Source organism: Belonocnema kinseyi, chromosome 10, assembly GCF_010883055.1.
Source record: "Belonocnema kinseyi isolate 2016_QV_RU_SX_M_011 chromosome 10, B_treatae_v1, whole genome shotgun sequence".
Classification (NCBI taxonomy): Eukaryota; Metazoa; Arthropoda; class Insecta; order Hymenoptera; family Cynipidae; genus Belonocnema; species Belonocnema kinseyi.
In genome coordinates, this window is record NC_046666.1 from 32,533,165 (window position 1) to 32,604,860 (window position 71,696).

Below are 71,696 nucleotides of genomic sequence, written 5' to 3' on the forward strand. Positions count from 1 at the left end.
GAGGGAGCTCTTCTTAATATTTTGACACCAAAATCATGTCGATACACCTTACCGACTGCGAGTAAAGCCACCCACGCTTTAACTTGACAGACTGTAACTTATCTTTGCAAGATGCGCCAGGGACCTTCTAAAGAAATTTTGAAAGAGAGTCTATAATGCAGCGATATGTGCCTGACAATATTGGATTAACCGTAATACCCAGAAAGGAATATGTAGAAAGTCATGTGAAAGCATTTGCCAATTAACTCTACAGTCCACAAATAGAAATTCCCAGAGCGATTACTATCATAGATAGCACTTATGCTTACACACAGAAGAGCTGTAACTTCAGTGTACTGCGACAATCATTCTCTAAGAATAAGTGACGCTAGCTGGTGAAACCTGCTCTCATTGTTGCTTCCGACAGGTATATATTTGATATACAAGGACCTTATTTTTCGGACTCCTAACGAAATCGAAATAGATTGTTGAATCTAGAAATGGTCACTTAAAATCCATTTTCAAGTTCTTTGACCAAACGATTTCAATAGATCACTTACGTAATCCCGTGGATTTTTTCCATAGTGGTGCTGGCATCATTAACAGATATCCTCCTGTTATCGAGATGCAAGGTGCTACCGAAAAAGCTGCAAGGGAATACCTAGCAACTGTTCGCCAGGCTAATCCCATGCAAGCACCTGTAGAAGTTGACAATATGCGCTACGGAAATGCAAACTGGAATCGCCTACATGAACAACAAGTACCATAATTTCCCTTGCCTTACAATTAACGAACTACGCGACATCACGAGTGGCGTTTATCAAGTTCACCTTGCACCATCCTATATTCGAGACAAGCTGCAAAGGGATGATGATGGAGAGTGTCAAGTAGATACGCTACGTAATGAACGTGGATTAATCAGAGTAAGAGTCAACAGCTTAATATGAAGTACTTCCAATCATCATTGCTCAGCTGGATTGCAGATGCGGCCAATAGAGATGAGCAGATAAACACAAATGAAGAACCACGAAATATTTAATGTATTTGGTGAGTACAAATAATTTGGTACTCAGGTTTCACAAAACTATTAGAAAACAAAAGAACTTTGTACAAATTCCTGCATTTGAACTGCAAATTACAGTTTCGAGATCACTGTTTTCTTATGGTATTTTGAAATCATAAGGATCATCTTCCCTCAAGATGGAAGTTTCCTACCCCCACCATTCTTCTTATAATTTTAATTTGGCATCAAAAAATACTTTAAAGAATTTACACTTTTTTAATGGTTAGTAACAATTTCGAGGTCCCTATTATTTTATGGTTTCCCCGAACCATAAAAACCATCCTCCGAGCAATTGGTGCAGTGCACTATAGCTATATATGATTCACTGCTCTTGCAATATACATACCCTTGACGTAAAGCCTTCCAGGAATTTTCGTTCATGGCGCTGCGTCCAAGGGGACTACAGAGATCAGCTACGAGATCAGTGGAGTTACGCAGTACAGTAACCACGAAGCGGGCAGTGCGCGAATAATCACTTGCAGGTTTTACTCAATAGTATGTCTTACTACTAGAAATGGTTTATACGACCCTAACTTGTTTACGTTTGAGAAACTCGCGAGTTATACCAAGGCTATTTAGGCCAATTTTACAAAATTGAGTGCTTAGCGCCATATAGCGCAAAAAACGTCCATTTTTTCATTTTTTTTCGTATCTTTCATTAAGTTCTTATAAGCTAAATATTTACCAAGCTTAGGCCAAATCCACCGAAAGCCATTTTCCCATACATTTGGTGCGGGGTCCTTTCTTTCCTCTCCCTAACCCCTTTTTTATACAGTGGTACGAGCATGCACTCCCTCCTCCCTTTTGGGAATCCCTCCCCCTGCAAACACTTTTCATTACCATGTTAAGCTTCTCCTTTACCCCGTCCAGACCTGCGCCCTTTTCAGCTTTCCTTATCTGCTTCTATATCTTTTCTTCCTTCAGCTTCTATCAATCTCCCTCGATCGTTTTTCTTATTCCCTCATCTCTCTTCCATGAATCTGGGTCCTAGAATTAATCCTTGTAAAGTTTTATCTATTCTTAACTGCTTATCTTCTAATTTATTCCTGCCCGACGTTTCCTAAACCAATAAATTATCTTTCACACGGTATCTTTTGTTTTAACACTTATTAACATCTCCTCTAGATCTTTCTCCTTTTCCTGCTCTTTCTCCTTACACACCAACCTGAAACTTCTTTTTTATTTGTACGTACTCTTCCCGTTTAGCAGTTCGTTCTTTCTTATACTCCCTGTTCTTCCTTCTCACCTTTCTGTTCATCTTTTTACATTCGTCATCCCACCAGTCTGCACCATTTCTTTCTCCCTTTTCTGAATACCTTCTTTTATAACACCTTTTCACATTCTCTTTAAAAACTTCCTATATCTCTTCTACCGACTGCATCTTAAAGCTTACCTATCCCAACTGTTTCTGAGACTTCTCTATCACGTTTCTTGCACATCTTACCCTCTCACCTAATGACCGTGCTTCCCCACCATGCTGGCATAGTCTATCACTGATACCCCCATCTTAATAACATACGTGTATTCTCCCTTTTCGTCCACTATTGCAATGCCCTTTGCCACCACCCAGCCTCTATCCTCCATCAAATCACTTAAAATCTCCCCCTCCCTGATCTTCTACCTCTAATCCATTCCTAACCCCTGTTATAATTTCCCCACTAATCCTTCCTTTCCTCTTTACTCTGTCCCACCACATAAAATTTCTGGATATAACTCCATAAAGCCTGATATTTGTTCTTTACCCTTTCTGTGTTTTAGTACAGCACCTTTGCCACTCTTCTATTCTGCTTCACTCCCACTCCTTTACTTGCCGCGAAACAAACTCACCTGAGCTTCCTTTAACACCTCTTTCTCCCAGACTCATACCCACGTCTTTCATCTATTTTTATTTTCTGATACCCTAATTTCGCCCCCCCCCCCCTCTTCACTGCTCTCCCTGCTAGCCCATTTTGCGAGCATTATCTGCACATTCTTTATCCTTTATCCTATTTTTGTTTCGCTTCATTCCCAAATGTTCTTTCCAGCTCTCCAATTCCATTCCGCCACTTCATTCTCCTTCCTCAACTCTAGTCTAAATTTCTCTACTCTGCTTTTCACCCTCCCTTTTTACCTCGCTCTTTAGGTTTAATCCTCTTATCACAATATTATTTCTTCTATCTGCCTTCTCATTTTTCTCCATTCTCAACTATATTGCCTTATGATTTTTCTATCCGCTCTCCACTTATTTTCATTCATAGATAAAGTTTGAAAGGAAAAGGTATTTCAGAGCGAGCGAAATACAGATGAATGCAGTGAGAATGATGCACAAGAAAGGAAGGTAGGTATATGAGTTGGTTAAGAAAAACAGCATGGAAGGAGAGTAGGTGCCAGGGAAGAAGAGCATAAAAGAGTCAAGGTTTAATAGAAAGAATGGGAGAAAGCGCGCTGTTTGTGTGAGATAGGAGAAAAAGGAAATCAGAAACTTATAGCGAGGATAAGATGCTGATGCATGGAGAACGAAATATAAATTTTAAACAAAAGGTTAATATTCTACGAAAAGAGTTCAATTTTCAATCAACTAAATAATAAAATTTATGACTTACAAGATAATTGTCAATAGAAATCTTTCACAATTTTGCAAAAATTAAGTGATTAACGATTTTTTTTTAGTTTTACAATATTATTTCACAAAGAAAGAATTTTGTAAAAATTAGTTGAATTCCTGAAAAGTGGAGAAATATCATTTTCGGTAAATATTTTTTCTCGTAATAGACCGGAACTATTTCTGAAAAGTTGCAGGAAGTCTAAAATCAAAGAAGGCTTTAAAATGAACAATACACTACAAATACATTTTTTCTTTTCCTTTGTTTTTTTTATGCTGCGTTGAGCTTTCTGACCCACGTGTTGAGTTTACAGATGATTCGGTTGGTGGTGATTGGATTCTTAGTGGTCGAGGTGCTTGGATGTTTAGTGTTTGGGTTGGTGGTGGTTGGACGTTTGGTGTTTGGGCTGGTGGTGGTTGGACGTTGGGTGTTTGGGTTTGTGGTGATTGGGTGTTTAGTGGTTGGGCTGCTTGCGGCTGGGCTTGCGGAGATTGGGCTCGTGGTGATTGGGTTTGCAATGGTTGGGGTGGTGGTGGTGGACCTAGGTATTTTGACACATCACCCCATCCTGCAATTCTCCGAATGTGTTCTCTGAGGCCCTTGGGGGTTTTTACATCTCTGTATATGTACATCGGTTCAAGATCATGAGGATTAAGTCCCACATATATTTTTCCTTCTTTTTCATTTTCTCTGATATGCTGGATTAATTCTCCATCGCGCATGGTGACCTTTGAATGGTCATATTTATAATAATTATAACTTACCCCACTATCACTTGGTCTGGATTCTGTAATGATATTTATAAAGCAATTATACACTGCTTTTAGATTAATTTAAAGAAAACAGTTGCATCTGTATCTGAAAAAAGCAATTCTTACTAAAATAGGTGAATTTTTAAATTAAAAAGAGAAACGTTCAAAAATATTTGATTTTTTATCCCAAAATATTTTTGTTAATTTTTCAACATCAAAATTTGAATTTAAACAGAAAAAACATTTTTCACGTAATAGTTGAATCTTTGATTTAAAAAGACAGATTTTCAACAAAAAAGTAGAACGTTCACCAAAAAGTATGACTTTAAGTATTTAAACTTTAAGTATAACTTTTTAATAAAATTATGGAATTTTTAACCATATAGTTGGTTTTTTATCCCAGAAAGATTAAATTTTTACTAGAATAGGTGAGTTTTCCAATTAAAAAGTCAAATTTAAAAAAAGTTGAATATCCATTCAAGAAAGATTTTAGTTGACTTTTCAACACACAAAAAATGAATTTTAAACAAAAATGAAAGTTTTCACCGAATAGTTAAATTTTCAACAAAAAAGTTGAATCTAGAATCGAAAAGTATAAATTTTAAATAAAATTGTTGAATTTTCAACCACATAGTTGAATTTTTATCCGACAAAGATACATTGTATTTTGAAATAGATGAATTTTTTTAATGAAAGGATAAATTGAAAAAAATGTTGCATTTTTATCAGTGAAAGATTTCATTTAACTTTTTACAGTAAATAATTGATTTTGTTCAAAAAGTACATTTTGGTACGAAAATAGTTAAATTTTAAGCCAAAAAGAAGAATTGTTAACATAATAGTTTAATTTTAAACCAAAAAGTATAATCATGTATAAAATTGTTGAATTTTAAAACCATTTAAAAAATTTATAATTAAAAAGGTTATCTTCAGAAGGGAAAAACTGCGAAAAAATAATAAATATAAATATAAATACAAGGAAAATAACACAGACCAACATGGTTTTGTTGTTGGAAAGTGGAGGCTCATTTCTAAAGTAATTCTTTACGTAGAATCCGAATCCGGGTCAGAATTGGCCCATCAGGTCAGGATTTTAAGATATTTGAGGTTATGTACCCATAAAATGGCGTCTTTAGCTACTTTTGAGGTCATGTACAGAATACAAAACATTTTTGGGATTTTTTCTTTGGTTGAATCATATAGTACTGCTCTTTCTCTTTAATTTGAGAGTCGCAGAGTTAAGTTACGATTTTTCTTTAGCAAGTTAGGCCAATTTGAAATTATGAGATATGTCCTATTATTGCTTGAGCATTTGCTTGAAATACTTTGAGGCATACACTTTCTACTAGGTGTTTTCTCTTGAAAATTTGTACTTGGTGGTGCTCGGGGTTGTTGAAATCCCAAAAAATGTTGTGTCTTCTGTGCATAACCTCAATAGTAGTCTTAAACGCCATTTTTGGGTACATAACCTCAAATGTCTTAAAATCCTGACATGATGGGACAATTCTGACCCAGGATACAGATTCTGCGTAAAAAAACACTTCGGAAATGACCCTCCACTTACCAACAACTGACATGATCCCGTCATTTGCAGGCCTGTGTAATTGACTTACAAAATTATTATATCAGGGTTACAGGATTCATTTGAATTGAAAATTTTGTTTATAAATGATTCGGATGAGAATTTACGATTAAGTTGGATTTCTAACCGATTTCGATCAAACCAAATGCATAGCTTTTTCGGATTGGTCTAGGTAAATTCGGATTGATTCGGGTACATGTTTCGGAATGATTCGAATTTTTTCGTAATGACTCGGAATCAATTGGAATAAATACCTATCTGAAACCTTCCCCTGGTAATATTTATCGAAAGAATTAAAATAAATAAAAATTTAGGTAATTATTATTGTTGCTGACCCGCTCATTGGTTTCAGACCAAGCCTCGACGATATTTGAAATCAGAAAGAAAGAGTCTCAAAATAATAAATTTCCCCTCGATTTTCAAAATGAGCCTTCAAAGCCGTTTTTTTTAAACTTAAAATTACATCAATTTTTGCATACATTTTAGGATATGCGTTCTTTTGTCAATTTTGCCTTCGCAAGTTCTCTAGCTCTGAAGAATATAATTCCTAGATTTAAAAGAGATTAAAAATAGTCGCCTGCAAGGTTTTCAGGTTAAAAATATAAATTTAAAAAAAGTCGTGGACCTAAACTCACGCTAATGCTGCAAGTGGTTAAAATGTGTCTTTATCATAAAGTACATGAAAATTACTACAAGAAGAAAAAATTAACGACAGTCATTTACAGCAAAATTGTCAATGTTTCGTAAGGTTTTGAAAAAAGCGTACCAGTTCTAGAAAAAATGGTATATTTTTAAATTTTAACAGCTTGATCAATTAAAATTTTGTATTACGAGCCTCTAATACTGAATTATTTGAAGAGGCATCTATTCGTCTTGAGAAAAGTTAATAAGCAGTTTAAAAATACACTGGACTTTCGATTTTAGCACTTTCGATATTATGCATTCCAAGAATTGACGTCGGTAGATAAGAGGATCCATGGAGCCATAAATCGTAGTCCCGAAACGGACTAAAACTGTCTAACTGTAACTGCGTAATGTTGCGCAACATTATGACACGGACCTGATTGTTTACGTCCGGAGAATTTCGATTCAAGCCAGGTTCAGAACCAATCCGTGCTTAAATCGAGAGTCTAGTGCAAGGTTCTTCGAACTTTTCCTTCGATTAATTTTATTGTACTTACCAAGAGAATCAAGCAGGCAAACTGCAATGGCAAAGAGTAGAGTTACCGTAACAATCTGCATTGTTCTCAACGGATCTTCGAAAAATGACTGATAAGTAGGAACTAAAATCTCGGATATTTATACTGACAATTTCTGAGCTTCAGAGAAAACATCGTCACGATTATCAAGATTTGCGAAACCTTGATGATAAGCGCAATAGAATACATTTTGAAGAAAAAACCATTCTTGTGGTTATATAACACGTGTCATGATTATTTATTATACTGATAATATGACACCGAGCGCTTTCCATATTTACGTAGAAACCAAAAATATGAAAAATATATGAAAAATATTTCATAAAATAAATTTTCTTGCACCTTAAATAAATTTTATTTTAAAATAGAGAAAAATAATTTTTTTAATGAGGCGTCCTGATAATTTTAGGAAGTTGGAAAAGTTCACGGACTAGTCATCAAGTTTCTCGTCGTCCTGAAGCTCGGGATGACTAGCCAAATATTTCCTAGAAGTTTGGCCAAACGTTATTAAATTTTTAAACTAGTCTATTTTATTTTCCAACTGTGCGAATTTTTCGGAATAATTAGAGGCATTACAATTTTTTTTAAAATCCTGTTTTAATGATAAAATTCCTATATTTGAATCCAATGTTTAATTCGAGTAAGGATAGGTTTGACTTGACATCTGATTTAAACAATTGAAACAGGTTCGCGTCTTCTGTTCAGCTTTCGAATTTTAAACACTACAATTTTTACAAGTAAAAAAAAATCATATAAGTCAACAAATTATATAGAATTTTGTGGAAGGAAACATAGATAATAATGCAATAAGAAAAAAATAAATTGAATCAATAGGCTGACTATCGCCCTCCTGAGGCAGATTCAACTGATTATTGTTTGCTTCACCTATTCATTCCAATACTTTTAAAAAACCTTATTTTGCGAAAAGAATCATAAAACTGTTTAAGTTTTAAAAATATGAAGCGACTGCCATAATTATTGTTTATTTAAATTTGGAAAACTACTTTCGAAATGATCAATCGTAACCAGGATTTTTTTACCAGCTGTAGTTGAAAATTCGAGTTAGTTCCTTTTGAAATTAAAATAAAACGATTTATTTTTTCATTAACTTGGAAGCTTCGCAAATATACGTGAACCTACGTTTATAAAAAGTAATATAATTTCTGAAGGTTGCATATTATATAATAAAAGGTTATCAGCAGTATATAAAAGTGTAGAGCAGACTGATACAAATCTTACTTATTAGTTGTTTTCTCTTTACACAAGTTGCCAGATTATTACTTTCGCAAATAAAACTTCCACGTGTATTTACAAAGATTCTGGAATGACGAAATTGAAATTAATATTAAAAGTAATATATATTTTATCAATAGAAATGCTCTTTCTAGTAATATAATATTTTGTTTTTGTTATTTTGCTTCATTTACATGTTTATTATTTAAAGAAAGTAATATTTACTTATTAGTAGAACCAGACAAGGGAAGCAGAAATTTAATCAGATTTTCTGCAACTATTAAAGATTTTTTTCTTTAAATTTTCAATATTTCAAACTTTGCAATTTCTAGGCTTTTGACTCTCTCAAAATTGTATTTTTTCAGTATTCCAGGACTTTTTTGACAAATAAAGGATTATGCAAAATAGTCAAATTTTTGGTAAGTATAGAAATAGTATTTTTTGGTAAATATTTCATTTTCATAATTGGCCGCAACTATTTCAGAAAATTCTTAGGAAATCAAAAACACTAAATCTACTCCTATGTGAAAAAAGGATGACAGTCCGGACGACCATATTTTTTATAAGATTAAAAATGCAAAGCAGAGAAATTTCTTATTAATACAGTTATATTTCTATATGCTCTGACAATTTATTCGGTAGAACCCATTTGATAATTTTAGTTTTAGATTGTTGAAATTAGAATCCGTACTAATTTGAACATTTGCAAATAAGAATATTATTCGCGATATCAAAAAAAAGCTAACGAAATATAAGTGTATCAATATAAACGATACACAATACTTGCCGTCTTTTTAAATAAAAATAATTTCCAATTACGCAAAATTTTCTAATCTCCTTACCCCTTCTGACAAACGTAACAGAAGACCAGAAATTTTAGAATTTAATTCTTATATAGATAGATAAATGTTTATTTATCAGCCTGCTGGCCTCAAAAATTGAATTTCTCACATTTCCATTTTTTAAAGAAATTTCTTAATGCTAACTCGTAAAAACTAAAATCCATCCGCACCTTATCACTTCTATCGCTCGATCTAATAACCTTGCATTACTCGCTTCGCCTCGCCTCGCCTCGCACGCATGTCCTACTTTCTCGCTTTGCCTCATATTGATAACCTCTGCCTTCACGTCTAATACCGAATACTTTTCTACTATTGGAAATATTCACAATCTTCTTACACATACTTCCTCTTCTATTTACCATCTCTCCTCCTAAATTCCTGCTCCTTCTTTTTCTTCTTCTCCATGATACTTAACACTCCTTTCACCCATGCTACTGGGTTTTTGTCCCTTTTTTCATGTAACAATACCTCTATACTTATCCAACTCCTTTGCACTTCCTCACACTCCTCCAGCCAGTGCTCTACTCTTGCATCTCTTTTGTTAAACCTCGAATCTGTTACGGTTTTTTCCCTTCTCATTTCTCTCCCTCCTTACCGCTCTTTTCAAAATTCTCACATACCTTTGTCCAATCCTCGTGAATCCTTCCATATGCAATCCATTCGTTCACAAATATCTTTTCCATTCAACCTCTATATTTCCACACCCTCTCCTGTGTTCCTTATCCCACCAAAACTCCCTGACCAGCTTACTTCCACCCTATCCCAAACATTTCAGAAACGATTCTCCCTATCCCAAGCATTTCAGAAACGATTCAGTAAAAGTTTCCCTCCACTCCTATTTATTATCTTTCACATGGTTCCCTCTATCTTAATATTTCACGACTCTTTTTCCAGATCATTCTCCTTTTCCTGTGCTTTATTTTTACACATTGATCTAATATTCTTTTGCATTTCTAGGTACTCCTTTCCTCTCGTATTTCCCTTTTTGACCTTTTGTACTTCCTATTAAACTTTTTTTAATCTTTTAAATTATCTATCTACACAAGACTTACATTTTTTCATTCTTCTGTTTAAATATCGTGTTTTCGGCACAACTTTTCACTTTATCTTCCGAAACATTCTATAGCCCTTCCATCGACTCCCCTTCAAAGACTACTTTCCATAACTGCCTCAGATACTTCTCTATCGCTTTGTTCGTCCATCTTACCCTCTCCTCCAACGACACTTCTTCTCCTACCTCCCTTTCACCAGTCTCCCCCTTTATCTACAACTATAATGAATAAACATCTGATACTACTCTCTCTTCCACTGCAAATCTCTTCGTCTCCTCCTACCCTTGTATATTCATGAATACATAGTCTTTCACCGGCACCCCTACCTCAATTACATATGTATATTCTCCCCTTTATCCTTTATTTTCATACTATTATTCATCGTATAGCCTCTATACTCTATCAACTCTCTTAGAATATCCCCTCCTTATTTATTATCTTATCCTTCAATTTCCTTTCGAAGCTCTCCCCTTCTTTGCAAATGTCCCTTTCCTTCCCAAATCTCGCATCAAAGTCCCCAACTCCCAGTACCACTGCAAACTCTTCTCTCTCTTTCCCTGCATGTCCCTTTCGTTAATCCTTTCCATCCCATCCTGATTGTACACAATAACAAACTTACAACTTACCCCACCTTTCTTTACTGTCCCAATTTGCAAACCTTCCCCCTCTCACTCTTTATAAAATTTTTTTTCTGATCCATCCGTAACTCCCGTTATAATTTCTCTACTAACCCTTCCTTTGTTCATAACCCTAAGCGACTCCTGGGGCCTCTAAAAATCCTCATTCTGCAGAATTTTTTCTTGATTATAATTGATTTTGTTGAATATCTGATGAATGTTTTGTAAACAAAAATTATCGTGAACAGTCCTGTAAGTTCAGGATGACTAGCAAAACTTATTAAAAGTTTAAATCCGAGAAAAATAAATTATTATCAATATTTTTATAATACTTTTTCGATTTTTGACTTTCTACCTGAACATGGTAAAACCACGGTATCTTATTATCAATTTGCATGAAGTAATCATAGCACGCGCTATATGAACCAAAAATCTTCTGTTGTTTTTAATTTTTTCAAATGCGTCTTTCAGAATGATTTAGTAAATCTTAATATCCGTTTCAGTGTTCCCGGAAAAGCTTAATAATGGCCAATATTCATTAGTTTCATAATTTTTAAATTTATCTGCTATATCATCAGAGATTGTACCTTACCGACAGTAGATCAACCCTCCAAACCATGAAGGCAGAAAATCTACACAATATTGATCAAGTTAAGAATCTTCAATGACAGAAAATGCTTAACGTCTTAATAAGACTAGATGGAAAATAATGTTTTTAAATCAAAATTAAAATTATTTCTTGAAAAAAAGATCCTACTCCATCTTCACTCCATTGGGAATCGAACCACAAAACTTTAAAGTTTCATCGCAACAAAATACACAAACGATACACTTCTCAGGGCTGTCAGCCAAACTACTTTCTTTTTTTCAAATTTGGCGGAAAACCGCCTTTTAAGGATCTATTTGAGGTTATGGTTAAAACACAAGCCACTTTGATATTTCTGAATATCAGAAGTTTTGTGGTTCGATTCCTAATGAAGTGAAGATGAAGTAGGATTTTTTTTCAAAAAATAATTTTAATTTTAATTTTAAAATATTATTTTCCATCTAGTCTTATTAAGACGTTAAGCATTTTCTGTTATTGAAGATTCTTAACTTAATAGATATTGTGTAGATTTTCTGCCTTCATGGTTTGGAGGGTTGATCTACTGTCGGTAAGGTATTTTGTTGCGATGAAACTCCATTTGAATTTGGCGGAAACCCGGTTTTTACGGATCTTTTTGAGGTAATGGTTAAAACACGAGCCAATCTGATATTTGTGACTTCGGATTTGGATTCAGGAGATCAAAATAAATAAGAATACACTGCTCTGGTCCGCCGGGCAGATGGCTTGTAATTTTTTTTCGAATTCGGTGGAAAACCGCCTTTTAATGAGTGTTTTTTCAGGTTAGGGTTAAGCACGAGCCAATTTGATAGTCTTCTTGAGGGCTAAGCCTGTGAAGAGGCACAAGTAAGCTTAGCAGCCAATGAACAGGGAGTCGTCGTGGGCCTAATTGAAAGCCGCTCAGAAGACTGACTCCCTGACGCTGGTAGTGGCGATAACGAGCTACCCAGACTCGATGCTCACCATAGAGCAATTTGATCTTTTTAGGAAGGCTACCTGAAGGGTACTCCAAAGAGTGTCTTCAAACCAATTGTTAAGACTCAGACCCTTCTTCTATAGGCAATGGGTCTTTATGATTTGTGCAGCCTACCCGGCGGCCAAAGCTTGGTTACACAAGGCTGTAGTCAAGACAAAGCCTTGGGAAAGCGCAACGTTTAAGGTGGGTGGGGTTTTTTATGTTCCATAAGATGGTAAAGGCCAAAGCTTGGTTCCCAGGTGAACTGGAAGACCCGCCTGTAGTCCTCCGGTGGTTGTAGCGATCCAGCCTCTCACTTCAGACAACGTCCCGGCGAATCGTCAGGTAGTATAGACTTCACGAAGAGAACACAACGGGAGGAGGAATTAAACGTCTCCTAGTTGTGTAAATCTTTGAGTCTTAGACGAGGGCTCTTGCGGCCGTGAACAACAGGCCCTTTCATCACTTTAGACACGTCAACTTTCAGGTTGCCAGTTAGGGACAGGGGGAGCCTTTCGGTGCACAAAAAGATCGGGAGCAGACCTCAATGACTGCTCCAGATCTAACCATTACCCAAATTAACTTGCATCACAGCAATAGCACCTCTGCAGTTTTGCAGCGGGGTAGCGCAACGAGGCATACAGGTATCTCGCTAATCCAGAACCCCTGGATAGTTTGAGATATCATTAGGTGTTTATGAGGGGGGGGGGGGGGGGGGGGAGCTGGCTTTTGTTACACGAACGTCAACTCAAGAGGTAAAGATCTAGTGGAATACCTTATCAGCACTGATTTAGATATTCCTAATACGGGAAATACGGGGAATATTAACAACCTGCTTCTCGCAACGTTATAACGCGAAGCGCCCAATACTTTCAATTATTTGCCACATTCACAGTTTGAGGGCAGCAATGATTCTTAAATAAGGTCAATATCAGATGTTATTATGCCAATCACGTATGTCGTCCACTTCGATCAACGATTAAACGCTAAGCGATCAAAATTTTAAGCTAACTGCAATATATATAGTTTGAGGGAGCAGTAGTGTTAAAATAAAATCAGTATCAAGTACTATTGTGCCATATATCGTCTACTAAAAGCAACTTTTGAACGGTAAGCGCCCAATATTTAAAATAATCGGCAAGACATTGTGTTAAATTCGACACATTTAATCAATAACCAAATGCCAAACTTCAAGTAATTGTTAGGAGATTAAGATACAAAAATGTGTTCAGTACTTTCTTTCAAAAAGTCAGCAATGATGCTATTTGGGAATGGTATAACTAATCAAGGCAAGTTTGCAAATTGTTCAGCCATGAAAAGCAATATTTAAAATGATCCAAACAGTTAAGTTAAGATTGAACATGGTCCAGACAATGAAGGCACGATTGGAAAAAAAAAACTTCTCAATAAAGTCAAGATTGGACATGATCTAGCCAGTGGAGGCCAGTTTGGAAATGATTCGTAAATTACAAATAAAAAAACAATATTTGGAACAATCTAGCTAAGAAAGACAAGATTGGACAAGGTCCAGCCAATAAAAGCAAGATTGAAAATAATCTAGCCAAGAAATTCAAGATAGGACTGGATTCAGTCAGTGAAGGCTAGATTAGAGTCTATTTAGCCAATGTAGGCAACATTTGGAACCATTTTGTCAATTAATGCAGGAATGGGAATGAATTACCTAGTCAAGACAGGATTCAGTAAGATCCAATTTATTAAAGCGATATCATTCAGTCTATAAAGACAAGTTCAGAAATAGTTTAGAAGACGCGGAGAGGTCAGGGTTATTGACACCACTGAGATATATTTTCAAATACCTATGACATCAAGGAGATTGTCTTCTTGCGCCCTATTACCAGCATCATTGATTGCATGGATTAGTCGTGTCGAGAAGTATCGAATATTTTGTTCATGACGTGCATATCCGAGAAACCACAATACACTGGCAATGTGTGCACATGTACCAACAGTTTGAGCACCAGACTAACATGTACAGTAGTATTCTTGCACAAGTTTGACTTTCTTATTATCCATTTCGTCATCTTCGTAGGTTGGCATGCAATCCATAGCTGCTGTATTCCTGCATTGCGGAATCGTGAGCACACTCTTATCCTCAATAATTTAGCTTCTGGTACTCTTCCGCATCTGCTAACATTTCAACCTGGAAATCATCTGTGTCATCCCTCTGAATTTGGTCCTCTACACGGGATGGGGCTAATTTGATTTGATATGTCTCGATAGTCAGCTCTTTCAAATAGTTTAGAGTTAATAGTGGAAAATGGGGTATCTGTTTTGAGTTTAAGCGAACCCATCTTTGAGCGTTCCGTGTGTGCAACCTATCAACCTGCACCAGGGCTGAACCACATTCGGTTCTCTGGCTTTCTGAAGCAATTGTCAACACACGTTTATATCAGCCTCTTCAATGGTGATAAGAGGATGATACTTATTTATGATTGCACCAGCGATGCGATAAAAATCCCCCAGATTTGGAAGATGCGGAATTAGCACAATATTGTCTAAGAATTTGAATATTATTTTCATGTGACCATTCCTAGCATCTACAATCTATCTAGACTTTGTGACTAAACGTCAATCATTGGCTTCCTTCGTAGAAAGCTGTCGGTGTCTAGGTGGTAGAAGTGCTGGCATTTTCCATCTGATACTGAGGCGAGTTAGTAGCTCATCGACATCCCGATAACCTCTATCTACTATCACAATGTCATTTTCCTGGGACCACTGTGTCACTCTCTCAGCATCTCTCTCAAATTTGCTTCGTAGAATTGCAGCGTCATGATTTCGAATATTCGGAAAATAAGGCCCTTGTATGTCCAGAATGTATCCATTTGGTGCTACAATCAGAATAGGCTTAAGTAGATGGTGTCCCTTGTGAACACAGTATGACTGCCGAAGAGATTGAGAATTGGTACTTTTGGGTACATTGACATATGTACCGTCAAATTTTGTAATCGCCCGTGGAGTCTGTCACTCTGGGTTGTATGATTCATTTTCAAATTCAGTGATATATCTTTCTGTATACTTTTGTCGCGTGGGAGCATCAACTCCAATACTATGAGGAACAAAGCGTTAAATCAGTGATTGCCTGACAGTGGAAATGACAAGACATAAAGCTTGTTGACTTGAATATTGGAACATGTATTTCAAAAGTCTTTAGAAAGCCCTTGTCGAATCTTAAACAAGAACATTAAAAGGTCCTTCTTGCGGATGTACCTGTACCTGTCTTGGCTGGGTACTCTGTCGCAATAAGCAAATAATTCCAGAAACTGTTCTTTTGTCACAGGAGAAAAGAATTCGAATTTGTCATCAGTAAAACAATTTTTATCTTCTAACCGCTTCTGAGTTCCCGCAACATCACGAAGGCCTTGTAAAAATACTTGAAATTGCTATCTTGGGATAACTTAAGGTCTGTTTATAGAGAGTAATCCAGCAAACAAATTTTTTGGAATGAAGCCATTGTCGTTTAAATGGTTTCTGCAAGATTTGACATTATAGAGGATACATATGTATTTTGTAAAACGAAAAAGTTTATTCTGCATTCCAGTGAAGGCCTATGTATATCAATTTCAGCATTGCAAACCATGAAAGTTTGACTTCCGGCTTGAGTGAACACGTCAAGTCTCATACAAGAAGGTTTCCTTTCAACTGCAGATATTTCATTAAAAATAGACTGAGTATAGTTGGAAGCATATTCTGGTGATACTTGTAATAATAAATGGTGGCCTATTAAATCCATTTCTGCTCAAAATAGAGAGTTTGCATTTATTAGCATTTCCATCGCCAACTATGCGAGCCATCAGTCCAGGAGAATATGCTATAAGAGAATATACTATAAGAAACGAAACTGACAAACAGTCAGTTTCGTTTTCTACTTGGCGGTTTTTATACTTTCTGAAAATTATATTCTGCACTAATAAGTATGTTGCATGAAATACACCTCTCAGACTATCTTAAAGCATAAACTGAGTGAATCTATTCACAACTTTCATAACAAAGAAGAAGTTTATTTTTTTACTGGTAACTAACTTCACTCAGTTTCCGTTTACGAAATGTAAATGGTGTATTTTATTTATTCTGAATTCTAAATGAGAAACAGAAACAGAAACAGAAAACAGAAACAGAAAACAGAAACAGAATGTTAAATCGCCTTTCTATGCTAAAATTAACTCCATTAGCCACCTCGTATCCTTACATTTAAGAATATAGAATGTATTTCAAATGTACGTAGTCTATTCTTAACGAAATAGCAGCTGATGAACATGATCTTACTCGAAAACTAATGTATTGATGCAAACTAGTAGTGAAGCTTCAATGATACATTGTCCCAACCGCACTTGATGCTGACCTTATTTTAGAACCATTGCTGCATTAAAAATATCAGTCTTGTAATTAGTTCAAAATATAGGGCACTTAGCATTCGACCGTTGCGGGAAAAAGGCGATACATATGATTGAATGATCTCACATAACATTGAGCCCACTTTGCACCATTTCTTCACTCAAAGTAGTAATTGTATCACTCATCATAAAACATTGCGCACTTAGAGTTCGTCCGTTTTGAGAAGCGCGCAATCTATATCATGGGCACATTCACATTTAATACTGACCTCTTTTTATCACTGTTGCTACCCTTAAACGCTTAGCGTTTGATCTTTGTTGGAAGTGGGCGATATACATGATTGTAACAATATCACTGGATACTGATCTTCTCTTAGGACCGCTACTGCCTTCTAACTGTGAATTTCTCTAATAATTAAAAATGTTGACCGTTTAGCGTTTGAGCGTTGCCGGAAGTCGACAATAAATATGATTGAAAATCATGCAACTGCTAGGTTGCTGACACTCTCAAAATTGTATTTTTTCAAAATTACAGCACTTTTTTGGAAATAGAGGATAATGCGAAAAAGTCAAACTTCTGAAATGTATAGCAAAAGTATTTTTTGGTCAATATTTATTTTTCGTAATTGGCCGCAACTATTTTAGAAAAATCTTAGGAAATTTAAAACTGCTAAATCTACTCGTGTGTAAAAACAGGATGAAAGTCTGGACAACCATATTTTTTCTAAGATTGAAAATGCAAAGTAGACGAATTTGTTTTTAATACAGTTATATTTTTAGATTTTATGACAACTTATCCGGTAGAATCCATTTAATAATTTCAGTTTAAGATTGCTGAAATTAGAAGCCGCACTAATTTAAACATTTGCAAATGAAAATGTTATTCGCGATATGAAGAAAAAAGGTTAACGAAATATAATTGTATCAATATAAATGATTTGCTATACCTACAGCGTTTTTAAATAAAAATAATTTCAAATTACGCATTCTTTTTCAATCTCCTTACCTTTTCTGCAAAACGTAAAAGAAGACCAACATTACTCGCTTCGCCTCGCGTCGCACGCATGTCCCTACATTCTTGCTTTGCCTCGCATCGCCAACCTCTGCCTCCGCGACTAATACTTAATACTTCTCTACTATAAAGAATAGTTACAATTGTCTTACACATACTTCCTTTTCTATTTACCATATCTCCTCCTAGATTCCTCCTCCTCCTTTCTTTTTTCTTCTTCTCCATCGTACCCCCCCCCCCCTTTCACCCATGTTACTGTCTTTTTTGTCCCTGCTTTTATGCAACAAACCCTCTTTACTTATAGCCATCCATTCCACCTTCTTACACTCCTTCAGCCAGTGCTCCACTTTACATCTCTTTTGTTAAACCTCGACTCTCTTATTCTTTCCTTCCCTTTTGTGTTCTCTCTCTCCATGTCGTTCTTCTTTACCATTTCACATACCTTCTTTTCTTTCTTCCTCGAGCATCCTTCTTACTTCATACATGTGCAACCCATTCGTAATAAATTATCTTTTTCTTTCAACTTCTATCTTCCCACACCCTCTCCTGTTCTCCTTATTCTACCAAAACTCTCTAACTTGCTTACTTCCAGCCTCTCCCAAATTTTCGTTCTTATATTTACACGCTTGACTTCCCGTTATAATCCAGCATGATTAAAGCTTCAATGTCTGAGATAAGTAATAAGAAAAGTCATGAAGTAGCCCTCAATGTACCTGTGGCTGATACGGAATTCGATGAAGCAACTGATTAAGATATCAGTGAAGATAGCACCGAGAGTAACGATGACACTGATCAGGAAGAATAAGTTTGTAAAGAAGGAAAAAGATTGTATGCTGCACTCATTCAATTAAGGAGATCTGAATGATTTAATCGAAGAACTAGGGCTCCTGAAAGATGGGACTGAATTGCTAGCTTCCAAACTAAAATAAAGAAATATGTTACCTAATGAAACAAAGGTTTCAATTTATTGGAATTGGGATGAGCCATTTCGAAAATACTTTACAGAAGAAGACGACTTTTCAAACTTGTAGAAAATTTTTTGCTACGAGAAGCTGACATGTTTCACTCAGGGCTAAATTTTTTGGGACATGTTATATCGGTTATTCTGGAAATGTCTAGCATTTTTAAAATTTTATTTTGGGTAATTTATGGTAAGTTACCATGTTTACCTGTAAAAATTACCATTATTTACCGAAAATTTTCATACAATTTTATAAGTTTCCGTTTGATTTATGGGTATTTTTTGAGACACTAATTACATGTCGTCGAAGAGCAAGAAAAGAGCAAAGAATCGCCCCTAATGAGTTTTTTTTTATTGTAATAATTTTTATGAGGTTTTACGAGTAACTATGCTGAGTCGTTACCAAGCATATTTCGGTCGCACTTTTTTATTATTACGTCATGTTAAACACGGATGTCAAGAATATCTGTTTTTTTTTGCTAATTGGAAGACAAACTGCACGAGATTGTCAGTCTCACAAAAATGTATGTAGTCATTCCGTACACATGAGGAGTTCGTTTTAAATACCTGGCGCAAATTTGGATTATTTCTGGTTCTTGCAGTGTATACGAATTTATTATCTGATTACACAAAACATTTTAGAAGAAAAACAGAAAGTATTGATAATTCAATGATGGTCCTGAATTGAGTATACTGAAATCTAGACTTGAAAATTATTGAGTGTTAGTTTTTATGAAAAACATTTCTGTGTTGAAATGTTGTCACAGGCTTATACTGCCCAACATGTCGAAAGCATTTTTGGTTAGAGTTGGATTTATATTTGATCATTTTGCACGGGGCTGTCCCGGTATATATCATCAGTCACGGGCGCATTTTTATAATGCAATCAAGTGATCTGATGAGAGCAGTCTGCCCAGACATATTGGGCAAAGCCTGGTTTTTACCCCATCATTGACGGACTGGGTTGTAGTCAATTACACGATGAGGGGACCTACAGCTTAAGATGGGTTCCGAACCACCAGAACCTCAGTAAAGGTACATTGCAAAATTTCTAGAGGTACCGGCTCAGTGATCTAACCCCGGACCTCTGAATTGAAGTCCGAGTGTCTAACCAATTGAGCCACCGAGGCTCAGTTATTATTATTATTGTTATTATTATTCAGTTTTAGTTTTTATTCAGAAAAATTAGATATATTTTTCACATTTATATTATTTTTTCATCCTGTCTAGACGTTCGCGTGGTGGGTCTTGTTGCCATCGGTGGAGTGGATTCACATTTGGTTCGGCTTGTGGTGGATGGGCTTGTTCTTGTAGGGCCATTAGGTGTGGGACGTTTTCATATATAATACGTCTTATATCCGCCGCTCCGTTCACATTGTAGTAATAGCTTTGTGTATTGGTTCCTACATCTAAATCTATGCGTAAGCGTCTGATCCATCTATGTCGATCACGAAGCACGAATGTTCTTACTCCTGGAGCATACGTTTGAAGAAATTTGAATTCGTGATGTCTTTCTCTAGAAGAAAAAGCTGATTCTGTAAAAAAATTAAAGATTTGTGAAAATTGCGCACATATTCAACTGATCTTGAGGATAAATTGATAAAATTAACAAAGGTTTTGAAATATTTACTCGAATTTTTTTAATGTCCTTGGCATTTTCAAGAGCTTCAAAAAATGTTGATGGAGTTGAAAGGGTTTTGAGTAACTAAGGTTCTTTTATAAGAATTTTAAACATTTTTATATTGATTTCATTAATTAAATGGAATTTAGAGGGATTTAAAATAATTGAAGAAATTGTAAAAGGGTCTCAGGCATTTTAAGGGATTTCAAAACTTTCAAGAGCCTTCAAAAGTTTTCACGGAATTCACTTCAGAACCTTTAAGGCTTTAAATATTGAAAGATTTTAGTATATTTAAAAAAATTCCTGGTAATTTGATTAGATTTTTTATTACAAAAAAAATTTAATTAAGTTGAATTTTCTACTAAAATATTTTAGTTTTTATATCCGAAAATTAGAATTTTCAACAAAGAAGTTAATTTTTCACCAAATACATTAATTTTCTACCAAATTATTAAATTCTCAAGCCAAAAACAAGGTTTTTCTAAAAGACAATTATATTATAAACTCTAAAACATAGATTTTTAAACGAAACAGTTTGATTGGTAACAAAAAAAGACAAATTTTCCATAAAAAGATGACCTTTCAACCAAATAAGATACACTCTCAGTAATTCTCTCTAAACGATAAAGTCGGTCCTTTAATCGTTAAAGTAGAATCCCAATGGGCACAAAATTTGGCAACGTCTTTCCGACATCATTACGACATCTTTACGACAACTTTACGACAGCTTATGTCCATGTCATTAAGTCGTCGTTATGATATCGTGAATATGTCGTATGATCTGACGATGTCTTTACGATATCGTAAAGACACTGTAACGACGTGAAGACGTCGCCAAATTTTGTGCCCACTGGGATTCTTTAAAAGCAGATTCATTTCACTCTTAAACGATCTAGTTTAACGCTAAGAGTATGCACTCTGATAAGAGTAAGTTCCATTTTAAGCATTAAACTGCACCTTCTAGGCGTTAAAGTAGAATAGCTTATTGTTGAAACGATTCTTGGTTCAACGACTCGCACTTTAACCGTTAAAGGATCTGTTTTCAAACTTCATTCTCAAACAATGCAAGTTTGAGGGCGCCAACGGCGCGCTCGGATATTTATTATTTGCATTTGTAATGCTTGAATAAAACTTGATCAAAAAGATCTTTTTTAGATGGAAGTATTTTTATGCGTCTTCAACAATTTCGGTTAATTAATCTTTTCTTGCATCCTGCATAGTTTGGCTACAAAATGGAATTTTTCATTATTTTTTGTGCAATCAAAATTTGAATTTTCGATTCCTTAAGAAACTCCATAAATTTGTTACGATAATTTTGTCGGGATTTTAAAAATAAATGTTTTTCTTCTCTTCACTTTTTTTCATATCGTGCGTATTTTGGCTCAAAATTTTGATTTTCGGTTGATTGCAAATTTTTGAAAAATGCTATAACTCTGAGAATTTTGTTTTTAACAAAAAAAGTCATAAGGATAAATTGTTTGTGATTTTCAATACTATAAATATCCGTAAATAGAATTTTCAAATTCAGACAAAAGTGGTCTCAAAAAATTTCAAAATGCGCTCACTTTTTGAATTTTTATCAAAAATGGCTGGTTAACGAACTACTCCTCTCTTTTAGGACCTAAAAAAGGTGTGCCAAAGATGGATTTGATTCGTTCCCTTTTTCGAGAGTTATCGTGTTTACGGACGGACGGACAGACAGATAGACGCTATCGTAAAAACTTTATTTTCGAATTCAGGGGGTCTCAAAAAGATGAAATCTGTGCTTAAAAAGATACATTTTCGAACCCAAAAAACAAATGATCAGATAACAAAGTTGAAATGTTATTAAAAAAAATATCTTTCCGTCAACAAAGTTTTCAACCAAATAATAAAATTATAAACAAAAAAATAATTGGAATTGTTTAAAAACTTTTTTCAAATTATCTGTTAATTTTAATTAAGAAGAATGTCAAATTATCTCATGGCTTAAGCCTAAACTCAAAAAACACACTTAAAAAGACGTTTTTCCGCCAAATTCGAAAAAATATAAAGTGGCTCGTTTTCAGCCCAAATTTTAAAAAACACATGCAAAAAGCCGGGCTTCTGCGAAGTTCGAATGGAGTCTCATCGGGACAAAATACACAAGGCTACACTGCTCTGGTCTGTCGGGCAGACCACTTTCTTCTGTTTCGAATTTGGCAAAAAACCGCCTTTTTACGGGTGTTATTTGAGGTTAGGGATCAAACACGAGCCAATTTAATTTTTGTTACTTTCGATTTGGTTCAGTAGGTAAAAATAAATATAAACACACTGCTCTGGTCCACCGGGCAAAACACTTTATATTTTCTCAATTTTTGCGAAGAACCGCCATTTCAAGGATCTTTTTTTAAGTTAGGCTGAAAAAACGAGTCAACTTGATAATAATATTAAGTGTAATGAAATATTAAGTTGTTATTATTTCAAAGAAAAAGTTAAGATTTTGGTATGAATTCGTTGAAAAAAATTAGGAAAAATAAATTCCTAACGTGTTAACACATTCACTTTTTCTTTTTAATGTAGTATCCCAGTGGGCAGCACATTTGGTGACGTCTTTACGACATCGTTACGACATCTTTACGACAACTTTACGACATCATATGTCCATGTCGTTAAGGTGTCTACGATATCGTAAATAAGTCGTATGATCTCAAGATGTCTTTACGAAACCGCAAAGACACCGAAACGACATAGACATAGGATGTCGTAAATTTGTCATAAAGATATCGTAACGATGTCGTAAAGACGTCGCTAAATTTTTTGCCCACTGGGATATGATTGTGTGTAATTGAGTAACAAATTTCAATTTACTATTTTAAAATTGTGTTTATGTGGTCTAGTTTTTCGTAACTCTCAGAGCAATGGTCGGTTTACCTTATTATAAATATTATTGCTCTCACCAAAAGAATCAAGTAGAAAAAGGGCCATTGTGAGAAAAAGAGGTCCCGTAAGCATTTGCATTGCTGTCGAGAAATCTCGCAACACTTACTGATAAGTGGATCATAGAATCACTTTAATGTATATTGGCCATTATTAAGTTTTTCCAAAAACATTGACACGGATATTATGATTTAGATATTTATTGTGAAAGACACATTTGAAAAAATTTAAAAAAAAAACAAGCTCTTTTGGTTCAAATAGCGCGTTCTATCATTACTTCGTACATATTGACAGGATGATAAAATACACATTGCAAGAACTTCAATTAATCAGCACCTGCGCCAGGCCTTGGAAACATGCTAGTCATTTTTATGAAAGTAATATATATTTTTTTAGGACAGAGAATCTTGATGTAAACCTTCCAATTGTCAAACAAACAAAGTATATTTTAAATTCCGCATTAAGTGTGGCAAAATACCGAGAAAAAAATCCGGACAGAAATATAAGAGCTTATGAAATTATAAGAATGACAGCCTGATACAGAGAATGAAAATAAATTTATTTTTAAAAGATATATGATACAAAATTCAACAAAAACCATGAAAGTATGCTTTTCCACTATTTAGAATTTGTTAAGAAGTTTAATATATACAAAAAAAGATTTTTGATTTGTGTATCTAATGGTCATTTAAAAAAAAATTAAATGCATAGATAAATTTAATTTGATACATTCTAAACATATATTGATCAATAATTAAAACAAAGCGGCAGAGAATTATAAGTGTAAAGCAAAAATAATAGTAGCAGTTGCTATGTAAAAAACAAGATCTTGTTCTTGATTACAATTTATTGTACTGTATATCTGATTAAGATTTCGTAAATCCAAATTATCATGAACGGTCCTGTAAGTTCAGGACGACTAGCAAAACTGATTAAAAGTTTATATCCGAAAAAAATATATTCGAATCAATATTTTTAACATACTTTTTCTATCCATGACTTTTTATGTAAATATGGTTAAAGCACGGTATCATCTTATCAACATTTACCAAGCAATCGACATTGTCATTACGACAACGTTAAGACATCATATGGCCATGTCGTTAAGGTGTCTTTACGATATCGTAAATAAGTCGTATGATCTGACGATGTCCTTACGATATCGCAAAGAAACCGAAACGACATGGACATATGATGTCGTAAAGATCTCGTAAAGATGTCGTAACGATGTCGGGACGGGACCTCTTGTTATTACAATGGTCCTTTCTCTACTTGATTCTTTTAGTAAGTGCAATAATATTTATAATTAGGTAAACCGACCAAGACTCGGACAGTTACAGAATCTAAACCACATAAACCCAATTTTGAAATAGTAAATTTAATTTTTTTGTACAAAAGCCGTTATAATAAGTGGCTAATATATTATTTGATAGACTAGAAGAAAAATACATTCTGAATGTTATAGCTAATTAATATAAATGGATATTTTTTAAGCTAGTCAGATCGCTGATTAGTGGGACAAAAATTTTGGAGTATAACCGTAAGTAGGACACAAAAGAAGCCAATACTGGGATAAGATCATTCCTATGGGATTTAAAAAATAAAATGGTATAATTACTCATAAGCATATAATACATTTAAAATGTATTGTGAATTTAAAATGGCTCGTCATTTAACTCTAACTTCAAAAAGACCCTTAGAAAAGCTCGGTTAATACAGTTTGAGACTTCAACAGTTTACTTGAAAAATCGTCCTTAAAAAAATTCAACTGCTTTCAATTTACAATTCAAATGTTTTTTGGTTGAAATATTATATTCCTTGATAAAAATTCACCTTTTTCTTAAAAAATTTTCCTACACGGTTAAAAGTTGTACAACTTTTTTTTTCTAAAGAAAAATCTGATTAAATTCCTAGGCGTTTTTAAAAATACACTAAAATATTTAAATCTTTAAAAGCCTTTAAACCACTGTAATGAATTAAAAAACTCTGGGAATCTTTTAAAGTTTCCTAAATTATTTGAAATCCTTTGATGTCTTTTGAATGCCCTTAAAACTTTTAAAGCCCTTGAAAGTTTTGAAATCCCTTGAAACTTTTAAAGCCCTTGAAAAATTCGAAATCCCTTAAAACACCTGAGAACCTTTTACAATACCTTCAATTATTCCAAATACCTTTAAATTCCATTAAATTAATGAAATCAATACAAGAAGTTTTTGTATTCTTTTAAAATAACCTAATTTATTTAAAATTCTCGAAACTCCTTCAAAATTTTTAAAAGCTCTTGAAACTGCCTAGGAATTAAAAAAAATACAATCAAATATTTCTCAACCTTTGATAATTATATCAATTTATCCTCAGAATCAATTATATCAAAACTTTTTAAAATTAAAAAAAAAAATCCACTGAATTAAGTATAATATCAAAGTAATAGAAAAATTATACCTTTGTGAAACACCCTTAGTAAAAGAAACTTTATAAAGATATGTAAGCAAATAAAAAAGGTAGGTGTTTTTATTAAATCTTTTTTCATTTTTCTGTGAATTGTCCATAACCAAAAAGTTAATCAGTTTAAAACCAAGAAATGTTAATTTTTTATAAATACACATTGCTTGAAGAAATTAACCTGGAGCCTAATTTACTGATTATTTTATGATCTGGAAATATTAATGTTTGATATTTTACTACATATAATAACAATTCAGGAGTATTGAAGATTGACCTGAAAAATAAACCTTCTAAAAGTAACTAGGTAAAAATAATTTTAAACAAAAATCACTTTGAGTTGTCTTAAATTTGTTTAAATTTGAGAACAATCAGGCTTATTTTCTGAAAAAAAATTATAAAATGTAGGGTTGCAAAATTGATTTTAAATAAAGTAACCCATCACTAGTAATTCTTAATATGTGTCAAAATTAGAAATAAAGCTATTGCCTAAATATTTGCGAAATTGTCACAAATATTTTTTTTATAGAATCAGCACTTTCTTCTAGAGGAAGAGTTCTGGAATTCCCGCCTCATGAAACGTATCCCAGTGGGCACAAAGTTTGGCAACGTCTTTACGACATCGTTACGACATTATTACGACAATTTCACGACATCCTATGTCCATGTCGTTAAAGTGTCTTTGCGATATTGTAAATAAGTCGCATGATCTGACGATGTCTTTAAGATATCACAAAGACACCGAAACGACATGGAAATACGATGTCGTAAAAATGTCGTAAATATGCAGTAAAGGTGTCGTAACGATGTCGTGAAGACTTCGCCCAATTTTTTGCCCGCTGGGATGGACTAAGAATAAGAACATTCATGCGTGCTGATCGAATTGGGCGCCCCAGCCGCCTACGCATAGGAGTAGATGTAGGGGAAAATACACGAAGCTTTTACTATATGGTAAAAGGAGAGTGGAATCTAAATCGTGTCTTAAATTAAGAAATCCAAGAACTATGGGACCTACAAACACAAGTCCATCCACCACAAGCCGCATCACATGCGGACCCACTCGAACGATGGCAACAAGACCCACCACGCGAACGTCTAGATATGATAGTGACCTTGGTTTTGACCTTGACGATGACCCTCAAGGTAATTTTAAGTTCAGATTGCTTAAAAAATAGAGCCTCCCTTATTTGACGTCGGCAATCGAAAAAGCGCTAAATTTTATGTTAAAAAATGTACTTTGATCATATTTCATCTCCCCTTACTCTCCTCTTCCCCTTTCTCTCTTCCTCCTCACTCTCACCCTCACCCTCACCCTTATTCTCTCCTTCCTCTCTTCTTCACCCTTTTTCTCCCCCCCCCAATCCCCCTTTTACTCCCTCCAATTCCCCTCTTACTTCCCTTTTTATTCGTCTTTTTTTCTCTCCCTCTTGTCTTGACAAGGTCATCAGCAAGGTCACATTGCAAATTTAATGTTACAAAGTAGAACTAAGTTCAACCTTTTCTCTCAAGAAAGGTGTTTTAAGTGTTCCACGTCGATTTTTAATTTTCCTTACATAGGTTTTTGTACTAGGAAAACTAAAAGACCTGTATTTTTTATGTTCATGAAAAACAATTTAAGGGGGTGAAACCTGTCAAAGATAGGGGTCATAAGTGTCGATTGTATAGTTTTTCGTATAAACACCAAATCAATTTCGTTACAAAAAAAATAATAAATAAGGGCGTAAACTAACCATACATATTTCTAAAGTTCTTATGACAATTTTTAAATTTACAGAAAAAAATAAAAAATATATATATTGCACTTAAGGCAAAAATAACTTTTTATTTGTTGTCTATGATAATATATACTTTTCATACACAGATACAATTGGAAACATAGTTTTATAACGAAGGAAGTAAAATAGAGTCCATCCAACATAAATAACAATACATAGGGGTAAATAAATAATTTAAAAATATGAAAACATTTTTGGTTTCAAACAATTTTTTTTCAAAAATCGCACTTGAAAATATTTTATCAAACAAATGAAAATTTTCAAGTTTAAAAAATTTTCAAATGGAAAAATTTGAAACGTCGATAGGTTAAAGTTATTATTTTTGTAGTAACAAATGAAACTGCTACTAAGGAATGTAATTCCATGTACAATTTTAATGAGGCGCCAAAAGAAACTGTAAAAATTTAAACAATTTTAAATTATAATTCCTAGCCTCTAATTCTGAATGCATGCAGAAGTCGTGCCATCGGTTTTAAACAAATTAAGAAGCACATATTACAAATTTTTTACACATTTTACAAAGCCATTGAATTATTTTACAACATATATTCACAACATACGCTGGATTCTTTTTATATAAGTTTTGTAAATATTTTCGATCTGAAAATTGATTGGCTGTATTATATAAAAATTATTTGAAACTATTTCGTTTAAAATACTCGGAGTGGATTTTGTGGCGCTTGATAATGCATCCACCTCGTCCTACGCGTTTGGTCTTTCTATTTACCCCACATTTGTGCGCTGGCCTTTTCAAATTAAATGTCAAAGCATCGGCAACTGTCATTTAGCGATTGTGAATTATCTCCTGGTGAAGCTCCTTCGGATTTAATGCAAATATTCTCATCACGTGCCTCGTGCTTTGCACTTGATTTCTTCGAAAATGCGAACTTTTCTACATTATGTTTAACTTTATTATATCATTGGATAGTGTTTATTTTCTGGAAGAGCCGACTTACTTTAGTCAGCTCCACCAGAATGTAAACACTATCCAATATATAAACAAGTCAGATAAAAGAACACTAACATCATATCAACAACATCGATTTACAATAAGTCTATTATATCAAATATATATTCTATTTATTAAGTACAAATCTCCTTTTTAATTATTATTTTGATATTTGTTTCTTATGTTGCAATAAATTTGATTCTTAGTTACCTTGAAAAATGTAAATCATTTCAATAAAATGAGGCTTAAGCGTGTGGGACCTATAAGTCAAACGGACCTCGGCCTGAATGTGTGTGGGTATGGATAAAAGGACTTCTATAAACAGACTATCCTGGGTGATTTGCAAAGGATCCCTATGATAAGGCTCTCCTGGTATGCATGATTGTAGTAAGGTAGAAGAGTGCAAGAGTCCAGCTAATACGGGTCTTCTGGATGTCTTGCTCCATGTCATTCCCCCCCCCCCATTATATGGGTGAAGGGTGATCGTGCCCGTAGCACTTTGGAACCAGGATGTTACGGAGGTGTTCTAATGGCCTCTCGGGAATACCGGACGACCTCCTTGCGTAATTAGTCTTACCCCAGCATGCAAGGCTCTCCTGGGGCGGAACTTTTGTTTCCCTAGCTGCTCGTGGGACCAGAATCGATCAAGCAAATTTAATTTCAAGAGAAGAACAAGAAAGGGAGGTTGCAGCGGATAGAAGAGGGTTGAGTCTAACATAACCCTTTGCTCTCAATCTGCCTCTCCGGCAGGCCAAAATCAGGCAGCGGCTGTGCTCCAGCTGAAAGAGCTTCGCCATAAGACTGGCCAACGGAATTGTTACCCCAGCCAGGGTTAGGTGGGTCCTAAAGTCCTTCAGTCCTCACAAGTCTTCTAGGCCAGATGGGATATATCCAGTCTTCTTACAGAGGGATGATGGGATTAGAATTGAGCCGATTGTGAGACTTGCTACGGCTAGTCTGATGTTGGGTTACAGTACAACAACATAGAGGGTTGCAAGAGTAGTTGTGGTTCCAAAAGCGACACGTCTATAGGGCTGTTAACTCAACTCAGGCGTCTTTAACTAAACCTCTAAAGAGATGATCAGGGCGGCTAAGATCGCACACGGTGTGCCCGTGGCAGTCGCGAAATGGACCTGCCGCATGTTGGCCAACAGAAACCTAACAATGACTAAGGGCGATACCATCTTATGTGGAACCGTTGACTTGGGATGTTCGCAGAGACGTGTTTTATCACCCCTGCTGTCGTGCTTGGTAGTGAAAGAATTGTTTCATCTCCTTACAAGTTAGGGCCACAACGTTAAAGGCTATGCGGGCGATATACTGGTCATCGTGCGTGGCCAGCATCTGATTGCGTTCTTCGGAGTAATGAAGCAAGAACTAACAGTAGTAGAATTACGGTGCAAGAGTAATAGACTATAAGTCAATCAGAATAAGATGGATGCAGTTGTATTCACCAGAAGGTATAAGTGGGGAATCAAAGGTACATTGAAGGTGGCTGGACAACCACTAGAAATCAAAGGACGATCCAAATATCTGGAAGTCATTCTCGATCAGAAGCTGTCATGAAAAGGGTACCTGGAAAACAAGTGCAAGAAGCTAGTAGCGACTTTCTGGCTCTGTAGAAGAGTCACAGAGAAAGGCTACGACTTGAAACCGTAGACACTTATGTCGACCTAGCACCGTGATGCTGCGACACCCACGATGTCTCGGGGGACATTGATAGGTTTAGAGCCCCTTAATCTTACAATCAGGACCGTGGCTATGAGGGCAGTCTGAAGATGAAATATGGTGAACGATAGCAGTATCTCGACAGTATTGCGGATATTAATTGACATTGATAGAAGGCTGACATTGCGCATGCTCGGGAACAAAATGTTTACTCTAGCTACTCTTTGACAAGAATTACCGAGTCAACCTATCCACAAAAGAAGAATGGCTGAGCGATAGGGCACACCTGCCCAGTGATAGAAACAACTGGTGCACAAGTGGTTTTAAGAACAGACCGAGGCACATCAGAAGGAGTGGGGCTTAGTCTCCGGCTGCAGACAGACTCAAACACTCTTCAGCTTAAAGCTAAACTTTCACCGAGCGAAGGAATTACTTAAGCTCGCGAGAAACGAAATCAAAGTCCTAACAGAGTTGTAAATAAAATACGGAAACCTCTGTTACCATAGATATAAAATAGGGTTCGAAGAAAGTCCCCTCTGTCGTCTGTGCGAAAAGGATGATGATACTTTTACTTGCATCCTTTGTTACTGCCTTGCGATTGCAGGAGAATGTGTATTACTCACAGGCAATTCCATCATCAATGACCCTGAAACATCAGCCAACACCGTATCTGCGGTTCAATCCCTATGAAAAGGGCTGTGGGGTCACGCCTAAGGCTTATAAGAGGAAGCAACGAGATCACCTAACACTGGTCGCTTCCCGAGGATATTTAGGGCGCCTCCAGAGCCACAGCTAGAGACCAAAACATGCGAGGCGGTGGCGATGGTGAGGTGCGAGATGGTAAGGTAGATCTCACCAATCAAACAGCTGTCCAGAAAGGAAATCTGCGACAAACGGTGAGCTGTGAAACATCAACTGTGTCTACTGAGCATGCATTGGTTAGCCTTAGCCACGTGCAGCCAACCACCTCGACAGAAATACCGTGGAAGAGCATCAATTGGGATACCACAATGAAAGAGTAATTGGTGCGTCTCTATAATGAAAAGGTGAAGTTTAAAACAAAAATGGAAAAAGGATACAATTTTAGAACGCAATTTTCTGCAAAGTATCCTCATGTACAGAAGGTCGCACTAATTGATTGATGATCTCGTCTTGGAATACTAAGGCCTTCTCTGCCCAAAATGAACATCACAAGTGATCTGCGTGCACTAATGGAACACCTCAACGGCAAGGTCTTACCTACGTATTTGAACGCAATAGAAACTGCGTAAGAAGTGCAAACTCTTGTATACTGTGCAGCTGTGGCAACCTTTAGAACGTTGAACTGCAAAACTAGGCCTGCAAATGCAGTTTTTGTCCCTGCAAGGCATCGAGATCCACCATGGAAGATGAGGTAGGACTTGAATGCCAACAAAGTAAAGCACAAGTTAGGTCGATTCACTCAACATAAAAAAGGAAATAGAACCAGAAAGCTGATAAACCATGTTACTAAAATCATCCATCCTCGGCACGTCGAGATATTATAACCAGAAATACTGGATAAGAATATGGACTCCCAATGGCAGAGACTTGTAAATCTTATTGCCAAACTTAGTCGTTGCAAGAAAAGAAGTGCACAAAGGCATAAAATAGAAACTTTTAGACAGATGACAGAAGGTTCTATCGTGAACTAAGTGTAAAGCAAAATAAGGGGCCGTTCACATATGACGTAACGCGCCAGTCGGAGGAGAAAAGAGTGATTTGTTACAAAGTGTTACATGGAGAGGGGAGGGGTCATCAACTGCGTTACTTAACGTCGGTTTTATGATTTTATGCACTAATCGATTCAAATTTTAGCGCGGCTTTTATCAGGTTTACATTGGCAATGAGTTCTGTTGATATTGGTAGCGCTGCTTATGTCCCTTTTTTATTTTTTTTTCTTGTGCAATATTGAATATATATTTATAAACCAATCATTCTGAATTTGAAATTATTAATGTTGAAAACATCAGACAGTAATATTTGAATATTCTATAAGTGATATTAGGATGCACACTGTTTGAAACGCTGTAAAATAGCAAAATCAAGATTTGTTACGTTATGGGTGGGGCACGTTTTGTTACGTTGTGTTACAATCGGGGATGGGGGGGGGGTCCAAAATTGGTTGAAAATTGAGTTACGTAATATGCGAACGGCCTCTAACCAGCAAGACAATGCAGTCCTTCAATCAGAAGATATGACTTGCAACTGTTCAGGTGTCTGGGAAGAAATGAACAGATGCAATTTGTACCCTGAGTGGCTTAAACTAGAGAAAGCAAGGGCAAGCAATAGTCCTTAAATGCAACTAACAAAAATCACAGCCTTGGATGTTTCAGCGGTATTGAAAAGGTCAAGTAACTGGAAAGATCTAGGTCCGGGCATGGTGCACAACTTCTGGTGCAAGAACCTAATAAGTGTGCATCTTGCGTTGGCAAGGTGTTTTTAAAAGATCTTTGAACACCCAGATCTGATGCCCAGATTTATGCTTCAGGGTACTACATATATGTTACCTGAAAAACCAGACGCTCAAAGTCTATCTGAATTTCGACCGATAGCCTGCCTTCCAACAATTTATAAATGTTTTACAGCTATCATTGCAGATAAGGTATATGCTCATTGCGATGAGAATGACATCTTTACAGAAGAACAAACAGGATGTTGTGAAAACTTACAAGGCTGTTAGGATCTAGTCCCTATAGACGCTGTTGTCATATCTCAAGCTCGTAAACTTCAAAGGAACTTACACATGGCATACATTGACTACAAGCAAGTGATTCCTTCTGTGCCGCACGACTATTTTCTTGAAGTCTTAAGACTTTACAAAATCTGATTTCTGATCGCGTTACTCACTTTCTAAGTCATACGATGAGGCTCTGGGGTACAAGAATCAAGTATTTTGATAATGGACAATCGAGGATAATTAGATCACTACGAATTAAGACAAGTATATTTCAAGGAGACTGTTTCAGTGGACTATGGTACTATTCAGCGTTGAATGCCTTAAGAAAAACACTAAGCAACATGTCTCATGGGTTCAGAATTCATGATAATGAAGATAGTCATTAAGTGACCCATCTGCTGTACATGGATAACCTAAAGCTGTACGCTAGTTACGCCCATAAAAGTGATCGATGTCACAAAACAGTTTTTCAATGATATAATCAGAGGGGAATTTGGGACCGCAGAATAAGAGGAGGGGTTCGAAAATGACATCAAGACACTGGCTGCAGGCGAATCATATAAATATCTGGATATTCTTAAATCTTAGGGATTATAAAGAGTTTCCTGAATTTGGCAAACAAAATCAGGGCAATCAATACACATGCTATCTTTGTTCTCACGTACTCCTGCGGGCTCATCAAGTGGTCTAACACCGACCTTGAAAAGTCAAACAGAATCGTCCGCGTAGAAATGACGAAGCACCGAATGCACCACAAAAATACAGCGATTAAAATGGTAGCTCTGTCACGACATATAGGGGGTAGGGCCGTTGTAGAAGTCAAATAACGGTGTGAGTCACAAGTTACACAGTTGAAGGACTATCTTGAAAGAAAACGAAATTTTGTGCTTTGCAGCATCATCTGTAAAGCAGATCTTGATTACACGCCCTTGAATTTGTCCTCAGATGGGTCCTTAAATATCAGGGCAGAAACCATAAAGAAACTAGAAATACAGTGGAGGCAGAAAGCTATCCTCTGTGACCATCCTAAAACGTTAGATCGACATGAAGTGGATTGTGAGGCATCCAATATTTGGTTAAGAAAGGGTGTTCTGTATCCAAATACGGATACAGTGTAAAGTAATTATTTTCACAGTCGCAAATGAAACTACCATTAAAAAATGTAATTTCCAGTAAAATTTCAAAAAGGTTCAAAGGAACAATTTTTAATTATAATTCCGAGCCTTTGATTTTGAATGCATAACTTATTTGCCACGAATTTTGTGAATATAGATTTTCTCGACGTGAATTTTGTGACTATTTAAAATTAAAAAATGTATTGCTTGTTTTAAATTGAGTAACTTTTGAACATTTTCTTAAAATATGTTAGGGTGGACTTTAGGGGCTGTATTATATTATTATCAGGCTTTGAACATAACCTGGATTTTTACATTTTTATTCACGAGAGTGTAATGTAATCGTCAAAATTTTCGATCTCTGGTTTCTAACGGATTTTTACGTTTCGGTACTCACAGCGTTCGAAAATCATAAAATTTTTCGGTGTCTCTCTGTATGTCTGTCTGCATGTATGGTTACGTGAATATTGTAGCCACGCTAAGTTTTGAAGGATTTGTCCAATCAAGTCAGCCTTAGGTATAGTTCCTAAGGTCCCTAAATGAAGGTTAAGTTCGTTAAGCAGACATTTGCAATAAAAATTAAAAAATTAAGAACCTTTACAAAATTTGAAAATTTTGTTTTGATTTAAGAAATTTTTGTCAACGCTTCTTATAGATGGGTAGAAGGCTTAAAAATTATCAAAGTAAAATTGTCAATTTCGATAATAATTAGAAAAGTTATATGCTTTTCAACATTTTAAAAATTTTCAAAGAAAGGAACAACAAAATTTTTTTAATACGTTAAGGAATATCGATCTAAATTTCTAATACTCATTAAAAATATGAATTTGGAAACTGTTCTCATGAAATTTCTTAATTCGACAAAAGTTCACAAACTTCAATCATTTTCAAAAAAATGCAATTTTTGTTTTTAGTAGGCTGTATTTCCTCGAAAGTTTAAATCACAGTTTGCAATGTAAGTTATTATATTTATGATATTTGAAAATATGCAGTTAAAGTATGCGCATTAAACGTACGAAAATTAACGGGCATATTTTTTATATGAATTTTGTAAATATTTTCAATCTTAAAATTTATTTGCTGGTTTCCATATAGAATACTTGCAATTAATTTTTTAGAGGTAGTAGGGCTCTTTTTAGGGGGTTGTTTTCTAGTGGTTTTTTCCAATACATTATGTTCGAGTTATAAAAAATCGGGAATTTATTATTAGCGTAGCAGATTAATCTATACATTTGAATTCGAGGAGAAAAAAAAACGGTAATTAAATGTCGAGGAGTAAAAAAATCCGGCGTTTTAATTTTGAGAAGCGCGCAAAATCAAGAATTTATAATTTGAATAACCGAATAATCTCTAACTTCCGGACTTTAATTTATGTTTCTACTTCAATATAAAAGTTAGCGATAGTTCTATAATTTTATTAAATATTTCTAGACATATTCAATAAAGGAAAATTGAAAAAGGGAGTATATTTTTCTGGGAATATTTCTTACTTTAAAGTTGAAATTAACAATCCTTTTAAACTTCTTTGTATCAATATAGTAGAACCTCCATTATCAGGCCTCCCAGAAAACACGGTTACAGAACAGATCTATAACTATTCCAGAACACAAAAGAACGTGTTCTATAACAGGATAGTAACAAGTTACGAACATGCGAGTAACTATGTCGTCTCTTATACGCTAGAAAAATTCTGTAACAGTTCCAGAATGCTGTGAAAACTGATCTGTAACATTTGTAGAACAATTCTAGAACTAAATTACAAATGTTGTATGGCAAATCCTTAACAGATCTAGAACGCTTTGACAACCGATATGTGACATTCCTACAACAATTCTTGAACTTTTTTACGCTGTGTTGTATAAAATCTAGAACAATTCTATAACAGTTCTAGAACGGTTATTTATCAAAGATGGACCAGTGTTATGTATCCCGCAAAGCAATAGGATATCTCGGGATATTCGATTTGACCCCATTCATGTCCCGGGTTATTCCAGGGATCACCCGTCGGAATATCATGCCAGACGGAAATTTTAGTATCCCCATTAATATATTTTGATCCGGGATAGCGCGTACCCAGTCCAGACCTACAAAAATTATACTTGAAACAAATATTACAGAACGTCTGTGATCAGTTTCTTCTAGAACAATTCTATAGCAACTGTTGCAGAAAAGTGCTGTCACATAGTTCGAGAAAAGTCCTGTCACAATTTTGTCACATTGTTCTAGTATACTGTTACCTTTTTGTTCTAGAACAGTTTAGTCACAACTTTGTCACATTGTTCTAGAACACGGTTATCTTTTTTTAGAACAGTTCTGTCACTATCTTGTAACAACTGTTATTGAACACAATGCTTTTTTGGTCTTGAACCGCTTCATGCTAAATACGAAGGTATATTTTGTATTACGTTTTAATCACTTTTTTTTGTCGATAGATTGTCCCGTGTGGACAATACCTTCAATAAATTAATTAAATAATTTGTTTTAAAAAATACAGTGCTTCTTATTTATAGAGGCTTGTAAATAACAAAAGTTGATATTTATTAATTATTTATAAATATAAAAAAATGTTACTCATTAGATTTGCGTCACCTAAACTTTATGTCTGCACCAAAAACTTTTAGCTGAATATATCTGCAAGGTAATTTTTTTCAACAGGCTTTAATTTAAAACATTTTCTCTAATGATCTGAATGGAATGTCCAAATAGTGGTAGTTCGCTGATTATCTGGCCGGTTTCATTCTTTCTCATAATGTGCATCATCATCTATATGTATACTTGTACAACAATTTCTTAACTAATGTCTATCGTCTTCGACAATTTAGCGTATCAAATACGCACACCAATATGTCTGTTTTTATTATTGGACTGAAGTTTCAGACGTTAGAAAACGAATTTTTTTTAAATTTTGGACTTACATATTGTTAAAAAAAATTAAAACATGCAAAGAAACCGTTTTTATATTTTCTAAGGCGATTCCAGCCGCAAACCAAAAGGGGTACAAACGAAAGGGGGCAACGAAAAGGGGTACTTCTTTAACGCCCCTTATTTCAAAGGTATTTTGAGAAAGTGTTGAAATTTTTTTAAAAACGTCTTTCAATTTTCGGATAATATCAAAAATTGAGACAACATACATGAAAACACGTACTCGCAATGGTAGACAGCAAATCTCCCTAAAAAGGAAAAGGGGGTAACTTTTTTAATCCCACCTATTCGAAAGGCACTCTTACGTGGAGTTGAAACACAATTTATAAACACATTTCCATTTGCGAAAAATGATCAAAATGGAGAAAACTGCATGAAAACTCGTTTTGCCGAAGACAGATGGTGAATCTACCCTCAAACGAAGAAGGAGTGTTTTTTTAACAGCCCCTATTTGAAGGGTACTTTCGAGAAATGTCCAAAAAAAGTTAAAAAACGTCTTTCCTTTTGCGGAGAACATTAAAAATTGAGAAAAACTTCACGAAAACTCGTCCTGGCAGGTATTGACGGTGAATCTCTTCTAAAACGAAGACGGGGTCAAAGATGAGAAAACTTGCCCAAACACTTGTTCTGGCATGGATAGATGGTCAATTCTCCCCACAAACGAAACGGGGGTGACTTTCTTAACGTTTTTTATTTAAAAGGTGCTCTAGAGAAGCTTAAAAAGTATATTTTAAAAAAATCTTTCCATTTACGCAGAATACCTTTTAAATAGAGGGTAGGGGGTAAAAAAAATCAACCGCTTCGTTTTGGGGGAGATTCACCGTCTATCTGTCTAATCACCCCGTAAATAAAAAAACGTTTTAAAAGGTTCTTTTAACGCGTCTTCAAAGTATCTTTTAAATAAGCGGGGTTAAGAAAGTCGCTCATGTTTCGTCTTAGGGGGCCTTCGCCGTCTATCCTTAGCAGGACGAGTATATAAATACATTAAAAAAATGTTTCCCTACGCCTTTAAAGTACATTTTGTATAGTTTGGGTGAAAAAGCCACCCCCTTTTCGGTTTATGGGAGAATCACCGTCAAGCAAGTCTCTTATTCTCTAAACATGGGTATGAAGCAAATAGTAGTAGCATATATGTTATATAAAACAAAAGATCTTGTTTTTTATTACAATTAATTTTATTGCACATCTAATTAATGTTTTGTAAATCCAAATTGTTGTGAATTGTCCTTTGATTTGAGGAAAAATAGCAAACCTTATTAAAGTTAAAATTCAATAAAATACACTATAATCAATATTTTTCTCATAAGTGTTTGTTTTCAACTGTCTGCGTGAATATGGAAAAAGAGCGACATTATCTTATCAGTATATAGGAAGTAATCATTGAAGGTGCTATATAAACCACAAGGCCTTGTTTTTGTTTGAAATTTTTTCAATTGCGTCTATCATCGTGAATTTGTAAATCTTATGAAACACGTTAATGTTTCCGGAATAGCTTAGAAATAACTATTATACATAGCACTAACTTTATCATTCATTTTTCAGTCAGTATTGCGAGATTCGTCGATAGAAATGCAATTTTTTGGAGGATCTCCTCTTTTTACAGTGGTACTTTTTCTACTTAATACTGTTAGTGAGTGCAATAATATTTATAATATTATATATTAATTAAAAATACAATAGATTTTGAGATATTTCAAAGCATTTTCAATATTCCTGTTATCTTTTCAGGATGCTAAGCACGCGTTTTGCAATCATTTACAATTATAGGCAAGATAATATTTTTTTATTAAAATGTTCGCCGAGTTACGTTTTTCGGGTTTTCGGGTCGAGTTTCCAATCTGAAACTCAGACTGAAAAAGTTTCAAGCAGAGCAGCAGGGGTAGGGTTTTATATATAATCTGCATTTTGACGTCTCTGTTCTCGGTTTGTGATGAATTTTATTGCCTCCTTTAGAAATCCATCGGTAATTTTTTTTTAATCTTGAAAATTAACAACAGTGGCAAGATTTGTTTACAAAATCAAAAGTCCGCTTTAACAAAAAAAAACCCCACTCTTATATTCTTCAAATATTCCTGCGTGAATTTTGCCTTCTATAAAAACTATATGTTCTGTGACCTATGTTGGATAAATATTTGTTGTGGTCATGAGAATGTTGTCTTGAATAAATATTTATTTCTGACGTCAAACTACAGCACTCCTGTATTATTCTTTTATATACGAAAATAACAAACTCTGATATTTTTCCATCACAAAATTATAATTAAAGTTGGCTCATGGCTACTACAATAATTTTTCTAGTCAAATCCCGACCTGGCTCAACCTCCCTGGGTTTTATGAACAGGAGCAGGTCGGGGACCAGCCGGGCTACATTTTTCTCAAATTTCCTAGTCCGGAGTCGGCCTGTTACTTGCCGGGCCAATCCTGAAAAGATCCCACTGTCGGGAGCCGATTGGGCACTGGTCAGGATAATTTTTTTTTGTAGAATTTACATTTTGTTTGAAAGCCGTGACATTATCAAAGGCGTGCTTATGGATGCTAAATCAATTTGTGAACATCCCGAACCAATTTTTGTTTGTCCGAGATATCGCGCACTTTTGATTTCAGTTTATCAATGCGTTCTTTCTTCAGGCTTTCATTGTGGAACTGAAATGGTTGATGGGTGATATCTTGGAGGCAAAAAATCGGTTCGGGATGATCAAAAATGAAAATAGAAGATAAAAAGGTTTACGTAAGGATGGCCTTTGCAGTTTTTTAGAAGGTAAATCAAATACGGCTTCAGGTAAAATTTCTTTTGCCTTTTCTATTCATCTAGCATCCATAGTTACGGCTCTTAAGAATTTGGAATTTCTACAAAAAATTATCCTAAGCAGTGTCTGACAGGCTCCCGACCATGGGATCTTATCAAGGTTGGTTCGGCAAGTAACCAGCCGACTCCCTGCTGGGTAATTTGAGAAAAGTTTCGCCTGGCCGGCCCCTGACCGGTGCCTGTTCATGGAACCCAGCCAGGTGTGGCCCGGTCAGGATCCAACCAGAAAAATTGTTTATGTAGGGGCAACCGGGGAAATTTCTGCACGGAAAGAAAGAAGCCTGATGCCAACTTCACTTATAATGTTATGATGTAAAAATATCAGAGTTTCATATTTCAGTATATAAAAAGCACAATTCAGGAATGCCCTAGTTCGACGTCAGAAACAAATGTTGTCAACATAATTAGGGAAAAAGTAATTTGAAACAAAAATTACCTTTGGTGATCTTGAAGTTTTTTTTATTCTAATATAATCTGGTTTCTTTTCTCACCAGAGGGTGTAATTTCCAGAATTCCCAAATTGATTTGGAAGAAAGCAACTCACCACCAGTAATTTTTAATATTGTTAAATTTAGAATAAAAGCTATTTTCCTAAATATCTGCGAAATCCACTCAAATATTCCTTTTCTTATAGAATCAGCACGTTCTTCTATAGGTGACATTTCCGAATTCCAACTTTATAAAACCTACGGACCAGAAATAAGAGCATACGTGCAATTCAATAAATATATGCAACCCAAAGAGCTACGCATATATGTAGAATCAGGAACCATTATGGAAAGGTTTGAACACAGGCTGTATGACTGGGCTGATTTGAATCGTGTATTGGGAGAAGAAATTCCAATTCTACAGGCCCACCAACAACAAGCCCTGCAACAACAAGCGCAGCAACAACCAGTCCACCAACCACAAGTCCTTCCACATGTGAATGCACTCCAACAATGGCAACAAGGCTCATCTCGTCATTCTCAAGAGAGGATGAAAAAATAATATAAATGTGAAAAATATATTTAATTTCCCTGCATAAAAACTAAAAACACTTCTGCAAATTACGATGGGTGTGTTTATTTTTGCTGATTTTATGAGCACATGGCTTCCTTTTATGCATTATATCAATTTGCGTATTTATAGAGAGAAATGATTGCTGACCGAAAAAAATAGACACAAATTAAAATTATTTCCTGAAAAAAAGATCCTACTCCATCTTCACTCCATTGGGAATCGAACGACAAAACTTGTGATTTCCGGTCAGATGCTTTTCGAATTAAGCTATTAGAGGGATCAGAATAAGACCTCTTAATTCAAGAAAATAACGCTAATTTTTAACTAGGTGGAAGGTGGAGTTGGATCTGCTTTTCAGGAAATAACTTTAATTTGGAAATATTTTTTTCCATCTAGTCTGATTAAGACGTTAAGAATTTGCTGCTATTGAAGATTCTTAACTTGATCGATATTGTGTAGATTTTCGGCCTGCATGGCTTGACAGGCTGATCTACTGTCGGTAAGGTTACCATCTCTGATGATATAACAGATACTTTAATAAAAAATAGACACTTTGAATACTTTTTCAGTAGGGTGTCCTTCGAAATAACGAGTCCCTGGCCAAAATCTCAAAAACGAAAGTAACCGCGCGAGCTTGAACTTAATATTATCTCATGTAGATGGCTCTGGTCGGTACAGTCGCAAACGAACCACTTGTCAAAAATCGTGCGTTGCAGTGACTGATTTTCTATAGAAATTTTGATAGCGAGAGAGTTTAAGACCGGAAATAATTGTGCATCTTGATTTATTGAAATAGAAAAAACTTCTTAAAGGTATGTACGATTACGTAATTGTTACTGTAAAAGGGATTAACATTAATTTCCTCAGTAAAGACATATAACCTGAAATGTGTAGTTTAAAAAAATATACCTCGAGACACCACGTTAGTACAAACGATTTTGTAAATAAAAAAGTATTGACAATGAGATCCCGTGAGAGAAATTTCCCCGATATTCCCCCCGCGGCTGGAAAATGGTTTTTTATACCGCCCCACAATGTGACGAAATTTCGAAAAGCTGGCCGAAAGTATTAAATGTCAATAAATTGGGCCAAGTTTTGTTAAGCACAGGTTTTTGTGGTAGCTGATTACGAAACCGATGTCAAAAATACCGAAAACAAAATGGCGGACGAGAATGCTAAACAAATTTTTAATTTTTTTGAAATTTCGTATCAGATGGTTTTCATGGTTGCTGTTACGTATCCGATCTAAAAAATTCCGGAAACAAAATGGCGGATCCAATATGACGGACGCGTATGTTAAATAAATTTTTCATCTTTTTTGAAATTGGTATCAGGAGGTTTGTTAGATCTCTCATTACGAATCTGATGTCAGAAAGTTAAAAAAAAATGGCGAATTCAATATGGTAGATGAGTATGTTAGATAAATTTTCGATTTTTTTTTTAAATTGATATCAGGAGGCTTTCAAGATCGCTGATCACGAACCTGATGTCAATAATTCAAAAAAAAAATGATTATAATATTCAATCCGCCATTTTTTAAAAGTTTTTGACAACAGTTTCGTAATCAGCGATCTTGAAAACATCCTGATAAAAATTTATAAAAAAAAAAAATTATTTAACATACTCGTCCACCATATTGAATCAGTAATTTTGTTTGTGGAATTTTAGACATTGAATTCGTAATCAGCGACCCTAAAAACCATCGAGTAATGAAACTTGGCCCATTTTATGAATTTTTCATACTTTTGGCCAGCTTTTCGCGATTTCGTGCCACTGCGAGGTCGTCCAAAAATGAATTGGAATTAAAATAAAAAATTTATGAGGACATGTTATAAATTTGTTAAAATTGACACGAAAATAAATGCATTTTTTTTGTTTTGAAAAAAAAAAAAATATTTAGAGGTGCTGCAAGCCCCATTAAGTTTAACATGATTTTTCCTTAAGAAAAAAGACGTTTCTGTAAATCTTTTTAAGAATACTCAATGTTATCTCATTCGAGTTGAGACTCACCATTTATCTTGACAATCAGCAATGAAATACAAATAAAATATCTATTTAAAATATCAACACCATACGTTTGTTTTATGGGGTCCCAAAAAACCCTCATATGTGAAAAAATTGGATTTGCAAGTTTTGGGCGCTAATTATGACTTTTTTTCGGTTTTTTAATGCAAATTGTTTATGGCGTATAAAAGAACATTTGATACTAATAATTCGATATCCACATAAATAGTATAAACAATTTAGTATTGTTTTTTGTTATCCAATTTTTAATTAGAGGGAATTGATAGTTCATTAATGTTAAGAAAAATGATGTTTTATAAAATTTATTCTTATTGTTAATAATATTCTCTTAGCAAAATGCTACGAAATTGTAGTTTAGAGAAAAATTCACTTAAAGTACAATTTTCAATTGAGATAAGTTAAGTCATTAATTAGAGTTGAGAAAATTCATTGTTAAAACAATTTATTGTTATTAATAATCTTATATTTTAATAATGCTAGAAAGATGCATTTTTTCTTAAATTTCTAGCTTTTTGTCAAATTTTCAATAGGACTGAAGTAATAATGAATTCAAAATCAGAAAAGTAATTGTTTAAACAATTTATTATCATAGTTAATAATATTCTCTTTGATTCATTGGTAGAATGTTGCAGTTTTCCTGACATTTTTAATTCTTTGTCTATTTTTCATTAGGCCTGACCTGATAATTAGATTTTGAAAAGTTTATTGTTTAAACAAATTATTATTATCTGTAACTATCTTCATCTATAGAAATGTCGGATAGTGGCGGTTTTTTGGCAATTTTTATCTTTCTGTCCTTTTCACTTAGTGACATAATAATGAATGAAAGTTAACAAAAAAGTTTTTTAAACAATTTAATATTGTTTTAACTATATTTTCTTAGATAAGTGCTAGAAAGTGGAAGTCCAAGCGAAGTTAAAGATTTTATAAATGAAGATCAATTAAATTTCTCTTTTGAAAGTAAAATTTTATGCAGGGGGTGTAAAGATTTATGTAACGGGCGTAAAGTTTGATGTAGCGGGTGTTAAGACCCATGCTAACCCGGCACATGTGCGAAGGTCGCATGGGCTGTTAGCGGCGACATTACGCCTGCTCTGCGCGCATACAACTGCCATGTTCATCATTTATTTTTGGGGTCGCTGAATCCACACCCGAGGTCCAAAAAATCCCAGCAATTTAGGGTTTTGACATAACCTCAAAAAACCTGATAAAACTAGGGATTTGGAGTTTATGTCAAAATCCTGAATTTTTGTAATTTTTTGGATCTCGGATTCCGATTCAGCGATCCCAAAAACATATAATAAAAAGGAGTGTGACCCCAGGAATCGAAAAAAAGATTTATAACGTTTCTTAACGTTATGTCAGAATCCTGACATACTCGGGGTTTTTGGACATCTGATTCGGATTCAGCGACCCCCAAAATATATAGTCAACGTGTTCTCACCTTCAGACCTGGAAACAGATTTTTTTAGTGTGGCTGTGTTATCATTATTTCCCGTCTTCTTCTAAAATGCTTTTTGTAATCAGATGATAAATTCTTATACATTTCAAGAACCAGAGATGATTAAAATTTGTGCTAAGCATTAAAAATGTGCTCCTCATGTGTACGGAATGATTTCATAGATTTTTTTAAGACTGACAATCTCGTGAAGTTAGTCTTCCAAATATCAAATAGACAGATTTTGTTTACATCATTCAGAAATATAAATTTTTAAGAAAAAATATGAAGTAATGCATAATAGAGTAGCTTTACTTTTAATACAAAAAAAAATTTTTGAAAGAAAACCAAATTTTCAACAAAATTGGTTAAATTTTTAGGGAAATAAATTAACTTTCAAGAAAAATTATGCATGTTGAAGAAAAAAAGTAAAAAAGGGTTGAATTTTCAACCCAGAAGATGAGTTTTATAAAAAAAATTCATTTTCATTTTGAGTTAGAAAAATATGTTTTAAACCAATTCTGTTGCAAACAGAAGGAAAAATATGAATTCTTCAAAAAAGGGAAAAATACTTTGAAAAATGGTTTAAAAATAGGTTTAAATAATATAAATAATTTAAATTCAAAAAGACACGATTGGTATTTTTTGCCGAAAAAATTTGCTGTGTCTAATATGTATAGAATTTGCTTTTCAGAATGAAAAAAAATTCTAACAAAATTTTACTTTTACTTACTTCTCTTATAAAACTACAGAAACTTAAAATTAATGTTTCTTCATAAATAATTAAGGTTAACAAAAAAGAAACACTATCTTTGCTTCCATAAAGAAACTCAGTTCCTTCTTTTTTGTAGAGTAATGATTTCTGAGAATTTTAGTAAGTTCTGTTTGTTAACCTAAATTTGGTAGAATTTTTTTTATTGTTAGCGATATTGAACAGCAAAATAACTTGGGCACGTTATTAAAATATATACAGGACGATTAAGAATTTTTTTCGGGGAAAAATGTATAGATTTTCTATCTTACTAACCTATATTAGCGAAGGTCAACATGAGGAAAACGATTGGATCGCAGAAAACCTCTACTCTGAGATGTTTTTGGAGTCTCTGAATCAAAACCCAGGGTCCTTTCGACACCATTAGATCAGGATAAAGGTCAAGTGCATGAAAAAATAAAAAAAAAGCAATTGCATCGACGTAGAACACTAGTTAGCGACGGTTTTGGTGCCGCTCAATCCGAATCCGGAGCCAGTATTACTTCATCAGGTCGGAATAAAGGTCATTACAAGGTCAACATTGAGAAATCCATTAGATCGACCTTATGGGATCGAGCTTACCCAGGATTCGGATTCAGCGACCTCAAATACGTCTAAGAGTAGATGTTTGCTCTAATTCCATGGTTTTCCCAATGTTGACATAGCACGACCTTGACACCGCTCAGATTCAGCAAAAGGGACCCCGGATTCGTATTTAGAGATTTCAAAACGTCTGAAGGTATTTTTTCACGCTGGTTTATTAGTTTTTTTCTAATTATGAAACTCACTTGTCCTTCATCCTGACATGATGAAGTTAATCTGACCCCAAAGTCGGTTTTAGCGACCCCCAAAATGTCTAAGAGTAGAGGTTTCCTCTAATCTATTTTTTTCTCCCATTTAATTGTTTTCTGATATTTGACATTTACTTGGCCTTTACCCTGATCACATGGGATCACTATGATCCCACATTCAGATTCAGCGGCCCAAAAAACTCTAAGAGTAGAGGGGTATTAATTACCTCATGAGGTCGGGATAAAGGACACTTCAAGGTCAAGATTGAGAAAATTATGAAATCGATCTTATGGGGTCAAACTGACCCAGGATTCGGAGTCAGCTACCCCAAAAAAGTCTGAGAGTAGAGGTTTTTCTTTAATTCCATGGTTTTCTCAATTCTGACCTTGGGAAGACCTGCATATCAACCCAATTCGATAAAAATAATCCCGGATCTGTATTTAGTGAGCTTAAAATGCCGTAAGGTATTTGTTTACGCCGCTTCAGTGGTTTTTTCTCATTCTCAACTTTACTTGACCTTGATACTGACACAGGCCTCAAATTCGAATTTAGCGACCCAAAAAACATCTTAGAGTAGATGTTTCGTCTGATGCAATAGTTTATCCATTTTTACCTTCAATTCACCTTAATCCTGACCTGATGGGGTCAAACTGAACCCGATTTCGGATTCAGTAACCTCAAAAATCTATCGATACGGTAGTTTATTTCGGGTTGTAGAAATTTTTTTGTGGGGCTGTGTTATCTATAAGAAATATAAATGTTTAGTGTTGACAATACTTTCTGTATGAATTATTTAGAGCAAGGGAAAGCGTAACTTTAACAATATTTTGTATAAGAATAAGTTTAATAAGGTATTACAAAACGTACAAGGTGAGAAATAAATTTATTCTGCAAAAAATATAGAAGTCTTATTTACTTGTTAAAGCTAATTATTTAAAAAAGCTACACACTGTAACTTACTTAAAACAATAATTATTGGTAGAAAGTTGATCTTTTTCGTTAAAAATGAGTTTTTCTTATTTAGAATTAATTTTTTTGATTTTAAAATGTAAATCATCAATTTTTCTGTCGGAAATTTGTCCTTGAAAGGTTCTAGGGAACTTAAGTTCGCGAGTCTAACTCGGTAGAAGAAATAAAGATGAGAGAAAATATTTAATCTTTCAAATATAACAGTTTATTTTTATTCCGCATACATATCTCGCGGATATTCCTACTCTTTGAGGATAAAATAAGACTCTTTGGTCTTACGCCTGTGGTACAAATATAATAGAGTAATCTGTAACAGTCGCTCTCTACAATAGTGAGTACTCATGACTCAAGAATGCCTCTAGATAGTCAGCGCGGATCTCTAGCTTTTCGGTTCAGCGAGGATTAAGTATCGACTCGAGCTGTTCCTTACACGGCTAGGAATTCTACCAAGTGTTTTACGCTTGTAGTTTTTTTATTTAAGGTAGACAAACTTTAGTTTGAGGATAAAATCGACTCAAAGGAACAATTTAGGAGTTCTGGACATGAAGGCGACAGGCGCTCGAGTACGAGTAAAAGTATTTTCCAGGCTGTGACGTCAGGTATCAAAAGTGAAATTCGAAATTTAAAAAAAAATATATATAGTTAGATAGCTCTTGAAAAATGAACCTGATTCTCCATTTACAGTTTTTCTCTCGGGCTGCAAATTGTCCAGAGCTCGCGACGCGACATCACAGGATTTTTCATGGGATGCCACCTGAAGCCTGAAACATCGTCCTTGCCCATCCTTTGTTTTGTCTATTCGCTCGCACTAGTCAGCGTTCCGGCGGCGTCCCCTGAAAAATCTTGTGGCGTCGCATCGCGAGCTCGTAATAAACTCGCTGTAATTATAAAACTAAAAATCAAATCGAATTGAGATTTTCCAAAAAGTTGGCCAATACATTAGCGGAAAATTCGTTCGCTTGAAGTTTGTCGTAGCCCAAACTTCCTCGCTCACTTTTAATTTGAAAGTCTAAAAATGTGGCTTTTCATTAGAATTAAAAAAAACATTAGAAATTAACTTTTGACACTGTTTGAACACTGTAGCATCTGCTAGTGTCACGAATAAAACTCAAAAAGAAATTTGTTAATTAGTTGATAAAAGAATTACTTACAGCGAGTTTAATGTGAAAAAACATGTTTTTTCAATTAAGAAAAGTCAGTTTTTATTTATTTACTGAAAAATTCGCAGCTCGAGAGAAAAACTGTAAATGGAGACTCTGGTTCATTTTGCAAGAGCTATCTAACTATATTTTTGGTTTTTTTAAATTTCGAATTTCACTTTTGATACCTGACGTCATAGCCTGGACAATACTTTTACTCGTTCTCGAGCGCCTGTCGCCGTCTTGTCCAGAACTCCTTAATTTGAATACTTGTCCCGCGTACACCCCCGCAAAACTTCTCTAGTGCAGGTGGCTCACTCGCAGGCGCGCTTAACGTGACGCCTAGATGCTGTGCCCGATAACTGGCTGGGTATGACGGGTTGCCAATTGTTAGGGGGTACATATTTACCTTACAACAGCCCCCCATTTGAGTTGAAATTTTTATTTCTGAATATATAGAAATCCTGAATTTGGTAAAATTTCTATTGTTGGTAGTTTTCCTATTGATCAACGGTATTTTAGATTTTGCAAAACGAGCAGGGTGTCATTATGATTTCAAACAAGAAGGGGACCACACAAAGTTAATAGGAAAATTCAAATTATGAAAAGTCAATAACAGGAGTAATTTTAATTAAAGCTCTAGATAACTGCATTATACATACCGATTACATTATTGTAAAATTAAGCAAAACAAAAGTAAAAACGCAGAATTTTTCATACCGAAGTAACGTTACAATTCCATCCTCGGAATCCGATTTAAATATTGTAAGAAATGAATTCCTACCCTTGAAAGGACAAATAAATGACCAGAAATTAAAATCAGCCGGAAAATCGTTAGATGAGATAGAAAATGTTTAGAGTAAAGTACAGAGTATTAGAAGATCTTATTCTTGGAACGAACAGGCACCCAGTCGGCATAAAGTTTTGCGACGTCTTTACGACATCTTTACGACAACTTTACGACATCCTATGTCTATGTGGTTAAGGTGTCTTTACAATAGAGTAATTGAGTCGTATGATCTGACGATGTCTTTACGATATCGCAAAGACACCGAAACGACATGGACAAAGGATGTCGTAAGGATGTCGTAAAGTTGTCGTAACGATGTCGTTAAGACGTCGCCAAATTTTGTGTCCACTGGGCAACGAATATTCCTTCTTACTTAGGCTACACTTCGTTAATCCTTATCTCAATATTTGCACTTTATAAATGCGGAGTTACGAATTAATCCAGAAATGTTTTCCTAGCCTCTGCATTAATTTTTGTTGTATGAACAATAAGATAAACAACGAAATAATACCACAAGTTGTCGCCTACGTACCAGCGAGCGCTTCTACGATTGATTTAAAGAGTAAGTTAAATAATAAACCTATTAAGTTAAGAAGGAAGTAAGCTATGAAAGTACAAAGTATTTCGGGAGAAATTCACTCTAACAGGGGAGGTGTGAAGCTAGAAAGAATAGGTCAAAATGTTTTAGCTTTGTAAGCGCATTATTCTAAAAGAGAGCAGTTTCGCAGTCGAAGAGTAGATAGATATCATCCCCTCCCTTTCTATATGATAAGGGCAGTACTCAGTTGGCAGAAAATTTAGCGACGTCTTTACGACATCGTTACGACATCGTTACGACAACTTTACGACATCCTATGTCCATGTCGTTAAGATGTCTTTACGATATCGTAAATAAGTCGTATGGTCTGAAGATGTCTTTACGATATCGCAAAGACACCAAAACCACATAGATATAGGATGTCGTAAAGTTGTCGTACAGATATCGTAACGATGTCGTAAAGACGTCGCTAAATTTTGTGCTCACTGGGTGGATTGCTGATTTTCGCTGTATTGGAGACTAGATTACACGGCGGGCTGATATTTTTCGTAAAATATCGTTAAATCATTTAAGGATTTTCGAGTTGCTGACCTCGAATTTGTGGTCAGTTTCCAAATTCAATGTGGCGGATCCAATATGGCGGCTACAGTGGCTGCACTCCATAGCGAGTCTCTTTTTGGTTTAGAATAACCTAGATCCCACAAATATTGACCGATTCTAACAAACGAAAATCGAAACAAAAAGTTCTTATAAAGTAAAATTAGTTAAAGATGTAGGAATACTATAGAATAAACAAATTTTCTATATATATATATATATACAAATTATTTCTTGTAAGAATGTTTTTTTCAACGATTTTCTATAATTTTATGTTTTTTAAAGTTATATTGCAAGAAATATAAATAAAAGCAATATAATAAACAAATGCATTATTCGAGCCTTTGTTGGCAACAAATTTGTTTTGTTTTTTTAATGTCAGTCTTTTCTGTTGGGAACTTCTTGACAGTTATAGGAACCTGTTTAACTAGTTGATAAATTTTAAGATTTTTTAAAGCAAATGCATCGAAAAGGCACAGTTCAAAGGATAAATTCGTTTTTTCTTTTCGATGACAATTTCTTAAATTTTAAGCTTCATGACATTTTCATAAAAAATGCATAATTTATTGATTTATTTTATTATTTTTTAAACAAATGTATTACTGGGGAATCTGTCGACGGAAAAATTCTTTTTTCTTCGATGTCTGACTTTTTAGTTGGGATCTATGCGATAAATTTAACGACATTCATGATTAGGTGATAAGTTTTTAAAATTAATTTGATTAATTTAATAATGCTTAATAATAATTAATAATAATTATTTATTTTATTTAATTTAATAATTCTAATTAATTCAAGAATCAAATTTATTATTTGGGCATCCTTAGACGAAAAAATTAGTTTTTTCGATATTTGTCTTTTTAATTGGGAAATTTATGATAATTTCATTAACAATTATAATAAGTTGATAAATTCTATGATGATTTAAACAAATTTGATAAACGCATGCATTACTTGGTAATTTTTCGACGAAAAGGGTTCTTTTTTAAAAATCTCAGTTCTTTCAGTTTAAGTTTACAATTTCTTCCATTCTTTTATTAAGACTGCATCTTTTTCATCTTCTTTATCCTGATGACAGGAGCCCCATTAATGCATTTGTTTATTATTATTTTTTTGTAATTCATAAAATTGATCAATAAATTATGCATTTTTGTTAAAATTATCATAAAGTTCCTAATTAAAAAAGTTGTTATCAAAAAAACGAATTTCTATTTTGACCGATCCTTTATCTATGTATTTGTTTATTAATTTTTTTTTAAGAAAGCATACAATTTATAAAAGAGTTATGAATGTTGCTGAAAGCGTCATGAAGTTTTCAGCTGGAAGGATTGGCTCTAAAAGAAAAAACTAATTTTTTGCCGACAAACGCTAGAATGATGCATTTTTTATTACATTTTTTAAAAAAAATGATAAGAAAAGATATGAATTTTTCACTGAAAATAATTATGAATCTTCAAGTAAAAAATGATTTTTCAGAAAAGTAGTTCAACGAAAATTTTTAAACAAATTTGTTGAATGCTCAAGCAAAGGAGATTCATTTTTAATCGAACAGTTGCATTTTAATACAGAAATATGAAATTTCTATTAAAACAGATTTTTTTAAAATGAAAAAGGCAACATTTCAACAAAACAATTGTGTTTTCATCTGAAAAAGGTTTTGGTTTGACTTTTTAACACTAAAATATGATTCATAAACAAAAAGTAAAATTTTAACAAAATTGTTGAATTTTTAACCAAAAAATTAATTATGTTCCAAGAAAGATGCAATTTCTACTAAACTAGATAAATTTTTAAACTAAAAAGACAAATTATCATAAAAATATATGAGATTTTATCAAAACGAATTTTGTACAATTCTCTAGCAAAAAAGGAATAGCCATATTTTCAGTAAAAAATTCATTTTGACAAAAAAGGAAAAAAACGAATCTTTAACAAACTTTGTTAAATTTTTAATCACTTAAATAAAAAATAAATAAAGGAAATAATGAATTTGAATTAAAACCATGCACATTCAATAAAAAATTTTTGCAACGAATAGTTGAATTTTCAACTCAAAAAACGAATTTGCTACATAAAAAGATGAAGTTTCAACAATATATAAAATTAAATTAAATTTTAAGTTACAAAAATATTTTTTCAATTGTATAAAACTTTAAGAGAAATAGTAACATTTTAAATCAAGCAGATGAATTTTAAAGCGAAAAGCTTAAATTTCTATAAAAAACTCAACAAAAAATAGAATTATTAAATTTTTAGTTAATAAAATTAATTTTCAATGAAAAACCTGTTTTTTTTTACAAAAGCAATCAAATTTCGACTGAAAAGATTAATATTTTACCAAAATAGAAAAACTTGGAACAAAATAAATGACCTTGCAGCTAAATATTTTAAGTTTTAATGGAATTTCCAACCTAGTACTTGAATTTTCAACCAAAAAGCTTGATTTGCTAAACAAATTTTTTCGAAAAATACATGAATTTTCCAATAAAAAGCATCAATTTTTTAACAAAAAATAGAAAGGATCATTTTCATTTGGAGGAATAAGTTATAAGAGCAAATAAAATAAATTTTTCATTTAATGATTGAATTTTAACCCAAAAACGTATATAAACTAAAAAAATTAACTGTCTATGTAAAAAAATGGACAAAGAATGTAATTATATCTTCAGTTTAAAAATCTTTAGTATTAGCAAAATAAAAGAATCTGTTTTCCAGAAAACATTCATTCAAGGTAGTGGTCGTGCCGAAAGTCAGATATCTGAAAAAATAGTTTTTCTATGATTTTAAGAATCAAAATATTTTAACTGACATCATTCCAAACGAAAAACATTATTTTTCATTAAAAATGTTAAAATTCACAGCAGCAAAATAATTATATTAACCATGTTTTTTGCAACTGAATTTTTTCCAATTTTATAAGTAAATTTTTCTATGGCTTCTTCTATAGCTCTAAATCAGTAGAAAACTGTTTTAAAGACACATTTCCTAAACAAATAATTATATCTTGGGTCTGTTTAGTTATTTTTTAAATTGGAAACAGTAGAGTTGTAGAGAATATTTTTCCGGAAAAAGCTGTCATTTATTGAAATGCAATCATTTTTCGAAAATTTGATAAGAAACGACGGTCAGAAAAAATTAGATTGGAAAAAATAGTGAAAATTAATGTTTTTTTGTGTGCATTTTAATAACTAACTTTTGGCACGATAACTACCTTAATTTTTTCTGAATTAAAAAAAAATTAAAACTGTTTTTTGTAACCCTAACTGTCTCATTTGTTTGAATCGTTTTTTACAAGATAATGCTTACATTAAAAGGGGGCATCCTATCACCCTAATGAAGCCTAAATCTATTTTGAGACGGGAGCAATTTTTTTCCAACATATATAATTGTCTCATTTTTCTCGTCCAGGAAAGAAGGTAAATTTTAGGTAGAATATTTTTTTATGCGGAAACTTTTACGTTAAAATTCTTTTGTATCTATTGCTGTTTCGGACAAAAATGTGAAAAATTGATTCAATGAAGAGGCAAACATTCTACTGATCACAAAAATGGTTTAACCAGCATGAAAGCCTCAAAATGTGTTTTTTCTTTTAAAGAAGGACACATTTAACAACGAAAAGCCCAAAAAATCAAAGGAAAACTAGATTTATCGAACAGCAAGATGCTATACATCAGTGTACAGCAAGACAGCAGTACTCAACGAGGAGTGCGCGGAATAGGCATTTCTGTCTACGGCGCATCTGATAGTGGGAGCGCAGAGTTTGTAAGGAGATCGATGAAGTCAGACGCGCGATCAATTTAGGGCATTTCTCGTAGTTGGGCAGGTTAGATCTAAATTTTCGCATTCAAAGAGATAATTTGAATGCTGATAATAGCAGCAGAGCAAAGAATCTACTGTTCTATCCGAGGTTGGTTTTCTATCGAGCAAAGCAAGCTAACGGCGTGTGAGTTTAAAATTAATTAATATGAAAAGTAAATATTTCTAAAATAAAAATGTAATAAATTTAAATTAGATTGAAATCCAAATTAAAAATCCTATTTAACATTCAATAATAAAATTGATGCAAACTCCTGTTAAAAAAAAAAACAAGAATGCAATCACCAAATTTAGACCACAACGAATAAAAAAAAACAAAAAAACAAATAAAAAAATCCTATTTTAATCTAAAAAAATTTTATTTTATTGTATTTCTATGATGATAAGAGTCCGAATTTTTTTTTTTTGGGGGGGGGGTCCAGATTTATACATCATTAAATAAATTGACGCACACGCTAAACGTGTCAGGTGTCCCCAGATAATTTTGTTTCTCCTGCCGAAAATCCGACCTTATAAATAAAAAGATTATATCCAATTTGACGATTACAACGTTAGTGATTAAATAAAAAAAAGAGAAAAGAAAATGAATAAATAAAGGCAGCAGCTTTCCGTATATTGAATCAGATGCGATAACATAAAAAAACTTTTTAATAGTAAAAAATTAAAAAAAGTTAAAAAAATTTAAATAATATAAAGACTTTATTAGAAACGTCTTCAAGCTTTATAACTTCTGAATAGAGGAACTGAAAAAATGATTCTGATTTCATTGTTTTCATTTAACTGAGGAATTTAACACTTCAAAATATTTGATTAAACAACTGAACATTTTCCGTCTAAATTTTTTTTAAATGTAGATGTTGAAGAAGTTGATAGTTTGGAGTAATTGTTGCAAATGGCGTGTAACTCTTTTCCAAAAAGTTAATAAGTATATAAAAAATACTTTTCACCTTCGGAAAATCTGTGCTACTTTTTGAAAACTAATAATATTATAAATTTGAACGCACTCACCAAAAGAATCAAGAAGAAAAACTGCGATTGTAAAAGGAATAGTTCCCGTAACAATGTGCATTGCTGTCCACGAATCTCAGAACACTGACTGATAAGTTGGTGATAAAATCTTTACTCTGTGTACTTATGATGACTAGACTTTTCCGGGAACATTATAATGGATTGAAAAATTCTTGAGGATAGACGCAGTTGAAAATTTTGTAAACGAGATCAAGGTCTGCTCGTTTATATAGCACGTTCTATGATTTTTTTCTATATACTAATAAGGTGACACCATGCTCTTTAAATATTCCCCTTGAAAAAAAAATCTGCCAGCTGCACGGGCAAATGCTCATCGCGCGCTGCGAGCGCAGCAAATTTGAGCGTGTCTGAGGCGCGCGACTGTTAGCTCTCGCGCTTCGCGCTCGGTCTTTTTATTTTTCCCACCTTCGTGCAGAAATATTTTAAAATTTTCACTCAAAATATTCACTACTATAATTTTGTGATTGTTAATTCTCTTTTGTTAAAAGAGCTTCGCTCAAAGAGTTTGGGCGCATTTAGGACGTGTAACTTTTGGTTCTCGTACTTCATACTCGTTCTTTGCATTTCTCCCTCTATTGTGCACGAAAAATCTTTAAACTAAAGGTCAGTGGGTAGACCACTTTAATTTATTGATTGTGAACTCTCTTTGTTAAAGCTTATTCGGCTTTAGCGAAACATTTTTGTATTAAAAACTTTTGTATTAAATATAATAGATTTTTATGTATTGCTGCCTGCGATTGCTTATTCAGATATTGCAAAATAATGTACATATTGTATTTGCAATGATTACTTTAATATTTTTTTCTTACTTTGCATTCAATTTTATCGTTAGTTGTTATTTTTGTTTAAAAAAACTTTTTAATCTTGTCTGTTACAAGAAAAAATACTCATTCATTCTCGTAGCTGGTATCGTTTCCACAAAAACTTTTATTTTCATTTTCAATGTTATTATTTACGATTAACAAAGTAATTCATGACAAATTTTTAGATTTTTTCCAGGGACGAATTTTGACGATCTATCTCCTTTCGTATCTTGCTTTGTTTGACCACAAAATGGCGTTATTGCTTTTTTATTAGTTTTTTTTCAATCAAAATTTGAATTATCAATTTTCTCAAACAAAATTAATGTTTAAAATGCTATAAATTTTACTATGCTTTCGTTTTCACAATATTTTTTTTGTAAAATTCCAGGGAATTTTTAACATAAAGAATTATGCACTAGACCCACAGTAATACGTTTTTTTTTAAACTCGAAACGAAATTATTTAGACAAATTCCAGTGCCTTAAATACTTGAAGATAATGAAATAATGTCAATAAATATTTCACCAGGCCAGTCGTAATAACATTTTAGGACAAAGACGAATTTTCGAAGAAAAATATTATTATAACAAATTCGATTTGATAAAATAATCTAAAATTAATTAACCAATGATAAATAATATTCCACTAGACCAATAATTATAATTTTAAGTATATAAAAGACGAAAATACAGTGTTTAAAAGGTCAATTTCATTAAGAATTAAAATTTGAATTTATAAATAACAATCCGACCACTTGATTATTTGTTGAAAAAATTAGAGTAATTTTAAGAGGTATTTATTAGTTTAAAAAATATCAAAATTAAATTCAGTACTTCAAATCATTTTAAATCATTTTTATTCAGAAGTTCTACCCAAAAACGTTAACACAGTGCTTTTCAATTACTTGAAAACATTTAAAGTTTTTAATGAATTTTGAATCTTTTCGAAACTACCAAATATCTTTGGAAATTACTCAAATTTTGTTTGCAAATAATAAAAGTTCAATTGATATTTGTTTGTCAAATTTTAACGATTTCTCTCACAAATTAAACATTTTTTCAACAGAACAATTCAAATTGTATTGAACTGCATTCGATTTACTCATCTTAAGTTAAAAGTGAAATTTTTAATGGCTAAGAAAACTAATAAAAATAATATTTTAATTTATTTATTCATTCAATTCAATATGAAAAATGATATAAAGAAATACCTAAAACTTTTAATTAAAAATATTTTTTGATGCTTTATTAAAATTGTTATTTAAAATAAATTTATCGTAATAATAATATTATATTAATTTCAATTCTTATTAATACTTTTGAATCCAAACATTTACAATCTATAAATTCTCAAATTTTGAACGGATTTAGAATCGTTTTGTTAAATCAATTATTGTTCAGTTTTTTATACTTCAATTATTTACAAAACTGTTAAAATCAAACTTGAGAAAATTTGTATTCTGAAAATTCGTAAAATTCCCTGTCAAGAAATAAATTCACTGTCATTTCCTAGTCTTCCCCTGTCTCAGAAAATTCCCGCTCATATCCCGGTTTTCCCGGTTTCTCGGTCCAGCGGCCACCCTGTCGGGTTGCCGTTTTATTCGAAGATAAAAATTCCCGGTCATTTCCCGTTCTTCCCGGTTCACAAACATTATTCAAGGTCAATGAAATTTAAAAAATCGAACGCTATTCTAAACATTTTTCTATTTAAAGTATTAAACATTTAACAACAAATTGAAGAATTCAAAGTGAAAATCTTGTATTGCGAATCTGAAAAATTGAAGTTTAAAAGTTTTTCAATACAAAAATTGTGCATTTAAATGCTTAATAATATACGCAGAAAAACTGCCTAATTTAGAATTTTTATAAACTATAGAAGTCCAAACATTTAGATTGATGGCCGAAAATGTAAATTTACGTTTACATTTTCAATACTCTAAATTAAAAAATGAAGCAATGAACTGTAATTTTTTGGAAATTTAAATTATTAATTTAAAAAAAAATTTTAAGCATCATTGAAATCCCTTAAGATTTTATTTCTAAATCTTGAGAAATCTAGAAGTGGTTTTAAATTTTTCCAAATTTGAAATAATTTTTCCAAGTTTTTTAAGGAACATTTAAATATATTTTAAATTGATTTAAATTTTGTTATAATTTTTATAAAATCCTGCAAATTAACAAACATTCCTTAAAATTAAAATTTATGAATAACAATATAACACTTATAATTTGTAGTAAATATAAGAGTAGTTTTAACAAATATTCAGAAATTCGAAAAAGATTCAAATTAAATTTAGAACTTGGAATGATTTCAAATAGTTAAACTAAAGTGTGTGTATCGACAAAAATTTTGTTATTCGTACCGAAATTTTGGTGCGAATTCCCACAGCCGAATTTAAAACGAAATGTAGATTTTTTTAGGATTTGAACAACAAATTTAGAAGGTTTTTAGGAATTGTGAAAGACTTCAAAAGGATAAAAAAATTTTCTTAAGATTCATAGGAAAATTGAAAATGATTTTTCATTTTGAAATATTATTATAACAGAAAATTTAAAAAGATTTTAAAAATTATAAAAAAATAACCTGCAAGATTTTTAAGATTTTTTTTAGATAGCAGGTTTTCCCAAAAATTGTAGAAACGATTAGATCAATTTTAAAATATTTTCAGAAGTTCTGAAAAAAACGTCTACACGCATCGTTTAAATTACTTGAAATCATTTTAAGTCTTTAATGTTGAATCTTTTCAACACTTCTAAGTATCTCTTAAAATTAATAACATTTTTACTAACAAAAACATGCATTTAATTGTTATTCATGCGTAAAAATTTAACAAGGTCACTTACAAATCAAACTTTTTTTTTAAATAGAACAATTAAAATTGTAATGTTAAAAGTTTAAAAGCTCTTTAAAATTCTAGAGATTTAAAGCTTTCCATGTAAAAGTAATTCAGTTTCAAATTGTTTTATTTCAGATAATTAGTTTTTATTTAGTCGTCTTAAATAAACAGTGAAATATTGCTAAATATTAAATACTTGTTCTTTTTCTAAATTAAAAATGTCAAATTAATTGGGTTAAAAATTTAATAATTTATATTTTAACAATATTTTAAATTAAATAAAAACCTTTAATTACGTCTATATTATTACGAAGTTATTTTCTAATTGAAAATAGTTACTAAAGATTTAAACCCTTGTTCAAATTTTTAATAAATAGAAAAATCAATAGAAATAATATATTAATAAATTTTATTATTAAATGTCATATTATAAAGAATATAAAGGAGTATTTGAGGTATTTCTTTAACACTCAGTTTAAAGATCTCTTTCCTATGAAATTATGTTTTTTATTTTTTTAATAAATTTGGGGTGTAATAAAATACTTGTGCAAAAATGTTTTTTATTTTTGAACCACAAAGTTTCCTTTATACATCAAAAACATATTTAGAAGAAGAAAAACATTACTTTTTGTTTAATGCGATTGAAAATAATTTTTAAAATAAGAATTTCTATCTTTTAATCGATTTAAGGGAAAATTACAAGAAAATAAGTTTTGAAACAGGATTGAAATTTAAGCTCCGGTATAAAACTTAAAGTTTTTTCTTATTCAGAACATTTAAAAAATCAAAAGAAAGTTGATGACTTAATATTCTTAACATGAGAAGTTTGCAATTACGTTTTATTTTTATTTTTTTTCTATTTTATTTTGTTAATAATTTTAGCCGAAGATACCACATTTGTGAAAAATTATTGTTATAACTTAACCTAGAATAGATACTCACCGTTCTTTTAGATTTTTTTATGTTATTCTTATTTTTATTTTGTTCATCATTTTGTAGGGCAAGGGAGGCCGAAAAAGAACCTCTGTGACTGGTCACAGAAATAATTTTAGTGAAACCCCTACCCCTAAATAAATCAATGTCAAATGCCCGCGAAATTCCTTTTCGGTCTATTTGACTAGCTTTTAATTTTCTTATTTTATGGAATAAATAATTGAATAAGCTAAAAATATCACGTGTGACCAGATAGTTTGTTCTTTCTCTGGAGACTCAATCTCATATATAGAAAGATTTTCTCTGATTTTACGATAAAGAACGTTAATGATTCAATTATAGAGAATTGGAACACGAAATAAAGACAATTCATAATTAAAATGTAGGATATTCAAATAGGAAAACAATCCAATGTAAAATCCCCTTTTAACATCCAATAATCAAATTGATGAAAAAAATTTCTTGAAAATATAATCAAGAATCTAACGAACAAATTTGGACAACCACTACAAAATGTTCCCATTGGAATCTGGAAAGAAAAGGAAACAAGTATCCCCCTCCTTTCTTCCTAAAAAAGAAAAAAAAAAGAAAATTAATAATCTTTACTTTGGACAAAAATAAAAAGGAGGGAACAAAAATGAGAAGGCAACCAAGCAAATCCCCTTCCTTCTCTTTTTTTTTATTTTCGTCCAAAGTAAAGATAAATAATTTTCTTTTCTTCTTTTTTTCTTTTTTAGGCAGAAAAAAGGGGGAGACTTGTTTCCTTTTTTTCCAGATTCCAATGGGAAAATTTTGCGGTGGCTGTCCAAATTTGGTCGTTGGATTCTTGATTATATTTTCAAGAAATTTTTTTGATCAATTTAATTATTGGACGTTAAAAAGGGATTTTACATTGGATTGTTTTCCTATTTAAATATCCGACATTTTAATTCTGCTGACTTGGATTAGAGGACATTTGTGTTTCAGAGTTTTTTGGGGCTGGTTTGCCTTTTAAAGTTTCACTTGATTCTCAGTTGTCAGTAAGATAGCATCGATACAGGTGTTATTTTATATTATATATATTTTATTTGCCTTGATAAGGATGCTGTATAAGTGCCGAAATGTTGGTGATTATTACATAATTTTATTCATTATTTTTTTAAAATGTTTTTTGTTGGGATTTGATAATGGTGGGAATAAAGAGGACGAAAGAAATGAAAAGAAAAAAAAGAGAAGGATTTGGTTAGCTGCCTTCTTATTTCTCTTCCCTCCTTTTTATTTTCCTCCAAAGTAAAGATAAATAATTTTCTTTTCTTCTTTTTTTCTTTTTTAGGGAGAAAGGAGGGGGAGACTTGTTTCCTTATTTTTCCAGACTCCAATGGGAACATTTTGAGGTGGTTGTCCAAATTTGGTCCTTGGATTCTTGATTATATTTTCAAGAAATTTTTTTTCGGCAATTAATAATTTAATCGAATATATCCCTTCACTTTTACCCTAATTCGTCGTTCGTCAGAATAATATCAATAAATCTCGATCAAGGATCGATGATCGACTTGAGGAACTTGAATTTGGCAGAAAGATCTTTTTTCGAAAGTCGACAACTTCTGGGCGTTCAGAACGTCCAGATGTTTACAATACATTTTCTTCGAGGCAGCTGTATTTACGATAGAGTTTCAACATTCGTCAATCAATTTTCGAAGGTTTAGCCATTCTGAAGAGTAAACCTAGTAGTCATCGTATTCAAAAATTATCTTCTCCGAGAAAGGTGCATTCACAAGGAAAATTGAAGTTACCCTGACACTTTTTGCGCGGATTTCTAGCTCACGGAAGTAAGACCAGTATTCCAGATTTCAAAATGATATTCTTGGAAGTTTGTATACAGAACTTAAGTAGAAGCCACCTTGGCCCTTTCTCCAAAGTCACCTTCTTTTAAGAATTAAGCCTGGTAGTGCTGTTATTCAAAATAAATTTCGTTCCAGGAAGACGCCTTCAGAACAGATGTTTTATTCACATGAAGCATTTTTTCAAAGTCTCGTAGTTCTAGGGATTGAATCTGGTAGTTGAAGTATTCAGAATAGGGTTAAGGAAGGTACATTTTTTAAACCTATACTACCAGGTTTAATTCTCTAAATGACGAGACCCTCGAGAGCCGATAAGAGTCTTTTAAATTTCAATTTCGAAAACAACTTTCCCGAGGAAGATTTATTTGAAACACTTGGTATGTCAGGTTTATTTCTTAAAATGCCGAGACTTTCGAAAACCGAACAGAGTGATTTAAATTTCACTTACCAACGCAATTTCTTCGATGAAAGTGTACTTATGTTAAAAGTAATCAAATTTTAAGACTGTTAAATGAATAAATAAAGCTAATTAAAAGTAGTAAAAACTTTATATACAGAAGTGATTCTTTCTGTCATATAATTATAAATTATTACTACGATTGTTTTTGTGTTCTATCATTAAAATGTATATTATAATATTTAAAGAATATATACCAGGTACTTTTTAGTGGAATCCTACAGGGAAAGCAGAACTCTAATTAGTCCAATAAGAACTTATGCTACTATATTTTTTTTATTTCTGCATTGTTTAAAATGGTCTAAATTTTACGAAGTTTCCCTTTTAAAAATGAATTGTTTGTAAAATTCAAGGAATTTTTGTAGATACATAATTATGTAAAGGTCCAAGTTTGTGAAAAGTAGAGAAATGGCTTTCTTTAAAAATATTCTTTTTTGCGTTATTGGCCAGGACTAAATAATTCTAAAAGTTTTAGGAATTCAAAAACTATGCTATTTCTACTCGTAAGTAGTAACGGAATTACAATCTTAAGAACCATATTTATTTGAAATTTTTCATGTTTTTTGTGATTATCTCGAATTCGCTATACTTAAAAATGCAAAATAGGTGATCTTGTTTTTAATATAGTTATATTTCCCGATGTCAGGGCATCTTATCTGTCAGAATCAATTTGACAATTTTAGTTTTGCGTTGTCAAAACTAGAGGCTGCACTAATTTAAGAAAGTAGATTATGATAACATGTCTCCACTTTTCGTTTGAATGCAGTGTTTTTAATCTAAACTTAAATTCAGTGTTTCCTTAAGGCCATGTGATGAGTGGGTCACGTGACCAGATTGCTACCTTACCACCACTTTTTCTATTTTCCAACTTATTATCACATGAAAATTCACATCGATATGAAAATTTGGGATACGAAACAAGAAGCACTAAGAATCGTGGGTTTGGTTTTAAATTTTTATAATTATATAAAAAGTTTTTTCTTGTAAAAAACTTTTTTTGCTTTTTTCATAATTATTAAAATTTAGAACCAGGCCCACCTTTCCTAGTGCTTCTTATTTATTATCTCAAATTTTCAACTCGATGTAGCGCTTCGTGTCACAATAAGTTGGGAAATAAAAAAAGTGGTGGCAAGGTAGGAATCTGGTCACGTGACCCACTCGTCACATGGCCTTAAATCTCAAAATGTACGTTTTAGGTTTGTAAATACCAAGTTGCTTCAAAAATATTTGCAACAGTATTTTAATTAGAGTTAAAAACAGTAACAAAAGTGTATATGTAAATTAATTAATTCGGAAAATTTAAATCTATTAGATTTTTAAATCCCTTTATCGGTACTCAATTGTTTAAAAGTGAAAATTATTGAAATTTTATGGACTATTTGAAACTATGTGATAAAAATCACAGTTTTCAAAATTCAAAATACAATACTTTACGTCTTTAATTGCCTTTCTATTCAAAAAATGTTTGAATCCATTGTTAGAATCTCTCTCTCGGAATTGTGAAATTATAATTGATATCATTAACTTATCCATTTGATTACAACTAGATCTGTAATTGCAGAATTAAATGCAATCATAGAACTCGAATCTGTACAGTTACTGTGTTTCTCATCGTCCAGAAAAGAATATTAAATGTCTGACTTTTACCGTATTTTCTACTGGATCGCAGAGACAGTGACTTGCCAGTGATAGGTAAGTGTTATGATCAGACCGTTTACTTATAGCAACCCTTTCAACCACTTGTGCCTAATAGAATTTTTAGAAATGGATTAGAGTAACTAATTAAAATCATTTAAGACTAAAAAAGAATTGATAAATATCTGAAATTAAAATAATTTTTCTATCAAACTCTAAGTGCAACTGCCTAACCTCTATCGCTTTTTCTACTAAATATCGCACAGTGGGACAAAAAAACGTCCGTTAACAAATTGATCAGCAGAAGATAATTATTATACGATTTTAAATTTTGTATCAAACGCAATCAAATAAAATTTCGAATCGAACTATCGTGGCCGATGTTTAAATTTTTGTTTATTTAATAACAATAATGAAAAACAAATTTTGATTTCTCATGTATACCGGCTTTTAAACAATGCTTTGATTCCATAAAAAATATATAGAAAACTAAAAGAAAACATCGGAAAAAGATGTCCAATAGCATTTTAAATGTTATAATGTTTGTTGAATTTGTTATAAAGAAGTAAGTTAATAAAAATGGTTTCGTGGGGATTGGTGGCGATTCGGCCCTTATTTCGAACTAAATTTGAACAATTTATGAAAAAAAGATTTTTTTAGTTAAATAAATAAAATACAAGGAAAAATAATTTGTTATTTTTCAAACAATTTTTATAAACGAATATCCATTTGAGGTATTTTTCATTTAATAAATGAAGTTTTTTCTACGGGATCAAGCATATATTACATAAAATAAAACCTAATTATCATATTTGGCCACCAAATTCAAGTTAATAATTGTTTAAACTACGATAATCAACGAAATCACTATTAGGCTATTTTTGGAGGTACAAAATTGACTTTTCTTCCGCATTTAACAGTAAAGAACAAATTTCTACATTTTAAAGAATATTTTGACGACATTAAACAATTTATTATTGTAAACAACAATTGTTTAAACAAATTTTTGTCATTTATGTATTTATAAATAAAATACCGCTTTTTTCACGGACTTAAAAGCCAGTTATTGAGCGATAATTTTCTAATATAAATCGATAACATATAATAATTGTTGAACCTAAATTGTTGAACCTTCAAGCCAAAAAACGAATTTTCTCAACGGAGATAGAATTTTCCACCAAAAAATGTAAATTTTAAGCATAACAGTAATTGTCAAGAAAATTATTATCAGTTTTCAATAAAAGTGTTCAAATTTCAACCAAACAGGTGAATTTCTAACTAAAAATATGAACATTCGACAACAAAATTATTTTTGTCAAAAAAGTATCCAAACCAAAATTGTCAAGCATAGTTGTTTAATCCTCCAGCGAAAAATATTAATATAGAAATAATATTAATGTTCAATTTTGTACGAAAATAGATACATTTTTAAAATCGAAGAGTCGAAATTCCAACCACGGAATTGAATTTTCATCCAATAAAGATTTTATTTTGACTTTTCAACACCAAAAGATGAGTTTCAGACAAAAAGTTTATTTTCTACGTAATAGTTGAATTTTTAACCGAAAAGGATGAGTTTTTAACACGATTATTAAAATTTCAACAATTTTTAAACGAAAAAAAAAACACATTTTCATAAGAATAGTCGAATTTGTATTCAAACAAGTTGTTATTTGACTTTTGAAAACCAAAATATAAATTTCATTAATATTGTGTTCAATTTTTAACCAAATAAACTAGCTTTTAATTCAACAAATACATTTGAAAAAAATGCAAACAAACCGTAGAATTTTCAACCCAGAAGTGTCTTTTAACACCAAAATTAAATAAATTTTTAACGTGATTTTTGAATTTTCAACCAAACAGATGCATTAGTTTTCAGTCAATAAAATTGATATATCATAAATTAATTAATTTTTTTTCACAGAAATAAAATATTTAAAAATATTTAAATGAAGAATATTGATGTTTAAGCAAACATAATATAATTCAGTTCTTGATTGAAGAAATAATTTTAAATGAAAAATAAATTTTCAAGCCAAAGAAATTAATTTTGCACCGTAGTTTTTGTTTCTTTCGTAAAAAAACAACATAAACGTAAACGAATTCCATTTTTCAAAGAACAATATAATCATATGCAAATTAAACAACTATTTTACAAATAAGATGGAAATGAGTTGTTTTCTTAGAAAAAGGGACGATCATTTTTCTATTTGTTGAATTTCATTGTTTATGAAGAAACATAAATTTTGAGTTTTCAAAATTTTCTAAGTCTATTATGTCCGAAAATCAAATTCTATATGTATTAAATGCAGCCAATCTTTTCCGCAAAAATATAAGTATTTTCTTTTTTTCAATTTAAATGATTTATAACAAAATATAAATAATTATTATTGACAATATTCTGCAGTTAGGTAAAACTTGTAAGCTATTTTAATACATATAAAATTTGAGACAAGTTTTACTAAGAAATGAGGACGAAATTGTTATATTTATTATATTAAATTTTTATAACAAAGCTAAATATTATTTTGAAAAATTCACTTTCTTACATTAAAAAAAAAACTAAAAACTGTAGAAAATTTATAATACATAATACATAAAAATAATAATAAATTCATAATTCATAATACTAATTATCTTTAGTTCTAAAAAATATCTCAAAAGCGTTTCAATATAATGAATAATTTGTCAGATATAATAATTTATTAATTTATTCAACCCGTTTTAAAACTGTTATATGGTCTTTTTAAACAAATTTGTTACTTTCGAATTATAAATTGCTTTCGCTTTTAATGGTAGGAAATAAAAAACAAGAAATTTAAATGTAGGTTTCGCCTCTTCTATATTAACACAAACAAATCAATTTGTGTTTTTAGCCTATTTTCAAGTTTTAAGTAATTGCAATCTGATTGTTTTGAACAAAGTTAAATCTGTTGAGCAATCTCGTTCTTTTTTCACTGTAGTGATTTATCATTTTTTCGTTTCTATAGCCTTCTTTAATTTGATGTTTAAAACTTCGAATAAATTAAAATATTTTTACAAAATCAGTATTTGTGCAATAGGCAATTACTAAATAATAATATATAATAAAATAAATAAATGGAAAGTTGATCCCATTGATGAAAAATTCAAAACATAAGTAAAACTATACGTATATTATTCATAGAATTAGAATTTATTTGGCTATGCGTGACTTTTAGAGGTTATGAGCCGCTCATTGATTGTTATAGGCCTTTCAGTTTTTTTCCTTTCTCAAAAATCCAATATATTTGATTAATATACTTTTTAATTTTGATCCCACTTTTGTTGTGACCAATAGTTTATTTTATTTTTGAAGAAGCGTGTTGTGACCCTATCCTCAAAATCAAAAGCTTCAATTGAGTCTGAAGCTTTTTTTTCTTTTGCAGAGGAATTGATTGATTATGCAGCGTCAATTTTCCTTTTCAAAGAAGACGTCGATAAACTTGTGACACAATTAGACTCGCAACAAAATTATTAGCAGGGCTGGAGCGATTTTTGGGCACTTCCAGAATGGAGATGGTATTTCATAATTGAAGTTTTTTAAATTACTTTTGATGACAATAAGAATGTGAATTCTGCTATATTTTCTTTACTTTAAGTTAGTTTAGGCGGCGCTTACATGTCCACCTAGACGGATGTATTTTCTCTAGAAAATTCATCCACTTAAAGCAGAGTGCCAATAGCCGGAGGAATTTACCCAAAGAAATTTGTCCAGATACTGATACAATATAATTTTTATAGACTTTTTTATTGTTATGACTTTAATTTATATGTATATTATCAGACCTATTATTTGACAGATTAAGCTTGTCGCGAAAAAGAGGAATTTTATTTTCGGGACGATTATTTGGTTAGAAATGTATGTATTGTGTTTTTTTTGGTAGGAAATATTTTTTGTTGTTAGAAGTACCACTATTTGGTTGAAAAATTGATTGAACTTGTTGAAAAATTCGTCATTTTTCGTAAAAAAATTAATCCTCTTGGTTACAAGTTAAACTAATTGGTTGAAAATTGATGTAATTTGTTCAAAATTTCGTCTTTTTTGGTAGAAAATAATCATCTTTGTTAAAAACTTTTGGTTATAAATTGGTGTTATTTGTTTCAAATTCATATTTTGTATAGACACTTAATCTTTTAGTCGAAAAGGTCAACTGTTTGCTGAGAAATGTATTTTGTTAAAAATTCGTCTTTTTGGTAAAAAAAATAATCCTCTTGGTTACAAATTTAACTACTTGGTTGAAATTTGATGTAATTTGATACAAAATTCTTCTTTTTTGGTAGAAAATAATCTTCTTTGTTACTAAATTTTGGTTAAGAATTAATGTAATTTGTTGCAAATTCATATTTTGTATAGAAATGTAATTTTTTGATTGAAAACTCAACTATTTACTGAGAAATGTATTTTGTTAAAAATTCGTCTTTTCTGTAAAAAAATTAATCCTCTTGATTACAAATTTAACTATTTGGTTAAAATTTGATGTGATTTGATACAAAATTCTTCTGTTTTGATAAAAAATAATCTTCGTTATTAATAAATTTTGGTTAAAAATTAATGTAATTTGTTGCAAATTCATATTCTGTATAGGAATTTAATCTTTTGTTTGAAAACTCAACTATTTGATGAGAAATGTATGCATTTTGTTAAAAATTTGTCTTTTTGGTGAAAAAATTAATCCTTTTCGTTACAAGTTTAACTATTTAATTGAAAATTGATGACATTTGTTCAAAAATTCTTATTTTTTGGTAGAAAATAATGTTCTTTGTTAAAAAAATTTGGGTAAAAATTGATGTAAATTGTTGCAAATTCATATTCTGTATAGGAATTTAATCTTTTGTTTGAAAACTCAACTATTTGCTGAGAAATGTATGCATTTTGTTAATAATTTGTCTTTTTGGTAAAAAAATTAATCCTGTAGGTACAAGTTTAATTTTTTGGTTGAAAATTGTTGTAATTTGTTCCAAAATTCGTCTTCTTTGTTAAAAAAAACCATATGCTATATGAATGACATGGTATTGTTTGAAATAGATAGTATACAGCACCCTATATGTATGTATTTTTATAATAATAATAATAATAATTTACCAAAATAATGTTCTCGTTCTCTAAAAAATAATTTGAAAATAAATTTGCATTAAAAAAAAAACATTCAACTTTTTAATTTGCTTTTTATAGAACTCCTGCAGCATATCTCATGCAGCCAAGTATATGGTCCTATTATAAAAAAAGATGTACGATACAATAAAAATAGATATAGCTACATTTAGATTAGATTTTCTAACCAAGGTGATAGTAGCAGTCTCCAATATAATTGGATAAGGCAGCCAAGTTATAGTATCAGCTATCCTCCTCAGTTGGATGCCACAGCCAATTTTAACTTATCCAATAAAAATGGCTGTCTCAGCCAACTAATGGGATGGCGTTGCAGTATCCAACTAAATTGGATACCACATCCAATTATTTTTCTGAGTGTGAGAAGGTATTAGTTTCATGTAAAAATTGAGTTTCAGGGATTTTATTAAATTTAAAAGTTTTTCAACACAGATTAAGAAAAAATGGATTTGTCTTTGTTGCCTACGAGGCATCGCCGTTGTTTTTCAATTTAAATGGCTGCTATTTCATATAAAATAATAAGATTACGAAAGGATTATATTCTGAAAGTCTTTAGGATAAAAACGAAGTTTAAGAGTATTTCTTTTACATCACTACATTGAATACAGTTCACTAATATTCTGCAAATCGGTTACAAAATTTTAAATTCATTTTAATAAGTAAAATGAAATTATTAGCACATGCGAAGCTGATACGAAAAAATTAGTTGTGCAAATAACGTTTTCTTTGCTAGAAATCAGCTTCTTTTTGTTACTCTTTCTTTAGCATAATGTGAGCCTTCTCGGATGGAAATAGTGAATGAAAAGGTTCGAACGAAAATAAAGAATAAAATAGAAAATACGAAAGAAAAATAAGTCGTCATTTTGCGTTTGATTATGTAAATATTTCTTTATAATTTGACGAAACTCTTAGAATTTTAGGCATTCGTAAATGATTCTTATTTTTTGTTTTTCTTCTCAAATCTTTTGGGTAATCATACAACAAATTTTTGCTCATTGCAAGAACCTGGAATGTATGTAAACGCGTTAGTGATTTGCACAGAAATATTACCTATAATTTAAGGCACAAAATCTCTTTAAATCAACCTTTCAATTATCAAATAAAAATCAAATTTTTTGAATATGCATTCTATATGACAACATGTCTAAAAATGTTTGGCCTGGAACAGCAGTTTATGAAGTAATGGAAATTACAACCTAATAATCCCATAAAAAGAACAAAATTAAAATGATTTTTAAACTGTAGAATAGAAAATTATGCAAAAACTATATGGGTATGAGTGGTCATTATTTAGAATGTATAATATCGGTGCACTCCTAATATGTATTGATCAATAATTAGAACAAAGGATGTGGCTAGTTTTGCAACTTGCGATGAGCCTGTCATTTATTCCCAGTGGGCACAAAATTTGGCGGCCTCTTTACGACACCGTTACGACAGCTTTACGACATCTTTACGATATCTTTACGGCATCCTATGCCTATGTCGTTTCGATGCCTTTGCGATATCGTAAAGACATCGTCAGATCATACGACTTATTTACGATATCGTAAAGCCACCTTAACGACATGGACATGGAATATCGTAAAGTTGTCGTAAAGATATCGTAACGATGTGGTAAAGACGTCGCCAAATTTTGTGACCACTGGGTTAATTGAGGATAATTGATAAATATAAAAAATTTCAACATATAGAAGTTAAGCTTGATTTTATGGAGAATTTTAATATTTGTTTTGAAAAGATGAATTTATTAACTCCAGGAACTAATTTTTTAAATTTTTTCGCAGTGGGCAAAAAGTTTGGCGACGTCTTTACGACAACTTTACGACAAACCTATGGCCATGTCGTTAAGGTAATATACGTATAGTTTTACTTATGTTTTGAATTTTTCATCAATGGGATCAACTGCAGCTTCGTCAATAACTTCACGGTTTGTTGGTCCATTGCTGATTATTGAAAACAACGAAACACTATATAAAATTGACACTGCATATCACACAACTATCACCCTACTCGCAAATGACAAATGAAGCTTCTTCTGCAAACATCTGCAAACCATCCATCAAACGAATTGGCTGTCCTAGCCAACTCCTTGGCCGCGCCACCTATGCAGAGGATGCAGGAGCCAATAAAATGACGTGGTAGCTATCTAACGCTCTACATTTAAAAATGGTTGCTGTATCCAACGGACTTAGATGGTCTATCATTCTGATGAGATGTACTAACAAACTTTTTCTTAACCAATAAAAAATGGATGTGTCAAACGACCATTTTTCTGAGTGCATTGAAATAAGAATATACAAAGTATACAGTATAATATCTATAATTGGAAACCTTTAGGTAGCAGGAACAGCAAACTTGTAAAATATATGACATTCAGTATTTCAGTAGACTTTAAATATTGATTGGTCCAAAAATTATAACGCAACTCGTTTAGATAAAAAGCTTAAATGTTTAACGATTATCTTAAACGAGAAATAAAAAATATCCTTACCTATGTAAAATATGAAGCAAAAATTTTGCTTAGCATTCGATTTAGGAATTCAAAATTATACTGCTATCATAGTTTAATTTTTCAACGAACTACAAATAGATTATTGAAGACGGTAGAAAAGAAATAAAAAAAAAATTTAAAATACTATTAGCAAATAATTGATTCAATGCTCACTAATAAAATATTGATATTTGAAAATTGTTTATTAATCCGTAAAATATTATATTACACAGTTGTTTACAATAAGTTATTAAATAGTTTATTCTTTAGAATTATATTCAGCATAAGCTTATCCTTCTCCTAAAATTATTTTGGTGCTATTACAGTGATAATCTTCAATAGCCCTCTTTTCTATAGCCTTTCGGAGAATTGATCATACGAATACCATAATAATATTTGCTCATTCAAATGAAATTGATTCTTTTAGTTGATATATACGTGTATCTATTCAATCATTCATAAATGTTTGTATCAGGTTATTTCATCCGGTCTAGAGGTGTGTGTTGTGAGCCTTGTAACCATCGTTGGCCTGGTTGCATTGGTTGCTGGTCTTGTTGTAGTTGGGCTTCTGGTGGTTGAGCATGTTGTTGTGGGGCATTAGGAAGTTGAGCTTGTGGTGGTTGAGCATGTTGTTGTTGTACATGAGGCAGTTGGACATGGTGTGGTTGGGCTTGTTGTGGCTGGGCAAATAATAGATGGGCATTTGGATTTTGAGCTTGTGCTAGTTCGTTTTCTTCTGCTAGGTATCTTGTCACATCATTCCAATTGCGCAGCCTGTGGTTTGATGTCGAGCCTCCTCTGGGCTGTTGGAATACATAAGTGGGATTTCCATCACGTTGTTCCACGGCCACCCTCAATCCTGGCGCAAAAACTCCATTAGCAGCGGTTTCAAGTCTATTGCTCTGAGGAGTCCTCGCTAAGCTTCTGTCTCTATCTACATTCCTTTCGACAGGATTAAATGGTGTATAATCTTGATCTAACATTGGTATAGATTCTGTAAGAAAATGGAAATTTATGAGCCT

General features: G+C 32.6%; 3 protein-coding genes across 3 annotated transcripts in view; 1 reads left to right on the forward strand and 2 right to left on the reverse strand.

Annotated features, from left to right (window-relative positions):
* The window catches only part of LOC117182332, an 18,753-nt gene extending 11,537 nt beyond the window's left edge, over positions 1-7,216 (reverse strand). The window contains exon 1 of the mRNA XM_033375491.1: positions 7,140-7,216. The gene's annotated coding sequence lies outside the window, so the exon portion shown is untranslated. The remainder of the gene's footprint in view (positions 1-7,139) is intronic.
* A 12,778-nt stretch (positions 7,217-19,994) lies between these two features.
* Positions 19,995-54,602, reverse strand: LOC117181065. The gene is made up of 2 exons (XM_033373633.1): positions 54,542-54,602; positions 19,995-20,320 (listed from the first exon to the last, which is right to left on the reverse strand). Exons 1-2 carry the CDS (start codon positions 54,600-54,602, stop codon positions 19,995-19,997), a joined length of 387 nt encoding a protein of 128 aa, XP_033229524.1.
* LOC117182331 lies at positions 38,346-40,694 on the forward strand. Its single transcript, XM_033375490.1, has 2 exons — positions 38,346-38,500; positions 40,311-40,694. Exons 1-2 carry the CDS (start codon positions 38,440-38,442, stop codon positions 40,664-40,666), a joined length of 417 nt encoding a protein of 138 aa, XP_033231381.1. The 5' UTR covers positions 38,346-38,439; the 3' UTR covers positions 40,667-40,694.
* Positions 54,603-71,696: the final 17,094 nt, after the last annotated feature.

Coding starts and splice junctions, on each gene's coding strand:
- LOC117182331 (XM_033375490.1), top strand. CDS start 38,440: ATGCAATTTTTTGGAGGATCTCCTCTTTTTACAGTGGTACTTTTTCTA. Junction 38,501..40,310: donor TTTTCTACTTAATACTGTTA/GTGAGTGCAATA, acceptor CTTTTCTTATAG/AATCAGCACGTTCTTCTATA.
- LOC117181065 (XM_033373633.1), bottom strand. CDS start 54,602: ATGCACATTGTTACGGGAACTATTCCTTTTACAATCGCAGTTTTTCTT. Junction 20,321..54,541: donor TTTTCTTCTTGATTCTTTTG/GTGAGTGCGTTC, acceptor ATTTTTTTACAG/AATCAGCTTTTTCTTCTAGA.